General features: G+C 33.4%; 2 protein-coding genes across 4 annotated transcripts; both read left to right on the top strand.

Annotated features, from left to right (window-relative positions):
- Window positions 1–14,938: 14,938 nt before the first annotated feature.
- LOC130826948 (telomere repeat-binding protein 2-like) lies at window positions 14,939–20,911 on the top strand. Of its 3 annotated transcripts, none has more exons than XM_057692587.1 (10): window positions 14,939–15,253; window positions 16,955–17,073; window positions 17,156–17,942; window positions 18,025–18,228; window positions 18,303–18,365; window positions 18,452–18,531; window positions 18,634–18,845; window positions 18,925–19,227; window positions 19,302–19,365; window positions 19,810–20,911. In XM_057692587.1, exons 2-10 carry the CDS (start codon window positions 16,996–16,998, stop codon window positions 19,978–19,980), a joined length of 1,962 nt encoding a protein of 653 aa, XP_057548570.1. In that variant the 5' UTR covers window positions 14,939–15,253; window positions 16,955–16,995; the 3' UTR covers window positions 19,981–20,911. The 3 variants fall into 3 exon arrangements, with proteins under 3 accessions (XP_057548570.1, XP_057548571.1, XP_057548569.1); XM_057692588.1 differs by having other exon boundaries at window positions 14,961–15,253; window positions 17,005–17,073; XM_057692586.1 differs by having other exon boundaries at window positions 14,961–15,253; window positions 16,958–17,073.
- A 22,958-nt stretch (window positions 20,912–43,869) lies between these two features.
- Window positions 43,870–45,835, top strand: LOC130826500 (uncharacterized). The gene is made up of 4 exons (XM_057692082.1): window positions 43,870–43,887; window positions 44,088–45,062; window positions 45,170–45,301; window positions 45,419–45,835. Exons 1-4 carry the CDS (start codon window positions 43,870–43,872, stop codon window positions 45,833–45,835), a joined length of 1,542 nt encoding a protein of 513 aa, XP_057548065.1.
- Window positions 45,836–72,089: the final 26,254 nt, after the last annotated feature.

Here is a 72,089-nt window from a genome sequence, read left to right as displayed (position 1 = left end):
CAAACAAGAGACATGGGATAGATGATAAAAATAGGAGAGAATAATAAATTAATAATTTACATACAAATAAGAAAGTATCATTCATGATGATCATACTAAATATCGCCACCCCTTTTCATTTTATCGCCACCCTCCCTCAAAATTATTATTATTATTATTATTATTATTATTATTATTATTATTATTATTATTATTATGTCGAGGTGGCTTTAACTTCATGCAACTCTTTTCGTTACAGGAATTTTTCTTGTTTTTCCTTGAGTTGAGGGACTCTTTGGCCGCGCTCTCCTTTCTGGGTATGAGTTGTTGCCGTCCTTCCTTCCCCAGACCCTACTCATGATTTTTCTATGGGCGGGATACACTGGGTATGATGATAATGATGATGATGATTTATAAGATTGGAAGTTAACAAATGTTAGATTGGATTCCTTTCATGGTATTAGTATGACATAAAAAAATTCCATTAGATGTTCTTATAATAAAATTTTATAGCATAGATTTAAAAAAATAATCTTCTATATTGAACTTTGTGTTCACATAGTTAGGATTTAAGAGTAATGAGCCCTTTATTAATAAATCTTTTTCCAATAGAGTTTCTTAGAGCGATATGTCTTGATTTTTCATTCTAAACTTCATTATTAGCTTTGCCAAAAGCTAAATACAATTATTATGGGTCGCAACTGATTAAATTGGCTTTGTAAAAAAAGGTATGTTAAACTTGAGATTCCTCACCTATTTTGCTTCTTTACTTGACAATGCTATGAAATGAACTCCGAAGCACCTAGTGAAATTAGTAATACTTGCTTGATCTCTAAGTATAGTGATGTCACTGGCTTTAAAACACAATGATCTTGCTTGAAAAAAATCATAATATGAGACCTCTTGGAGCTTTAACGGTTTGTAACACACATACTACGATAACACATGTGTCCAAAGCACATGTTGATGAAAATAAAGGTTTTGAAAATTTTAATAATCGTGTTAAGGGATGCAAAAATTTACGAGAGAGGAAGAGGATGAGGAAAAGGTCACGGAAATTTTAGTGGATATGGTAGAAAGTTCTGATGACATGGTAGGGGCCATTTTCCCCAATTATTAAAATGGCTATTATAAAAATAATTTCAAAGGGGAAAACAACATATATATCTTAACAAAAACAATCATCAAGATGGAAAAGAAAGTGTTTGTTTTAAATGTGGCATGATTGGGGCATTGGGTATGTACATGTCATATTGTCAAAGTTTTGGTGCAGTTCAAGCTTCCAAAAACAATAAAGGAAAATATGAGGAAGCAAACTTTAATGAAGCAAGCACCTCAATGCCCAACTTTGATCTTTCAAACTTCTATTTAGGTGGTAATGAAAATGGAAAAGATTATGAATAAAACAATGTTTAAATTATTCTATTAACAATGCTTTAATGTTTTTTTTTCTTTTTTTGTCAGATGCATTTTTTTCTATATTGAAGCTTTTCTATATTAAAGAAAATTTTCTTTTCACTAATAATATATTTATTTAATATGAAGATATAGATCAACCTAAAAATGAAATCATATATATATCAATGCTTCCTAGATAATGGAACACAGGGGTGGAACAAGAAAATAAACAAGGGATGTCGATAATTAAAAGAAAAAATTAAATCAATTGCGTTAAAAAATTACACTAAATAGCAATTGATTAAGGCAATTGTCCACGCCGAGTTTTCATATTTTGAAAACGTCGCATAATATCATCATTTGACAAATTTTAAATCAAATGACATTCAAAATAAGTTACAACGGTATCATTTACAAACTCATTAGATATCTTGTTGCGCAACTCAATTTTGATAATCTTTATTGCTTGGAACACTTTTTCAACTGTTGTTGTGGATACTGGCAAAATCTGCACCAACTTCAAAAGCTTATAAAAATTTGGGCAAGACTTGTACAAATCGGATTGACCTAATGTTTTGGAGAATTCACCAAGAGTACATAAGATTGAAACTGCTCATCGGTACATAAATTATCAATAAAAGTATCCAACTCAAAACTAAGACAATCTAAGGCCAAATAATCAATATCATCGGTTTACAACTTTGCCATTTTGAGTACCTTGTCTTTGTTGTAGTTGGAAAATGAATTAGTAGGATTCAAACAAACAACTCTAATAAGTAACTCTGTACTAATATTAGGAAAGCGACAATCAAGTTCTTGCATTTGCATATCAATAATCGTGTAGAAAACATTAACACGATAATAGTGCTCATTTATCACATCTGAGAGTCTGTGTTTTGACTTTCCTCGAGCATGTAAAGGGGCCAACTCATCCAAGCTAGGAGTATCAATGTCATGCTGTACACAAAATCAAAAGTAAGTATACCATCCAAAATAGCTTGAATTCTAGCTATATCATCATCTCCAGCAACTACAAGCGCATCAAGCACATTAACTATAGGAGTAAATATTTGAATAAAATTGGAGAAAGTTTTAAAATGAGAACCCCAACGAGTATCCCCAGGTCCTTGAAGACTAACTTCTTGATTTAAACCCTTTCAAGTTAATAACTCACCTTCAGATAAGGCTTTTTCAACCATCTCAGCTTGGTTTTGTTGAAACTCATCTCTACGTTTATAAGATTCACAAATAGTATTCAATGCATGATTAATCAAATCAATAAGACGCTCAACATCAACATGTTTGTGTGCAACCTTACCAAGAGTCAATTGAAGTTGGTGAGAAAAACTGTGTACAAAATGTGCCAATGAATAATCATTCTGGATTAAAGTCCTTAGCCCATTAATATAACCTCGCATGTTGCTTGCTCCATCATAACCTAGCCCCCTTATACGAGATGGACTCAAAGACAATTAAACAAGAATAGAATATATTGTTTATTCGAGTGACTCAGCAGTAGTGCGTAACATGAGCAAGACCAACTAAACGCTCCATTACAAAATGCCTTTCATCAATATATCTCAAAACAAGAGCCATTTGTCGCTTACAAGAGACATCACGGGATTCATCGACTAAGATAGCAAAATAATCATTCCCAAGTTCCTCAAGAATAGCGTTAATGGTCTCTTTATAACAAGCATTGGCAATATCTTTATTTTTTTGGATCAAAGGAAATATATCATTTGATTATTACCAGGAGCATTTTTTAAAACTAAACTACCAACACTTTCATTCTTTTTGGCAAAAAACTCTAACAAAGTAAGACAATTACCTTTCTTACTGGATGTTTCACTTTCAGTATGGCCTCGAAAAGGCAATCCTGAATACAAAATTAATCTAACAATATCCACGGATGCATTCAAACGATTTCTATATTCAACTTTAACTTGACCAGATTGTTTATGAAAAGCAACTTGTATGGATTGCTTCTGCATCATAAGATATTCACATCTTTTCACACATTGATAATGAATTATATTATTCGGTCCCCCAATATGTTTATAGAATCTTTTGATATTATTCCAAGTCCTAAAACCTTTACTAATGAATGTGTCTTCTCCATAGTGACTTCTAATTTCACTTTCAGTTGCAAACAAATAAAAACATAAGCAACAACAAGCTTTATTCTTAGACTATATTCTAACCAATTAGAATACTTATCATACCAAGACTTGTTAAATCGACGTGCATGTCCATACAATATAGTTTGGGGATAAGTATCATTATGAGGTTGATATGAGCCTCTTTGAATATAAGCTCTTCTTACCTCATCACGATCATTCACATCATAATTTGAAATTGGCCATCTATCAGCAGGATCAGAGTAAAATAATACTTACATCAATTATACTTTTTTGAGTATTAGGGGTATGTTGTTGAGGCGATTGAGCTTTCTCTAGGGGAGTTGGTGAATTTTCAAATCTTGATTAAAACTGGCAAAATACGATATAGAAGATAATTTTTAAAATACCTATCCATTTGAACTGTAAATACAATTTGTCAATACAATGATCACAAATTCATAGTTGAACTATTAAACTAAATTAATAAAATACTAAATAACTAATTAATCACAACTATACAACCTTTAAAGTTTAAACTATCTAAATAATTAACCACAATTATCAATTGCTATTTGTTAAATAAGTAATTACTAAAATAGGTAAACAAATAGAAAAACCCTAATTTTTCAAAAGCCTGAATTTTACCTAAGCACTACTAAGAAAATTATAAAACTAAAAACTCTAATTTATCTAAATAGATAAATATATAAATTATAAAAGGCCTAATTTCTAAACAAATAGATAAATATGAACTTATAAACAAATAGATTAAAGATAAAAAAAATAAATTAAGAATTAAAAATGAGAAACATAAAAGCCCTAGTTTACTTACCTAGTCCACTGATTACCGCCGATGAAGGGCTTGTGGCTAGTGTCTGGTTGCTACTTGAGTCAAGATTGCCACTACCACCACCCTTGAGTTTTGTCTGGGAGGGAAGTAAAGTAGATTTATTTATTTATTTATTTATTTTATAACTTATTTTTGATTTTGAAATTGGAAAATGCGAGAATAAGATTGCTTATATTTTTTCACAAAAAAGGAAAATTAAAGGTGGGTGCGCCGTGGGCCAACTAGTATGAGAGTGTGGGCCAAAAGGTATATTATTATGAAAAAAAAGCCAAAAAAAATGGTTGAGGGGTTTAAACTTGTGATCTCTTGGTTAAAAGTCCATTTCTTCACCAACTTAGCCAACAAAACTTATAATACTATTTTTTTTCTCAAAATTTAAGTGATGTCAGTTGACATCGTTGACTCCCCATTAGATCCGCCCCTGGTGGAACAACGTACACTATCTTAAAGAATAATGAATATTTTTAGAGATGAAGATGGTGAAAGCAAATGTCAACAGAAGATCTCTAGAACTACAAACTAATAGAAGGATCTGGAATCGCTCACATAATACATTCAAATAGGGCGAAACTAGCAATTAACGATACATTATATTCGAGTAGATCTCAATAAAATCTCACAAGTTTCAAAGATATGCACCAAAATGGTTATCATTTGGAAAACAATGACATAAAATCATAGTAATTAGTATTTATGCATCACATCTAAAAGATGCGGTAAGAAACATATTCATAGCAAATTACCACCATATTCATCAGGATAACATCATATTGATATAAGACAATTGAATTACTATGGTGTCTAATCAGAAGTTAGATAAAAAAAAATGGTGAATTTGTGGCATGATCGATTGGGTCTCCCTAATACTAAAATGATGTGAAAATTTATCAAAAATTTAATGAAGAAAATTAGAATCCTCCAAAAAAAAAATAATCATGCTCTGTATGTTCACAAGACAAATTGATAATTAAACCATCTGTTAATAAAATTGCTACTAAAACTCCTTTTTTTCTGGAAAGACTTCATAGAGATATTTGTGGGTCAATCAATCCCACTTCTAAACCATTCAGAAATTTATGGTGTTGATTGATGCTTTAACACGATGGTCACATGTAACTCTCTTACCAACTAGAAATATGACATTGGCAAAATTACTTACTCAAGTCATTCGATTGAGGAATTAATTTCCAGATCATACAATATACGATGTTGGGGAATCTACATCCCTAACTTTGAATGATTATAGTATGTCAATTGAAATTGACGTGAACATTCAGTGGTTCATGTTCATACACAAAATGGTCTAGGCTTTTTTTTTCTTTTTTTTTAATTAGAAGACTACAATTAATTTTAAGACCATTATAAATGACATCAAAATTAGCCTCATTTGCTGAGACATATGCAATAATACAGGCATCTTAATTGATAAGACTAAGATCAAGTGATTATATTCACCCTAATAATTGGTGCATGGTCGAGAATCAAATATATCACATTTACAAAATATTGGAACGTTAAGTATATGCTCTTATTGTAACCGCCGCGAATTATGAAGGCAAACACTAACTGGAATTTATTATTAATCAAGCAGAAGCTTAGTTTTGCCAACACAATTAAGGGGTTACTTAAAGGTCAAACCAATATCCAAGTATAATACTTGAACCAAACCAAAGCAATATATGTAACAACCCGACTTACCGTTGACTGGTAAACAGGGTCATCACTGGGTTCGTTTCCTAAGAAACTGAAATCACACTTCCAAAACTCAAGCAAAGGGATCACAAGCTTTTCAACTTGACTAACTCAGCTAAATCCCAAAACCAACATCTAACTAATACACAAGATAATCATACAATTCTCTACAAGTCCGATATAACTAGCACAGCCAAAACAAATTTACATTTATCCAAAAATTCCTAATACAAATCTATAATTCCTAAGTACTCAGCTCAATTTACATCCTTGGAAACTCTATTCACCTTTGCTAATCCATTATTCTCGACTGGTTCCGATCTGTAGACAAGCTAAAAGATGGAAACAACAGAGGATCAGATTAAACTGAATGAGAAGTAACAAAAACAACAAAACACAGTAATTCAAATCATAGGTTTAAAAGCAACATCAGTTCCCTAGATCTATGTGCGTACAGGGAGTCTAGTTTAAGAGGTGCCCCATAGCTCTAAGGCTATGTCGCTCTCGGGTGAAGCTAGACAATATCTCAATGACAATTCGCTTCAAAACAGGGAGCAGGGAACAATGTTCCTCAACTCCGTCAATGACCAGCTCGCAAGCCCGATCCATTGACCATATCATAATATCAGCATAAACATTCACAACAACATTTGTCTCAACAATTTCCAATTCAAAAGAGCTTTAGTAAAAAGGATTTATTTTCAAGAATGTAGTTTGATCAGAACCTTTAAGAGACTGCTACTACTCACCAACAAGACGCTTCAAAGAGTTGTGATCGATTCGCAGCTAATAGCTAGAATGGTTTCGCAGAGAAATTGTCTCCTGAAGCATAACAATAAACACAATCACCAAAGAGCATTCGATGCTACTATACTACATATAACATATTACATCTCCTCCTAACACTCAAGATTCTATTCTAGCAATTCTAATCACTAAAGAATTATGCACATTCTGATTAATCGTTAAACCCAAAATCAAGAATATCCAAAAGAATCTTATAATCTACTCAAGAATATCAAATCGTCTAATCAATATAAACAATAATTATTTCATCCCACAATCAATGATTTTCCAAAGTATCTCCTAATTCATTCAAGACCTTCAAATCATCATTAACCCTACGAATAATAAACATTTTTGACCAATTTTCTTAATTTCTATGCTCATACATTTGATACTAATAATCAAGATCCACCAAACTTAATCCAACATCCATTATTTCCCTATATAAGTTCCTTAATCACAAAAGTAGACATTCAAATTCAAAATCAATAATCTTCCAAAGAACCTTATAAAACTTTCAAGAACATCAAATTGACCCATACTTTATCAATAATAAACTTTTCCTAACACATCCTTAATCTCAACATCAATCCACGAGACGCATCTAATTTAAAGAGAACTAGTATGTGTATAATAATTTCTCAAAACATCCAATTAATCTCAATGTGGGGATAATATTATGATCAGTAATAAGAAGAAAATATAATAACATGGAGAAGATTGATAATCTCGATATCTATGAGGATTAAAAGACAAGAATATCAAAAACAGAATAAAAATTTAGAGGAATACAATTTTTACCTCTGAATTGGCAGCAATGAATCAAGGGAAAGATGAGGCAGTAGCCACTGCCTTTTGCGAAAGTCAGAGAAATGGGGAAAGGGTAGTTAGGTTTTGATGGCTTGAATGGAAAGCTTGGTTATTCAGTTCTTGATGCTCAATGAAATTAGTGATTTATGGTTTGGTTATTTAATTCTAAAATCAGATAAAAAAGGCAAGATGAATATACATGTTGTTGCTTCAAAAAAATCAAATGAAGAAGATGGATTAGGGCTCTGCTTTGCCCTATTGTGCGAAAAAGGAAATGTTTATGCCCTAGATTTCGAAATTTCTAGAGGAAGAAGAAGAGGAAGAAGGTGTGAATCCTGCCATTTTTGTTTTTCGAAGGAAAGCTTCAAAGGAGGAGGCTATGCTAGGGCTGAATTCTTTAAAACTTCATATCAAGATTACAATGGTTGCACTCGAAAATCAGTGGATCGAATGAGGAAAAAGATTAATCAATTGTAGCAGATTCCAAGCACGAAATCATCTATTTTCTCTGAAAATGGCGAGAAGGAAGAAGATGCTCTTGGTTTCGTGGATTTTGATGTGTTCAAATGAAGGAGAAAGAATGGGTGCCTGATTCCTTGAGTTCATACGAATAAGGAAAAAGAAATGGTTTATTTATTTATTAATTTTTTATTTTTTTTATTTTATCACATTAAAAGAAAAGGGAAAGAGAAAAAAAGAAAAAGAAAGAAATATAAATTGGGAAAGGTCTATGTTATGTATATTTAGGGTCATACTCGCACTAATAAATCTCTTAAATTCACTCATCTTAATTATTAATTTCTCAAATATTACAATATAACGGAAGTCTTAACTGTCCAAATTATAGGAAAATTACAACCAAATCGAAATAAGTCCAAAGTTCAAGTTACATCCTTAAATTAGTCTAAATCTAAACTAATAGTCTCTCAAATACAATAAAGAGATCTAAACAAAATGGGAGTCATACTCCAACTCGGGTTCATCTTCCGCTCGCATATCCATTCTCCGTCGAGGTGCCATAGGGGTTTACTCTAAAAACAAAACCATTGGAAAAACATACAAAGCGTATCAGCAAAAAGGCTGAGTATAAACACACTGGTGTCCGTCAAACAAGCTATTAAAACCTTTTTTTTTTAGTAAATTCATTTTGAAATATGCTTTTTCATTGGATAAATCATATTATGATTCAAATCCAGTTCAATGGCTATATAGTAATTTCAAAGTCTCATTTTTCATCATAAATCATAAGATCTCAATTGATCCAAATCAATTTCAAACTCATATCATAAGTTTACATGGGTACTCTATCAGTCATCCTGTGACTCGTTTGGTAGTCGGTCTACCGTCCGTGACATGTCCGGCAAGTGTAACACAATGGTATTGTGAATAATACGCACTCAACATTGGTGAGTTGTTTAATCATGCACACAACATTTGTTGTGGCATATATACCCGCCATTTAGGCTAAAACATTTTTTTGTACATAATATATATCTTGTAATTTTAATAGCATTTGAAAGTCAAAAATATTAACTTTTTCCATATGATAAACATCTTTTATTTGCACATAGCAAAACGTACTTTATTTGCGACTTAGCAAAATCAAATCATAATATTTCTCACATGGGTAAAACATGCTTAGCATAATCATATCATTTAAGTCCATATATGGTCACGAAAATCCATATAAAGTTTTGAACATGTATCTACTGTTTATATAAGTGTCTCATAAAATTTTCATGTCCAAAAGACGTCATTTAGTATTTATTTATATTTTACCGTTTTCAAACTTACCGATTATTAATAACCGAGTAAAAATTATTAAGGTCCTTAAATGTCAACGACCTTCCCAAACTTTTACCAATTTTACCTACTATCCATATGAGTATGTGATAAAGATTTCAAGTCCATATGTCTTTGTTTGGTAATTATTTTATATTTTACCATTTTACAATTTACCGTTAAACAATTTAACGATTATTCAAAAATCATAAAAAAAAAACTCCAAACTAAATATATTCTTGCCAAATCTTGTTGGAGACATTATAATATGTTTTTATTAATTATTTTTGATGATGAAGAGTTCATCTAATACTATGTTTTATAATAAGAGTATTTAACACCTTGAAATCCATTAAAATATCAATTTAACGAATAATCTCAACAAAAAGTATCCAAGAAATTTTCTTAACATATAGCTACTGGAAATTTCTTTTAAAATGAATTTCAAATATTTTCAAATTCATATAATCATTTCCATCACAATAACTTTCACAAAGTAGTTTTAAACATGCCTTTAAACATACAATAATTTATAAAATCAACATGCATGATGCCCACAATAATAATACATGTAATAAATTACTCCATACTCAAATTTATCATTTTGACATCATTTTTCAAGATTTAAGAACTTCTCTTTGGGAAATTTTATTTTTTTTTTAAAAAAAACAAGTTTATACACAAACTTTCCCAACTTGTTCTTAAATCCTTTAAAAATCACCCCATGTGACATACCTCGACTCCAAGCCTATATAATTATTTCGTAAGCTCCTACTCGTTCTTAGAAGCGGTTTTAACTTCGGGTCCTTTCCCTTCAAGTCTCAACTCCAACTTTTCAACTAAACATATTGCATTCATCCAAAAATCAATAATAATTTTGGATTTCTAACATGCACTTAACTTTTCCTAGTTAGACTAATACTTGTGATGATTTTAATATATTTGGAGTATACTTATTATGTTGAGCAACATACTTAGTTAAGTCCCATAATTTTATTTGAATCCTTTAAGTAACAAAATTTATATGTTTGTGGAAATACATCTTCTTACTTTCTATTATGGCCGATTTTTATAGATTTATAAGTGATGATTTTCTTAGTTTAAAGATAAAATACTCATTTTATAATGATCTTAGTTTATAGAAATATTCATGTAAAAAAAATGTTTTACATGAACAAGTTTTAACAAAAACTAGTTGAATAAAAAAATGAACATAACTTACTCTATACTTGGTGGATTTCTTCAAGTTTGGTGTCTATGGAAAGTTCTTAAGATGAAGATCATTTTTATGGGAGATTTGAGTTTATAAACATAAATTTTCAGAAGTTTTAGATGGGTTTTTGAAGGAGATTTGATGAGAAAAGAAGGTGTTTTAGTTATTGAAAGTTTGAAAGATTCTAGTGTTTGTTCATGGATGAACTTGGGAGCAATGTGTTGGGGTCTATGGCTGAATAATTATTCAAAAAATAGAGTGTTTTTGCTTCAAATATTTGCCTCTTGCATGCTTGTATTGATGCACAAGCTTAGGGTAGAACAAAAGGGGTTCTTGGATAGAGTTTTTAGCTTGTGTATGTAAGTATACAAAGGGCTATAAGGGGGAGTAGGACAGCTTTAGCATGGCTGGTTGGGGTTTTTTTTTGGTGATTTTTGTCCATCATTTGATCTATTATACTGTAGGAAAGGTTTATCTAAGATAGTTTAAGGTTTGGGTAAAAATTGTTGTACATGTAACAAGTTATGTAACTTGTATTTCATGTTTAAAAATCACTTGTATATGTGTGAAATATTTAATTTACTCCCATCATGGTTATATAATATGTTTGGGTAATAATTAAATTTTTTTTCGAACTGTTATGGGTAGTTGCTCTACTTTAAGTTTTACCTCCAAAGTTTACGTTACTTGTTACGATTCATAATCACGTTACGAATTAACAAGTTTCTAATCGTTGTAGAGATTTTTCAAATTACTACCATCACTAATTAAATTATAATTAATAACGAACAAATATATAAGGAAAACTTGACGCTAAAAACGACTAATGAAATCTCCTAATAATACGACTGTTTCACTTATAGTATCCCCTCAACAAATAAAAACAGGTCAACAAATCAGGATGAGAAGTTATATTAAATTTGAATGCCTAGTAATCAACATAAATCTAGAACTAATGGCTGGTGATTTATTTAATGCTAGATTTGTAGATTTTCATTTTAATGAGATAATATTCCCATCTTTAGGGGGAGAGAAAATGGATCCAATCATGAAGAAAATAGAGCTCACATAGAATGCAATGCAATTGAAAATGTATGATCAAAAAAAGAATGCATCTGAACAAGGAGTCAGGAAAATTTTCGATAATCAATATATTGCAAACAAATTTATTGCCGAATGCACAAAGCAAGTGATCGAAACATATTCACGGGGCAAATGTTCCCGCATGAATTGGAATTCTCATTGATTTGTATGGCCACTGAAAATGAATCTATTACACGCCGAAAGTGTGGAAGGCCGCTTGATTCAAAAAATCAAAAACAAAGAAAACTCAAGACGTTGAATGAAATGAAAAATAATATCAATATTGCTTCTTTAATAACTTGCAACGAAATAACTATTGGAAATGATGATGAAAATCTCGGAGAAACAAACAAATAATGATAAAAAAAACACTAATAATTATGAAAGTTTGATAAAGTACATTTCAACTAAACGACAACTAAATGGAAGACATTTTATAGTTAATGACGCATTTGATCATTCAATTGACACTATAACAATACTTGATGATAATAACGTGGATCCAAAAAAATAAAAGAATTTCATTGTAGGAATGATTGATAAAAATGAAAAGATTCAATTTAAGAAAAAATGAAATCAATCGAAAAACGAGAAGTTTTTTGGACAAATTACTTAAACACCAAATATTGTAAAACTAGTCTATTATAAATGGGTGTTTGTAAGAAAGAAGAATGAGAAAAATAAAGTAGTCAGATACAAGGCGCTACTTGTAGCACGAGATTTTTCCCAAATACTAGGGATTGATTATGAGGAAAAATATTTCCAGTACTAGATGCAAATACACTAAGATTTTTGGTAAGTTAAACAATCTCAAATAGAATACATATGCGACTTATGGATTTTATGTGTGCATATTTATATGGGTCACTTGATACAAATATTTATATGAAAGTTCTTAAAGGATTCAAATTACCAGAAAATGTTTTCTATAAAGTTGAAAAGATCACATCATGGTCTAAAACAATTTAGAAGAATGTGATACAATCGTCTTAATGAATATTTCATGAAAGAAGGATTCATAAATGATTAATCAGTCCTTGTGTATCCATTAAACAGACTAAATTAGGACTTTTTATAATTACAGTTTATGTTTTGATGATATAACTACAATTAAAGAGCTTGAGCTAAATGCAAAAAATTTGATGTAAGAATTTGAAATGATCAAAAGATCTTTGAAAAATAAAATTTTACCTTGGAAAAACTTAAAGGGTGAATTCATTGTGCAATAGTCCAACTACACAGAAAAATGCTCTAAAAACGATTTTTATGGACAAAGCTCATCTGCTAAGTTCTCCAATGATTATGCGCTCATTAAATGCAAAGAATTATTCATTTCAACCTTAGGAATTAAGAGGATGAGGAGGTTCTTTATTCGAAAATGTCATACTTAAGGACAATTGGAGCTTTGATGTAGCCAATAATACAAGACATAATATTTCTTTTGCTGTTACTTTATTAGTTTGATAAAACAATTCCCCAACAAAGACACATTGGAATAAGATAAACATTTGTTGGGTAACTTGCGTTACTTTGAGTAACTAAATATCTTGGATTATTTCTTCAATCAAAGTAAGACACCACTCTTGTTGAATAAGCAGATGTTGGATACTATTAGACCCACATAAAGCTAACTCACAAAATGGATATTGTATCTACACATGGAGGTATCGCAATATCTTGGAGATCCACAAAACAGTCTTCAACTACTACTTCATCAAATCATGCGAAATTGATCGCCCTTTATAAAACAATTAAAGAATGGTTAAGGTTAGTAATTTGTCACATTCAGAAAGGATGTGGGGTGGACACAATGACAAATTCGCCAACTATAATTTATGAAGACAATACCGATTGTGTTGATCAAGTCAGTTAAGACATCATAAAAGGGATAGAACCAAATATCAATCACTAGAGTTGTTCAAAAGTGACTCGACTCGAAAACTCTAACCAAAATCGAAAGTAAACTGACCCGAAAATGAGTTCCTTTTTTAGCTTTATCGAACCGACATTACCTGATCCGAAGTTGTATCCGAACCGGTTGACAACCAAAGATGGGAAAACTGAACCCGAGCTGTAACCGACACATAACCGTTAACCGAGATTACCCGAACCTAATAATGACCGGCCCGAGTCATATCCGACCCGAATTATGCTCGAAACCGAACTCGATGCGGCTAAAACCGATTTAACCCGAACGAAGTTTAAATTGAACTGTTGTAAACCTGAACAAATTTTTAACATAGAAGTATGATTGACTCATATTCAATCATCTTATTAGATATTCTAATAAAGTGATAGATATTTTAATAAATTAAACTTTATAAATACATGGTTTCATATATTTAGAGTTAATAATCGACGTTCAATGTTTATTTAATTATTTTGAATCGAATTAGATGAAAATTAATAGAACTTTATAATTTTAATTTTTGATCAAATAAGTAAAAGTAACAAAGTAATAATGATCACTAATTGATTTGCATTTTAACTATTTTGCTTTAAGTAAAGGAATCTTATCATCAATTAAAAAATGACTAACAATTTAATTTGATACTGACTCAGTTGATAGTAATTAATAATTCGTAGTCGAATTCTACTTGAAAAATACCCAAACCCGATCTATACCCGGTAAAACCGAACCAATTCTTAACCCATGACAACCCGAGACCGATTGACACTTGACACGAACATCAACCGATACCGAACCGATGTTAACCTGATAGCTCGAATAACCGATCTTCAGCCGAACCGTGACTAATCGACCCGACTCGAGTGTGACCCGTCGCAATAATTTCTAACTTATTTATTCATAAATAAATGCCTACCTATACTTAACTATGATAACTATTTATCGGTATAAAATTCTACCAATACGCGAATTTACTCAACAATTTCTTACTTATTTACTCATTCATTTTTTTTTTATTTTTTTTATTTTTTTACTCTCTCCAATTGTTAAGTATATCAAATTCTCTTGGTGACCTAACATTTTTTTTCCACATGAGCAAACCAAATATATCACGTGTCAAAATCATATCAAATCAAATACCAATGGTGGGGTCAAGAGAGAACCGGTCTACAGTTAAAAAAAGAACCGATCCAAAGTTAGTTTTATTAAAGAGGTAAATTGTCATTTCAAAAAAAAAAAGAGGTAACTTGTAATAGCAGGTATTTTCATCATTTAAACCGAAACAACCGGTGAGTGGGGGGTTCAATGTTATAAGAGCAGGGGTTTAAGAAAAATAGTTGGGTGGTTTTCAGAGGGTTTTGGCGATCAGGTTTTGGTTTTAGATAGATAGATAGATAAAGGAGAGAGAAAATTAATTTTTTCTAATCGAAATTAATTTTTGAGAGACTAGAATTAAAAAGGGTATAATGATGGATAGAAATTGGAAAACGTGAAGAATTTTAGTGAATTTGTTCTTGTGGGTTGTAAAGAAAAATTCTTCCTAATATTACACATTTTTCAAATCTTAGTAAAACCCTCCTAAATTTTCTGCGTTTTTGCTGTTCAGGAAGGATTTTGAAGTCTTGAAGGTAAGAAGTTTTAATTTTTTTTTCTTTTTTTTTTTATCCCACAAAAAAATTTGCTAGTTTCTTACAATTGGGTTGTTGAATTTTTATTATTTAATATGATTGGTTTGTGATTTGGTGAAATATAAATTTAATTGTTTCGATCTGAGACAATGCAGATTTTTTGTGCGAAAATTTTGAATTTAAGTGGGAATTTATGTGAAAGATCTATTTTTTTAATAGATTTACTTTGAAATTTTGATTTTTTTGGGATTGAAGAAGTGATATATATGAATTTCTAATGTGGGTTTAATCTGATCTTATTCAGAAAGTATGGTAGGAAAATTATGGGTTCAGGGTTTTTGATCAGTTTGATTGATTTTATTTTATTTATTTATTTTTTTGCTTAAGAGTTTTGGATCATAATTGATATTAGCTTGACATGTAAAGATCTTAGGCAGAAAATTTTAGGATATCATTTATTGTTTATATATCCTTAATTCTAGATGGTCCTTCAAATTAGGAGTACATAATATGATGCTGAATTGCTGATGATATATGGGGTTTGCTAAATGCTATACTTACTGCTAGAATCTAGATCATTTTATTTTGAATGTTTTGGATTATGGTAAATTGAAAATCATCATCATTATTCATCACTCAAGTGGGTGGGCCCTATCAGGCTATCACTCGTTAAATTTTAATTTTTTTGCCTTCATTTTTTTTCTTTTTCATGGTTGTTTTTTACATTGTTGCTTCTTCTCTTACACCCAACCCCAATAAATTGGGTGATTTTTTCATTTTTCTTTTACCAACTTGAATTGGGTTGTTGGGGTTTTCTTTGCGTAAAAACATTTTCAACTCAGATATGATTCTTAACTTGACATGGGGGCCGGGATATGTGTACTAGACTACTCTATCTCATAGGCTGAATAAAGTTTTGTCTAAACCGCACACTAAACTGTAGTTTTAGTATTTAGGCTTGTTCACGATCTAAACGGGTTGGCCTGGTTTTTTTCAATGATAATTATGGTTTTTGGTTTGATCTTTTTTTTTTTCTTCAGATCAGACAAAATCGCGAACCACTAAAAATCATTTTTTAATAAAACAGGTCGCTACTTGAATATTTCGAGATATAGGTTTTTTAAAAAAATTATATATACTTCAATGATGTTGATACAAGGAACTAATTACAAATTGTTATATTTGGTGATTGTAGATACGGAATATTTGGATAAACACATATTAATTTAGAAAAAATATAAAAATAAAAAATCGTAGAACAACTGGAACGGTCTGGTCCGGTCCAGTCTAGTGATTTTAACGATCAGTCTGGTCTACAAAACTTCTAGATCAGAATTTTTGGTTTAGTCTGATTTTAGTATAGACAAGACCAAACCTGACAGTTTGCACTTCTAGTTTTGAATTATTAATTTTGAATCTCTTTATGAAAACATTGCACCCTTTGGATTGCTTCAAGCTGTTCTTGTATGTGTTACCTGCTGTGTTTCATCCTTATTGAATGGCTTGAATCTTTTTTGACAGTGTCTTTTGAGAGTTTGCTGGTGATCTTAAAAATTGTTCCAATATGTTGTTTACTGCTTTGTGGATTCATTGATTTGAGAAAATCATTATGTGTTGTGCCTTTGTCAAACTTTGTGCTGAACTTAAGAGAACTTGCAATCTTTTTGATAGATTTTAATATGATACTCTTTATACTGATAGTAGCATTGAATTGAAGACTTCTTGGGTATGTTCTCCACGATATGTTGCAGAAGAGGCTAGATTATGGATTCAGTGGATATCTGCTACCTTTCGTTCCTAAAGCTGCGAGGTCTTCTAGGGTAATTTTGCTCACGCTATCATATTTTTTTTCTTGTTTTGCACTCCTTTTACTGAGATTATGCTATTTAACTCAAATTTTAGAGGAGAGGCCTATGTCAATCGAAAGCTGCGGACAAGCAACTCTGTGCTTTTGATTTACTTGCTACGGTAGCTGGAAAGATACTTGAATGTGAAAGTACTCAGTTGGCCGATGTTCAAGATGTTTTTATGCAGGAGAAAGCTGAGGCCGATGCGTCACTGAAAACTGATTGTTGTGACAAGGAAAGTGCTGTAGCCGCATCCCTTAACCTGGAGCTTGGATTGCCGGTTCAAGATCAAGTTTGCAATGTGAAGGAAATTGTAGACGTTAATAATTACGCATCCTCGCCACCAGATTCTGCGATCACCTTGTGTCATTGCTTGGAGAAGGATGAGAATTTTGTCAAGATGGATATCGTTGATGACAAGAGTGATTTCTGTAGTCCCTTCCAGAAACCCGCGCTCTGTGGGCCTGGTCATGTTGATTTATGTGATCCTAATCTGAATGACGCTATGGAGCAAGATGATGGCAAGAGAGAAATAGCATTTGAAAATGGGGCTGTTTTTTCCTTCGGGAAGGCTCCTGCAGCAGCCAGCTCTGATTGTAGTATTAAACTGTCTTTAGGTGCGGACCACTACAGCTCTGGTTCACTTTTCCCGTGTAGGGGTAATAATGTTAAAGTAGTTTCTAGAGATGATGACGAAAACTCTTCTGAGTGTATTCAACCGAGCATTACGAAATCTGCTAGGATTCCAGCTCGTATAGGTAACCGGAAAATAAGGAGGTTATTGGGGTCCAAATATTGGAAAGTAGCTTCTAAGGTGAAGGATGGTGATTATTCCGAAACGGGTAGGCTATTGTGTGCTTTTAGTTTATTTTCAGTAGAATCATCTTACTGTTGAGCACTTGTTGACGATGTTTAGTTTTGCAGAACCGCGCTGCATTTATCGCAGCAGGAAGACTGGTTATAAACGGCAGAGGTCTCAGAGGCTATATCTTTTCAAGAAGCGGAAGATTTTTCGCTACAACTCATTATCAAATTCTGACGGGGATACTGACAGTAAAGGTGTATATGATTCTTCTGGGAGGGAAATTGATCAGACGGTTTCTGCATTCAGCACAATCAGGAACGGAGGTGTGGCATCTGGTCTATGTGTATTAAAATTTATCAATAAGTCAAACTAATGCGAACTGTACATCTTCTTGTAGTCGATGGTTCTTCTTTATGTATTGCGGGCCAGAGCACAGCCTTTGCATCCAGGGAATCCCACGGTATGACAGCCCATGTAGTGATTCATATTGCTGTTTTTTGTTGAACCAAGAGTTTCTTGTATGAAGATGTCTTTTATTTTACTCAGTGAAGCTGAGGATCAAGTCTTTCAGAGTACCGGAACTTTTTATTGAGATGCCAGAGACTGCTACGATTGGTTCTCTTAAGGTAAATGAGTGTATAGTTTGGAACTAGGGTCATTCTTAGAATTTCTAAATAACTGTGTACGGGGTGTTTTGTCTGCTTATCATGTTTTAATCATGTTTTCAGAGGACAGTATTGGATGCTGTGACTGCCTTACTTGGAGGAGGATTGCGTGTCGGGGTGCTCCTTCAAGGAAAAAAGATTAGAGATGATAACAAAACTCTTGTACAGTCTGGTATTTGTTGTCATGATGACAAGGTAAAATCCTTGGGCTTTACCCTAGAGCCCAACCCGTCACATTCGGAGGTCTCAACTGATGAGCCTCAGCCTGTATCAAGGTAATTTTTGTCTATGTGATTCTTAACTTTTGGGCTTACGGCTATAGGTTTTACAAACTTTGGTTCTTTGTGTATTCAGGTTCCTCGCAAGTGGTAATCATCAGGGTGCTTCGCATGATCATCTTATGTGTAATATACGTAATTTAATCGAGAGTGATCATGATTCAGCTCCTTCACCTGCTGAAACTACAGTAGAAAAAGGCGCAGTTGATTCCCGAGCTTTAGTTCCTTTTCCCGATGGTACTCCACAGGCATTGGCCATTCTCCCAGCACACCAAAAATCTAAGCGATCCGAGATGGCACAACGTAGAATTCGACGACCTTTCTCTGTATCTGAAGTTGAGGCTTTAGTCCAAGCAGTTGAGAAGCTCGGCACTGGGAGGTATGCTCAGCTCAGCACTGCACCCCTTATTTCTTCATGTGCTTTCAAATTCATTTGTTTTCATTTGTTTTCAGGTGGCGGGATGTAAAACTACGAGCATTTGATAATGTGAAGCATCGAACTTATGTGGATCTTAAGGTAAGTTATATCTTTTACACTTCTTTATTATCATAAAGATTAAAAATTACAAGTTACATAATTCTTTCAATCTGGACCCACATGATTCATAGTTGTATAAAACTCATCCTCGTCAACAGTAGGTACAACAAATGGGTTGCGTGTATTAAATCATTGTGCTATCTTTATACTTATAAAAATACATACATATTCTTTAATCTACCGCAAGGAATCTTTTTTTGGTTTCGTCCACAAGTCTTCTTGCCCTTTACTCTTTTAACAAACTAATAATATTGAAATTTGCCACCCTTTCTATCTTTTAAATTACGTGTAATGAACGAGTAAGATCTATAAACATAATTGATTCGGTTACTTGATCCGAAAGAAATGAAACGCATTTTCCTTTTAAAAATAAATTCACATCATGTGATGATGTTTTCGTACTTGCTTTTTTGGGAAAATTAGGATAAGTGGAAAACACTGGTGCACACTGCGAGAATATCCCCTCAACAAAGGAGGGGAGAGCCTGTTCCTCAGGAACTGCTGGACAGGGTGTTATCAGCCCATTCTTACTGGTCCCAGCAGCAAGCTAAGCAGCAACTGAAACAACCATCCGAACCCTGCCTTCTTCTTTAAGCCATTTAAGTGCATAGGAGGCTTCCGATGGCGGTTCATGTGGATTTATAAATATAAATGTAGAACAAACATATATTTCGGTTTCGATGTGGTATGTCCAGATTTCATTTTTTTGGAAAATAATCAGTGGTTCCCCTGCTTTTTGGCACTTTATCAATAGTACTCCTAAGTTTTTTTATTATCAATGGTACCTTTGTATTATTGATCGTTTTACAACCGTAACCTTTTCAAACTTTTTCTAGTCCAAAATCGTTTAAAACCGTTAACTTTCTTTTATATTTTGAATTGAAAAATAAAAGAAAAAGAAAAAAAGTTAACGATTTTGGACAATTTTGGACGGAAAAAGTTTAAAAAGGTTACGGTTGTAAAATGTTCAATAGTGCGAGGATACCAATGATAATAAAAAAAACTTGAGAGTACCATTGATAAAGTGTCAAAATTCAAGGGTACCATTGATAATTTAATTTTTTTTTTTTTTTTTTAACTTCTGACATTATGTTTACGTTGACGACGAAAATGAATGATTATAATGTAAAAAGGTAGTAGTGATACTGATGCTGAATCCATGTAATAGAGATGTATTGCTCATTTGCCGTGATCCCATGTTTCTTCGTTTGAGGAAGCGGGGATTTGTTGGGCGCTTTGTAAATGGTTGATGGAATAAGGGCATTGCTGACGGAATTTGGTTTGGCACTCCATTTTCTCACTTATGTTGATTTGAAGGGTGTTTTACTCTTGTCCTCTAATTTAAAGGGAAAATAAAATATAAACATGGGTTGCTTATAGGAATTGTTTTAGATGATATACTTTGTTAGCTGTTTTTAACTCAATGACTCTTACATTGTTGCTTTGCTCAAAGGCTTATTTCACTTGTAACTTTGTAAGCTTCTTGTAATTGAAATTAATGTAATTGATTTGATTTCTCATTCAAGCATTTGTAATTTTTTTTTTTTTATTTATTTATTTTGCGTAGTATCTTTAGCTTACCCTTAAACTTAATCTACCGGAAGAGTATCTTTAGCATTTGATTCCTCTTACATTTCATCCGTATATGTATGATAAATGTTGCTGTGACGGACTGAGAATCTGATATCCTTCTAGACGTTCTCTAATTTCTACTCTCATGCCGGTTAATTAGGAGCAAAGAAAAAAAACTTGTGATTTTTAAGAAAGAAAAAGATATTAATAAGTAAAGAGAATAAATTATGTGGATGAAATTAAATGAGGATTAAAATTATGAATGAGATTAAAAAGTAGTGGGTAATTATCCAAAAATAAAAATGAAACGAAATGAGTGAGATGATTAAAATATCAATAATGCAAAATAAGTAATATGGACCGAAGCTACAATTGATGCAAAATGACTAAGATAGAGGTAGTATTTATCACAAAGTATTACTCCCTCCAACTCAATTTAATTGTCTGATTTCATTTTTTATGTTTATCAATTCTCTAATTGAATTAAATCTAAGATGATTATTTTTTAAAATTGAGTTGGAGGGAGTTTATTAACTCTAGGAAATAGAACACTGATACCCAAAAAATAAGTATCAAATGTGATAAAAATAACTTAATTTGAAAGATAATAATAAGTATTTTGTATTTAAAAGCTAGAAAGAACGAGTAGAAAAAAAAAAACTTAATGAGCATGTAGTGCATGATAGGGGTGTTTAAAATCGGATACCGGATCGATTTGGATTTGGAAATTCAGTTTTTCGGATAGTGAAAATCACTATCTGGTTCGAACCGAATGATCGGGATTCGGATATCCGGTTTAATCCGAATTGGATACCGGATTTCCGATTTTCATTTTTTTTTGTCTTTTTTAAACAATTATAACTATTTAAGCTCACTTCGTTTTCTTTCTTTAATCAAGCTTATTTTTTAAACAATTTCAAGAAAAAAAGCTTATTATTTAAACGTAGAATACAAATTATTTTGGAAATATGATTGGATTTTCAAAAGTCTAAATTAATTAATAATAAATTAGTTATACAATTTAGTTATAATTGAGAACTGTTAATATTAGTAAATTTAACAACAAAAACAAAAAAAATTAGGAAAAAATATTTATATATTTTCAAAATTAAAAAAAAAAAGAAGAAAATCGGATACTTGGTTTTGCCAATATGCGGACCCGGATCCGGTTTAAAAACCCGATTTGAGTTATCCGGTTTTCAAAAATCAAATAAATATCCGATTTTTAAAAACCGAATATCGAATATTTCAGATCAGATAATTTAGATCGGATATTTTTAAACACATGATTAACAAAAACTTCTTGTGATTTCTGTCAAAAACGACAAATTCTTCCCATGTTTATAATTTAAGCAATTTGGCTGATATTTAGGAATTCTACTCCTAGCAAAAGGAGTAAAGGAAGGTTAGAGAAGTGTTTTCTATAATTGGTGGAAATTACAGGAGAAATGAGAATACCAAAAAAAAAAAAAAAAAAAAAAAAAAGAAAAAGGCAAAGAGGGTCAGGACCATCACCATATTGTGGATCAAAATTTGTGAATCGGGAATCAAGAATTATTTTTAGGAACAAAACAACAAAATATAATGCTTTATTATAACTAAGGTAGTGTACCTAAACTTTTAGAACTTTATGGCCTAACAGTAGGCAACAATGCTGGGCAACCTGGGTTAGTTATGCTCACATCTCAATTCTCATTTCATGATAATATTGGCACGTGCTCCCACGTGCTATTCTGTTAACTAAAGAGAATCTTATTAGCTAAGCTTAGCCAAACAATGATTATCATACCAAACTTTTATTTTTCATCACAAAAATTTGGTATGTTATCTTCTTTGATATAACAAAGATAATCCAATTTTCTTTCATTCTATACTATTAAATAGGACTCCCTCCTATTCATCTTAAGTGTCCCATTTACTTTATGCACTCTATCCAATGCACTTATTCAATTCTTAATAAATCGAGTTATGTATAATTAAAAATTATAAAAAGTTGATATTAATAATCTTTACATCAAAACGAATCAAATAAGATCCCACATGACTATGTTTTAACTTATAGATTAATAATAAAATGCAATTTAAGAGTGATAAATGAACAGTATCTCAAAAGTAAATGGGACACCTAAGCTGAATAGGAGGGAGTATTATACAATATTTTTGTATCCTACTATTATGAAATATTTAATTTATAAAGCTCTGACATCAAATTTAAAATATAACAAATTGGTTAAATAAAGAATATATAAATAATACTTCACCTAAACTCAAAATTAAGTAACCAAACTCGAATTAGCAATTTGTTTTGGTTTACAAATATAGAATTACAGTTTTTTTGGGTGTTGCTAAACTTCGCCACCCTTTTCATTTTTTTGCCACCCCCCTCAAATGAAATTACGAATTTGCCGCTGATTTTTTAAAAATTACAATTTTGCCACTCATTTCAAATTTTTTATTTATAATAATAATAATAATAATAATAATAAAAACAACAATAATAAAATTAAATAATAATAATTATTATTCAAAAAAAAAAAAAAAATTGAGTCGCCCAGATCTGGGCGACTCGACCATGGTTCAGTCGCCCAATTTTGCGCGACTCAATTTTTTTTTTCTTTTTTGGAAAATAATAATAATAATAATAATATTAATACTAATAATAATAATTTATAGATTAATGTGGTCTATTAGCTCAGTTGGTTAGAGCGTTGTACTAATAACGTGAAGGTCACAGGTTCGAGACCTGCACAAGCCATTATTTTATAATTATTAATTTTTTATCTAATTTTTTATCATATTTATAATAAAAAATTAATAATTATTAAATAATGACTTTTAAATAAAAAATTAATAATTATTAAATAATGACTTGTTCAGGTCTCGAACCTGTGACCTTCACGTTATTAGTACAACGCTTTAACCAACTGAGCTAATAGACCACATTAATCTATAAATTATTATTATTAGTATTAATATTATTATTATTATTATTATTATTATTATTATTATTATTATCCAAAAAGAAAAAAAAAAAAAAAAATTGAGTCGCCCAAAATTGGGCGACTCCACCATGGTCCAGTCGCCCAGATTTGGGCGACTCGACCATGGTTCAGTCGCCCAATTTTGGGCGACTCAACTTTTTTTTTTTTTTTGAATAATAATTATTATTATTTAATTTTATTATTGTTGTTTTTATTATTATTATTATTATTATTATTATTATTATTATTATTATTATAATTATTATTACTGTTATTATTATTATTAATTTTATTTATTATTATTATTATTTAATTTTATTATTGTTGTTATTATTATTATTATTATTATTATTATTATTATAAATAAGAAATTTGTAAGGAGTGACATTTTTGTAATTTTTTAAATTACAGGGGCAAATACGTAATTTTAGGGGGGAGGGGGGTGGCGAAAAAATGAAAAGGGGTGGCGAACTTTAAGGATTGGATTTTTTTTTAATCTTTTTCGGTTTAATTTGTTTAGCTTTAAAAATTATAAATACGATTGAATTTAACTTTTTATTTTAATTTTACCTTTTATTTTACGGTTGCTCGTAGAAAATTCAAATTGAATTAGTCAACAAATTATCTGTAAAATTATTTATTTACCCAAATAAATTTATTAATAAATTTTTATTTATATTACTAGATAGTAAATTTTTAAAAATTTAAAAGTTCCATACTCACTAGTCAGTCACTATACACAAAGTTTTATTGTTTATGTAATGTAATTGTCTTATATATTTATAATTTAGTTTTCAATTCGAATATAGTTTAATAGGCTAAAATTAAATTTGCTTGTAGCGTTTTAGAATGGTTTGGCTCCATCTAATATGAGGGCTAAAAGATTTGGTCTAATTTGAAAATTTTGAAAACATTTATAAACTATAATTTGCAATTCAGCCCTATTAAATACTATTTTCTAATTGATAATTTTGAGATCATTAGCGATTACTTCATTGTTATAAGTAATTACATTAAAATTATAAGTATACATTGAGGGAGTATAATAGAAATAATTTCACCACAATATTATTTTATTTAAAAATTTATGTTTATAATTTAGTTTAATATAAGTATGATATTAAACTGTGTGTAACTCTATTCTTAAAAAGAAATAATAATTTATTACCTTAATATCAATAAGCTAAGTTTCACCGATATAAATATTACGAAATTGGAATGTATGCAAACTAATTCATATATTTCAAGAATAATTTTCATGCTACAGGGGTAGCTTTGGGTTCAATAAGGGCTATATATATATAAGATGAAGTATATCTTCTATGTAGACCTGGTAAAACGGTCGGTCGGTCGGGTTTTGGGTCGGATCAATTTCGGTCGGGTCATTTTCGGGTCGGGTCAGTTTCAGATCAGGTCAGTTTCAGGTCGGATCACTCTAGGTTTTGGGTAGGTTCGGATTGATCCAACGGGTTACCATAAAACATTAGAATATCCAATCGACTAATTCAACATAAAAAAAATCATTAAAATGTCTAAAAAAATCATTAGAGAAATTACATGTACGATTTTCAAAAAATAGTTGGTATGTCAGGTTCATTTAAGTGCAAGAAAAATAGGGGAATTAATACTTATTTTGAAAGACTTGTAAGATACGCGCTTTATAAAAGTTATTTTATTTATTATAATTGTAACGTTAGATAAAAATGACGTTAAAATTATCTTCACAATTTTCATGTTGGAAAGATATACAACTAACTAAGTACTTATTTCGTCTTATAAGATACGCGTTTTATAATTTAGGGTAGCGACATTCATTTTTTGAAAAGCTCATTCAAACGTGCGAAACGTTCGTATAAATTATATTGATTTGCTTACTGAAATGTAGAAGAATTAAAAACTCATTTGACTGATTTAACAAGATACATGTATTCAATTAAGATGATTATAACGTCCTGTTTTTAAAGAAAAATAATTACGATGGCTAAAAAGACGTTAAATACGTGTTTTTTGAGATCTATTGATGAGTTTTAGGGTTCAAGTGATAAACTCAATATGTTGAGATACTTTGAAAACTAAAATTTTATTTGAAATGAATTCTAACATTGAAATTACTCTAAAAATTGATATTAAATCTGTCAAAACGGGTCGGTTTCCAGTCGGGTCATTTTCGGTCGGGTAATTATCGGGTCGGTCATGTTTCGGATTAAGTCGCTATCGGGTCGGTCGGGTTCGGGTTTTGTCGGGTCGGGTCCGGGTTCATTTTCAGGTCGGATCAAATTTTCCCAGGTCTACTTCTATGTGTTGCATCCTTTATACTAGGAGTATATCTTAATACTCTATATGTTAATAACTTATAAATAGTGAGAAAGAGAGATACTTCATTATAATATTTGAAGAAAGTAACATGACATTCCAATAGGTAGGGCTGTAAAAAATAGACCCCAACTGCAATATCGTCTAAATTCGAACTGTATCCGACCCGTTAGTTGACTCGAGGTGTGATGATCTATAACTGATCGAAACTCGATCTGATGTTGACCCGTAATTCGACATGTATCCGATTATTTTATACCCATAATGAACTGGCACCTGACTCGAGAACAATCCACACCTGAGATTAATCCGACAATATAGTTAACTGAACTCGATTTGCACCCGATCTGTTACAATTTGAACCCGTCTCTAACCTGATAGGTACTCGACATAATCCCACCTAAAAGGACCCATAATCCACACCCCAAATTAACCCGACTATGTGATTAACTGTACTCGAATAGTTAATGTTTTGGATATTTTTGCTAGAGAAATTGAATCATGCTAAACCATTATAGAGTAGTTAAGAGTATATTAGGGTGGTTTTTTGAGAATGAAGAGTGGACGGTAACAGTTTTGCCTTGTAATTTGTCTTTGTTCTTTTAATTTGGTGCCACTTTTTATTTTAATTTATCATACTTATCTTATTTTATTTTTGACAATATTATTACTCTTATTATTATTATTATTATTATTATTATTATTATTATTATTATTGTTGTAGACTTTGTCCCATAATTCCAGTCATTTAGTCTTATTAAATTTTAACACAAAGAATAATAATATGAGCATAATGAATTTAAATAGAGGGATATTCATAAATAAAAGAGAATATATAAAATCAAAATTGGTGAAATCATATAAGTAAAAAAATTGCTAATTTATATTGTGCAAGCTTGTTAATTAGCTCAATCAAGTTCAGTCTAGGAAAAATAAATGTTCGATTCAAATGAATCAAATTTCTTCAGCTAAAATTAAGTTCGATTCAGCTGCATCAAGCTTTGTTCATCTAAAAATAGTTTAATTCAACAACATCAAGCATAATTTTGCCAAACATACGTTTGATTTAACTGAATTAAGTTTATTTTAGATAAAAATAAGCGTGATTTAGTTGAATTAAGTTTGGTTTAGCTAAAATAGATGTTTGATTCAGTTGAATCACATTAGTTAAATTTGATTCAGTTGAATCAAGTTTTGTTCATCTAAAATTAGTTTAATTTTGTGGTAGTATAGTTATTTAAAAATAAGTTTGAATTGGCTGAGTCATTTTCGTTTAGGTAAAATAAATCTAATTTGGTTGAATCAAGTTTAGTAATCTTTAATTTTAACCGACCCATATCCGAAGAAGAACCGAATGTACAACTATAAAAATGATATAATCAATTTGAAGTCGACCCGAATCCAAGATATAACCCGACTCGACATTAACCTAAATAGAAAAATTATCCGACTCGTAGTTTAACCGAACTCTATTCAACCTGCAGTATAACCGATTTGGATCCAAACTGCATTAACCTAACCCGATATAAATCCGAACTGGAGCTGACCTGATCCGAAACCGAAACTGATCTAGTGTGGTATTAACCCGACATAAACCCGAACCTGAACCGTCTCGATTAATTCAAAGTGACATATTACCTGGAAAAACCCAAACCCGAGAATACCCGAACTCGATAAAATCCGATTGAAAACCCAATCGAGTAACCGAATTTATAGCCCAACCTATAGGAATGAGTTAATGAACCGTCGTCTTCAAATACGTGTATTTTTTTGTGAATTTTACATCACAACAAAATATCAATTTTTTCAAGTGAGTTTTGTGATTAACAAATACTTGATGTTGAAGAAAAATGAGCGTAAACCTTCACACTGATTAATGTCACTAGTAAAATTATTCTTCCACCGTTCTGAAATACATGCTACATTACGATTATTGACATTATTTATCGTTTAGACTTATTTTATATATTGCTACTAATATGTAAGAAAAAATATAATCAAAAGAGATCTTGTTTGAATCATCTAATTACATACTTTCATAATATTAACTTTTTATAATTTTTAGATATTCACAGTTTAATATATAAATAATCAAAATATACTAACAATTAATATATAACATGTATAATGAAAAAAAAAAAACCAAAATTCATTTGATTAACATTTTTATGACGTTGTACCAAAAATGGTAAAGGTATTTCTAAATTCTAAAAATTATTAGGAAAGAATATTCAAGAATACTAATAATAAATAAACATTTAGGTGGTAAGTCATACGGATAATAAGTAAGTGTAATGTCAAGCAAAGCCACTTACATCATATTCACGAAAAGCTAAGTTTTCATGTTAAATATTTGAAATTGGTATATATAAATTGATAATAAAGTGTTATGCATATTACGTACATAATAATAATGGTAGATGCGCCTACAATTAAATAAATAAAATAGACTCTTGTGGCTACGAAATAAGGGATTGTCTTTTTTTCTTATCAATCTTATTATCTTTATATTATATTATGCAATTTTTTTAATGAAATTGCTTGACATATTGACAATGGTGGTGGGTCTTGGTAGTTGAGTTTTTATGTCATAGACTTAGCTTATCTCTTTCTTTATGGTTCTTTTACATTCCCATTTTGATGGCAATCTTGAACGATGTCCTCAACAAATTTGGTTTATTTTGGTCTTCAAATTATTTTTTAAAACTTTTATACCCATGAACTCATTTACATTTTTAAAAAAAAGTTATATATTTGTTATCATGAGCATTTAATTTTTTGATTTGGAATTTTTGTTATATTTTTAAATATTACGTGATTTTGAACTTTTTCGATTCATGTAATTTGAAACGTGGTCGTTGTATCTATACTTCAAAAATTAAAAAACTTGATAAATATTTCGTTATAATACTTGAATGTTGGAAAGCTTTATATTTATTCGCTCAATTAGTATAAAGTATTACAATATTCTTGTTAATCGAAAATGTTTGAATAATTTTATATGAATGATCGAAAATTGTATAATTTATTTTAAAAAAATATTCAGGAAAAAAAATAAAATTATTTTGGACCCAGATTCAGACTCTAGACCCGTCATACCCTAAGGGTCTGAGTCCGGGTCTAAATTTTTCAGATCCTATGGACTTGGGTTCGGGTCTGCATCTAGGTCTAGCTGAACCCGATCCAAATCTGACCCATGCCCATCCCTATATATAACCTTCCACTTGAGAATGTTGAGTTAGCTTAGTGATTGAAGGTTTTCCTTTCACCCTCATGACAAGTATTCTATTCATACCACGTATAGAAAAAATTAATTCTTTCTCTCTCTTGCCTGTAGAGATTCTCCAGCTTACCTAGCTGTCTCAAATAAAAAGATGCAAATTCTTAAAGGGCATAATTCTTAAAGGGCATGTACATTTAATCTATTAAAGTAATCACTTATAATTTTAAAGTGATTAATTCAAAAAATGAATTAATTATACAACCCCTCTTGTATGAGACCATCTTACCGTGAGACGAGTCCATATAAAAGGTTCATTATGCTAAAAGTTTTATTAATGGTCTATTTAACCCAATTACGAAGCAAGTCTCATGCTAAGACCGTCTCATACAAGAATTTGTGTTAGTTATATAGGTTTGTCTCATACGAGAATTTGTGTGTGACAATAATTCTTGTATGAGACCGCCTCGCCATGAGACGAGCCCATATAATTAGCTCATTGTAAGTGATCACTTAGTGGTTATACGTGATCATTCTAAGAATATAAAAAATAATTACTTTAAACCTGTAAGTGATCACTTTTACGCAATAAATGTAAATTGGTTCGGCCGTAAGTGATCAAACAATTAGTGAGAAAAATAACCTTCCACCCGTTTCTTGCTGGAGGTTACAAAATGAGCCAAGTATGTAAGAAAATAGAAGAAGGGATGGGGATCATTTAAAGGCCCAACTAAATCAACAAGTTCAATATCTGCGTCAACAAATAAGTGATATCGCAATGGGCTTTAATTGATCTCATTTTAAACTTAAAGTCTTTTGGGCTTTGTCTGTTTTACTCACTAATTTGTGAAAAAAAGGATTAAAATAATTTTTTTAAAAAAATTCCCAAAACTAAGCTTCGGTAAATTTATTCAAAAAAAGTATTTCCATATTCGAGCCTAAGATTAGGGTTTGCTCGCTGTTACTAACAGCGAACAAAAGAAAAAAGTTTTACTTTGTTCGCTGTTACTTACAACGAACAAAGGAATTACAGTGAACAAAGGAAGACAATGTATGTTTGTATTGAAGATTTTGATTTTATTGAGAAACCGTATTGATTGAGCTTGTCGTCTTGCTGTATTTGAAAAGATTTGATTTCTTACTCAAATCTTTAATAGTTACGAAAAAGAATTAAGAAGGTATGTGTTTCACTTTAGTTGAGATTGATTTTAATACAGGGAGATATTCTTCCTAAAATAGAAAGTTGTTTTTTTGAAACGATATAGATGGTTAATATTTTGAAACGATTGGGATTACCTCTGTGGTGTCTCAAAGAATTAGAACCTCGTCGAGATTATCTCGACACTATTTAAATAGTTGGGGGGATATGTTGATCAATACCTCTAACTTAAATCTTCTGCTATGGTTTGGTCGTTAATGGGGTGTGTACACTAGGAATCTTTGTCTAATTGTTATCCGAAGGGCCTAGCTAGCCCGATGGAAAAGAAAGTTCATTCCATTCCATGGATTTATGATTTAAAGACTTTGAAAGGAAAAGTTTTAGTAAAGAAAATAGAAAAGAGAGATCTATCCGTTTTATAGATTGATGATTAAGATTTTGAAAGGAAATTTTAGCAAAGAAAAATGAAAACGTATTTGATTTTTTTTAAAAACAGAGAAATAAGAAAAAGATTTTATATGGTATTAATAAAGTAGTTTGTTTGTAAAGAAAATGATTTGTAGGATGTAATTAATGTACCCTACCTGCATATGTATTTGGATTCATAGTACGACATCTGGTTGAACATGTTTGGCAATATTACATGCCGATAAATGACCTACATGAAGATTAAATTTGGAGTATAGTCAGAAAGAAACGTCCACTCATTTTGTGTAAATAGTTATAAGATTTCCTTTCCGTTATAGTTATCTGTCAGTTTGGGCTATTTAAATTTTGTCTGGCAGTTTGTCTCAAGAGTTTGAGGAGTTTGTCAAAAATGTTTTCTGGAACAGTTTTGAGCCAATTCGTGAACACTAATCGTATGTGCGAAAAATAAACTTTAAAGAATAACACACGATATGTTAACGAGGTTCGGTTCTAACCAACCTACTCCCCGCCTATGGGTTCTCTTTCAACCCGTAGGATTTCAACGCCTTTTATTAATCCGACTTTAATACAAACAAGAAGATCTCACTATCTCCTCACACCACGTTCTTCCCCTTGAAGAACCGTATTACAAGTCCCTTTAATAAAAGCAAAATCCCAAATCTCATAATAGAGATTCACAAGTTGAACACTTTGATAAGTATTCTTGATTAGGCGTATTAAACTTAATCTAACTCTTTTTAAACTCTTAAGCCTATTACAAATGTAAGAGTTAGATGAACTAAGAATTAAGAATTACGAATTACAACTCTTAGAGAATTTCTAAATCTTAAGTCAAGAGAGAAAGTTGTAAGAAGTGGTGCATCTTAGTTCTGAAATGAAGCCTCATATATATAGTGTTACGCCTCAACACATCTTGCAAAAACAAGAAGACTCCTTTCCGCAATTTTCTGTTGACCTGGTCATTCTGCGCCTGTCTTCAAGATCTTGATCTTAACTTCAATCTGACGTGTATTGACAGCTAATAATTTCGTCATTGTGTGCTGTAATTTGTCTTTAATATCCGATGCTATGCTGCCACGTTAGTATTCATACAAGATAATGAAAACTAAGCAAAAACCAGATATATCAACGTTTAATTAATCATTCAAATTAATTCCTATTTTTAGTATTAATTCAAATAGTCATTTTCTATTTTTAGTATTAATTCAAATATCATCCTATTAATAGAAAACTCTATAATCTTGCATAACAACTAATTCAAATCAAATATAGCCGTGTACTATAATTAGCAAAAAATGTGTACCTTGTACTATATTTAATTATCAAACTAATTTAAACTCATATTTAAATTCAAGTTTAAATGTAAAACATTTAAACGTTAAACAAAAACGTGTAATAAAATATTCAAACTTAATTTCAAATAATATCCAAGTTAATTATAATGAACCTTGACCTATTAAAATATTTCAAATATAATTTCAAGGAACATTGACCTTTTAAAATATTTCGAATATAATTACGAAACTAACCTGATTGTAAACGTAATTATCTTCAAGACTTTGAAACGTATTTCAAGACTTATAAAATTAACTCTAAGATAAACTTAAGTTCTTTAAGTATATTCCTACGTCTTCGAACTTAAATATATACTACTAATCAAATATATATCAAATATGATTTTAGACTTACTTAAACAACTAAATGTAATTACTTAATTTATTTGTTTAATCAATATGTGTTTTGAATTATCATCATTAACGACATCATTAACGAGAATTAAGTCTTCAATCTCCCTTTATCATTGTTTAAGAGAGTTGAGTCTTCAGAGTGTAAGTAAAGCAAACTTTTTATTTAAAATTATTTTAATATTTAATTTGGATCATTGGAAAAAAATGGGTTCCATCTTACGAGGTGATGTGATTTTGAAATGTTTGGCGCATGTGCCATTGGCTGGTTGTTATTTTGAAATACTTGTTTTGGATTGCAGGGTGCCTTTAAGTCAAAAGAAAAATTTTAGTTTATCTGATTTACAAACGGAACTCTACCGAATTTCTTGCAGGATTTTATATATTATAAATTGTTTTAAATAATTCTTATAATGCAATTTCTTTAGATCTTTGAAAGGTTGTAAACTATGATATTTAAATTCTTTGATAGATGTATAGTGAATAATATAGTCAGTTGAGTAATTAATTATATTATCAATGTAATTACCCGATATAAATATTAAGCTTCCACATTAGTTTAGATTAATCTTGTTTAATCAGCTGGTTAATTTTGGGTAGTTACACTTAGAGATAAGAAAACCATTATAAGAATATGACAACATTTCCAAACAAGACCTTCTTGAAGGATTATTTCCAATCGGAGGGATTGAGCATCAAATTGATTTGATACTAGCTCAAGTCCCTAACAAACTTGTGTATAGAACTAACCCTTAGGAGTCTCTAGAACTGCAAAGACAAGTAAATGACCTTCTAGCCAAGGGGTATGTAAGAGATTGTGAAGACAGATCTTAGTAAAGTAAAAGCAATTAGAGATTGACCTATACCAACAAATACCACCCAAATAAGAACCTTCCATGGATTAGCATCTTTCTATAGGAAAATCATACACAACGTCTGCACCATTATGGTACCAATAACTTAGTGCACTAAGAAATTTAGTTTCACCTGGTCTACATGGTCACAACAAGCCTTTGAACAGATCAAGACGGCTATGTTCAAAGCTTATATTTTGAAACTACCAGATTTCACTCAACCTTTTGGGTGGAATGTGATGCTAATGGAAAGGAGATTGAGGCAGTGCTGATATAATCTAAGAGGCTAGTAGTTTACTTTAGTGAAATATTGAACCATAGCATGCTAAACTATTCTGCTTATGATAAGGTGCCATGGTGAGAGATTTTTGAGCATTGGTCACATTATCTTAATATCCAGCCTTTTATCCTACATTCTAACCATAAGTCACTAAAGTACATCGATAGACAGAAGTTGAGCAGCAAACACTAGTGGAAAAAAGCTTATTTGCTGCGGTTTTATTCCCGTTATATGCTGCGGTTTTGACCCGCAGCACTTGTGATAGCAGCATATGAGGAGAACCGCAGCATATAGACCACTTTTTTTGTTAAAGAAATGTGGACTATATGCTGCGGTTTTCTTAGAACCGCAGCATATAGTCCATATATTTTTTTTTTCTTTTTTTCATTTTATACTAATTCGCCACTAAATATTAATAACTATATACATAATAATTATTACACTAATAATCATTCAATATTTCCCCAATCATCATCCAAATTAAACATCATATATATATATATATATAAATAAATATATATATATATATATATATATATATATATATATATATATATATATATATATATATATATATATATATATATATATATATATATATATATATATATATATATATATATATATATATATATATATATATATATATATATATATATATATATATATATATATATATATATATATATATATATATATATATATATATATATATATATATATATATATATATATATATATATATACAGTCTACTAATACCTTACGCAAAAATTCAGTTGAAACGCAACGATCCAACTTGTCCTTCATTTCATCGATTGATAACTTGATACATGTCAAGGAACGCAATTCAACACTGTAGTTACACAAAAAAAATAACATAAGAAATTTGTTGTGCATACCCAACTAAATATTATAACAAAAATAATATGCTTCAAACTTTAAAATTCATACTTATACAACCTAATACAATTTCCAACCAAATACAACACAATTTCAATATGCCTTAAACTTTAAAATTCATACTTATACATGCACAATAATATAATTCTTACTTATATCATATATCCATCAACTAGTAAAATTACCAACATTCCAAATGATGTATATATAACAATTCAAGTTATACACAATAATCCAAGTTGTACACTACATTTCAAATTGTACAATGCCTTAAACGCTCAAATTCATACTTTTACTTCTTCATACTTATATACATAGAAATAACTTATATACACAACATCTCAAGTTGTAATTTTATACTTTGAAATTCATAATTTTAATATAAAAAAACAAAACTTATATAATATTCGAAGTTATAAACTTGTACCTACATAACTTATACACAATGACATTTTAAGTTATAAATGTATATTTACAATCGTACTTATACACAACATTCCAAATTATACACAACATTCAAGTTATAAACTTATACTTTGAAATTCATACTTACAATACACAAAAACAAATCTATATATACAACATTTCAAGTTATGAACTTATATTTGCATAACTTATACACAATGACATTTACACAACATTCCAAGTTAAACACAACATTTCAAGTTATAAACTTATACGTTAAAATTCATACTTAAATTACACAAAAAATAAACTTTTACACAACATCACTAGTGGAAAAAACCTCATTTGCTGTGATTTTTTGGCCATTATTTGCTGCGGTTTTGGCCCCAAGCAATAGTGATGGCAGCAAATGGTCTATTTTAAATGCTGCGGTTGAAAACCGCAGCAAAAAAAGACATTATTTTCTGCGGTCAACACAAAACCACAGCAAATCAGGAGGAGTATTTGCTGCGGTCAGCACCAATATTTGCTGCAGTTTTGTGTTGACCGCAGCAAATACTTGGTATTTTTTTTTCTTTTTTCGTTTTATTCTAATAATAATCCAATAATAATGTACAATGTAATAAAAATGATTAATCCAATAATAATCCAATGATAATCACAAATAATCACCAATAATCTCTTTGTAATAATAAACTCTCGATCGTATATATAATATAATATACATTAAAGTCCTGATAAATCTATACTAATTACAATTTATCAAGGACAAAAATTAGTAAGATACGCGGCAATCTTATCTTTTAATTCGCGCATCTCTCCACTTCTCAGAGGGCGTGTTTCCCTCAGAATGTCGGATAAAATCTATAATATAGTATAAAATTAAAAGATTAATAAACATTAGATTTTACCAATAATAATAATTTAAGAATGTAACAAATACCTTCGGCATCTATATTTTCGACTCCAAAATCCTTCACGGATTTTATAATATCGTCCAAGTACTTCAGCGTGTAGTAGCCGCAATCAACGGAACTAGAAGGTTGTTGAAAGCACTAAGAGAAAATAGATGTTAGTGCCAAAAACGCTTAAAAACGCATAAAATCGCCACTTAATACGTAATTTCTAGCATATGACTATGATTTTCAATACTAACCACTTCAAAACAATAATATATACCAAATAATGTTGTGTGCCAGGTTTCACGAAAATCAAACCAAGTTTGAGCTACTTTATGCGCAAAAGTGCCAAAAACGCTTAATAAACGTATAAAATCGCAACTTAACACGTAATTTCTAGCATACAACAATGATTTTCAATTCTAACCAATTCAACACAATAATATATACCAAATAATTCCGTGTGCCAAGTTTCGTGAAAATCAAACCAAGTTTGAGCTACTTTATGCGCAAAAGTGCCAAAAATGCTTAATAAACGCATAAAATCGCAACTTAACACGTAATTTCTAGCATACGACAATGATTTTCAATTCTAACCAATTCAACACAATAATATATACCAAATAATGCAGTGTGCCAAGTTTCAAGCAAAACAAACCAAGTTTGAGCTACTTTATGCGCAAAAGTGCCAAAAATGCTTAAACCGCATAAAATCGCAACTTAACACGTAATTTCTAGCATATGACTATGATTTTCAATTCTAACCACTTCAACACAATAATATATACCAAATAATGTTGTGTGCCAAGTTTCGCGCAAATCAAACCAAGTTTAAGCTACTTTATGCGCAAAAGTGCCAAAAACGCTTAAAAATGCATAAAATCGCAACTTAACACCTAATTTCTAGCATACGACAATGATTTTCAATTCTAACCACTTCAACACAATAATATATACCAAATAATGTTGTGTGCCATGTTTCGTGTAAATCAAACCAAGTTTGAGCTACTTTATGCGCAAAAGTGCCAAAAACGCTTAAAAACGCATAAAATCACAACTTAACACCTAATTTCTAGCATACGACAATTATTTTCAATTCTAACCACTTCAAAAAATAATATATACCAAATAGTGTTGTGTGCCAAGTTTCGTGCAAAACAAACCAAGATTGAGCTACTTTATGCGCAAAAGTGCCAAAAACGCTTAAAAACACATAAAAATGAATTTGTGTATCTTTATTGCTGTCCATTTTGGAAATGTGGCTCTGGATGTCGATTCCATTTGTCCACGCAATTTTTTCATTGTGCTGAAACGCATGGGAAAAGTAATACTATTTATATATATATAACACTTAATTAAATCAAATTGGTAAAATAATTAGAGATTAGGTGACTTTAAAAATCAAAAGATAAGTTCAATTTCAAAAATAAAACTTACTCTTCCGTATATGGAGCCAGAATGAACGTGTGTTCAGATGCAAGGGAATTAGTCAAAGCAGTCTCAATGTATGCTCTGACGTCATCTGGATCATTTACACATTTAGTACCCAAAATCGACTCAGGGCAAAACCATCCAATTTTTGTTGGAGGTTTGTAAGAATATATTTAGCTCCTCGTAAGCCGCACTAAACTCACGAGTAAGAAAATTTTGTTAGTAATTTGGTTATTAAAACAATTAAACAACAATGCCTAACTTTTAAGATAATGAGCATCACCTCATGTAGACATAAATAAGAGCTATGTTCAACATCTCTCCTCTCAAAAATTGCCCAATGTCACTAGGACCAATAATTACAAACGGCCTTTCTAAAAAGCAGAATTGGTCCTTCTGCAGGTTTAGAATAATTGGGTCCTCCTCATGCAGGCGATATGCACAAGTGTGCAGCCATTTGCAATCTTAAGAGAGATCGTTTAGCTCCGCATCAGTCAAAATTGGAGTGCTTGGCATCGACTTTGACCCAGTCGACACCTTTGCTGAGGAACCAATCTCTCTCTAAGATCTCTTTGGACTCTTTTGCTATTTCAATTTATACAATTAAATTAGTGTAAGCATGTAATTAAAAAAATAAAAATAAATAAGGTACAAATGATTCTAACCATGTTAGTGAATCGGACCCAAGCATATAGCCATGTGACGAAACTACCTAGGGCGTCTGATAGTTTCTCAAGGCTCCATGCTGGCATTGGAACCGGGAGTGAGAAATCTTCAAACCCCTTTACCATAGTTTCCACGGTCACACTAATGTGGCCACTTGTAACAGGCATCGAATGCACTGTTTGGCCCTCTTTGGTTGGCTGGGCCACACCATATGCAACCTCAGTTAAGTCGCCATCATTAGCAACACCTAATTGAGGCAGCAAAAGAGAACAAGGAGTCGCCTCCTAAAAATTGCGTCGTTTAGTATAATAAGCATCATAATAAAATATTAAAACGCGTTGCAATTTAAATTAATAAGTGCTTATATATTTAAAAACTATGTACCTGTAGCACTGGCTCCGGAGTTGGCTCCGGATTTTGAGCAACGAAATTTATGGTCTCCGGTGTGGGGTTTTCCCCTTTAGGGAAAGTAATGGGCTGGGGTGTTACGAAGGTAATGGGCTCGGGTGTTGGCTCGACCAAAGCATTAAGGATCCCCATGTTGACTTCCCTGATCCTCAAAAATCAGGTTTGCCAAGTCAACAACGGGTGCTCCCATCTTCTGCAACACGGCGGCCAGTTTGGCGAGAATGTCCTTCGTAATCTCTGCTCGGAGGGTCGCTACTTCATCCCGCTGCGTCGTTCGGGATTGAGTAGCAAGACACTCTTTGTCGAATGCCTTCTGTAGCCCCACACGGACTCCTCCTTTTCCGACTACCTGCCCATTGTGGTCTTTCCCAAAGACCATATGCAATGCGTCAACATTGCCTCTTGGCGTGAACTCCCCCGTAGCTTCTTTTTCCTTCCAGCCCATCTGTTCAAATAAAAAGTGACATATATAGCAATTATTATAAGTAAATCAAAGCTAAAGAATACAAAACAAATCAAGAATATACTTAATAATTTCAAAACTCACCACAGCATCAGCAAATCTTCGTTTCTGGATCATTAATGGTAAATTTACCACTTGCATCTCGGGAATGAAGCCCGCAATACCAATCACGCACCCGATCTCCAGCAGGAGTATTCACGAATGCGGAGGTAGTCGTAGATGAGGGCGTGGATGAACTTTGATTGGGGTATAAACCCCCATCCACTCACTCTTTTCGGATCTCATCGTACGTTTTTTGGCCCAAGCGATGGTAAAACTTCCTTTTGCTTGCAGAATCAGAACCTTTACCACGCTTTTCCTAATTAATCAATAGAAATTGAATGTCATGTATTAGTTAATGACTGAAGCAAAAAAATTAAATTCAAATCAAAAACTATAATATAATATGAAATACTTACAACTTCTATGGGAGTTGTTCTTTTGGCAACAAAGGCCTCCCAACAAATGCTTGCTCTCCACCTTCGTTTCCCGTTTTGACCTTTTTGGTCGTACGGGCACGGCTCTTCGTAATCCAGCCAGTTACTAGCTTGGTTTTGAAATCTCTGAATCTTTCAGCAACATTTGAAAGAAACACATTCTTCTTGTCCTCATCGCTCTCGATGTGGAAAAAATTCTACAAAAAAAAGTTATATTTATTACTGTGAATTAAATTAATTTTAAAATGAAACTCAATGAGTAAAAATAGTAAAGTTGCTTACCACAGTATCATTCCATAGAGAGTTCTTCAGACCATCCAGAACCTCGTTCCATGCGTGCAATATGGAAATCTTGCGTATACATAGGCCCACTTGTTTTCCATATTGCCTACGCCATTTTTCGCAGGGTTGACCCAATGCATTGTATTCCAAATGCATGGGTTTTGTGACTTTGAGGTTTTTTGTAGGACCTCGCCCTTTTCTTTTCTTACTGGTAGTGGGAGCATCCATTGGTGGGGCGTCTTCAAACTCAAAATCATGGTCAATTGGTGGAGTGTCTTCAGCCATACGCTCGTACCTCACAATTTGATCTTCTTCAATGTCGTAACTACGATGCTCATTATCCGAGGTCTCAATCTCGGGGACAATTTCGTCTCTGAATAGATGCATTGTATATCAGTACCTGAAAGAGTATGAATAGAAATATATTAAGACATAAGCTAAGTAATATTAAGAATAGGACTATGATTTACAATTCTAATACTGTAACACCCTGTAATTTATCCGGATTAAAAATAAATAAAATATAATAAAATAAAGTATAACAAAATAAAATAAATAAGTAATATTGAATTACATTATTTTACATGGTTGATTATAAGAAACGAAGTAAGTTTAATTTTAACGGTAACGAATTTTATCGCATACGTTGTTATCGCGTAATATTTCTTTGCTGTTTTTAATTAAAAAAAAGACAATTACATAATTAATTAAAAAAAAGATTAGGGGAGGGGAAGGGTGGCCGGTTGTGTGAAGGAATGGGAAGAGTCTTGTAACTCCTCTCATAAGTGTGTATTATGGCACATTAAGCTCATCCCTTAATTGCCTATTAATCCTTGTGAACACCATTTGAGTTCTTCACCCTTCTAAGCTCCCAAGTGAACAAAAAATCAGAAAAATTCTCTCCTTTGGGCTTGTTGTTTCGGCATTCCAAAGAAAAAAAAAATTTGTTCTCTTGTTCTGCCATTCAATCTTTTGATCAAAGGGGTAAGTTTAATTGAATTGCTAGTTATAGATTTTATATACAAGTTTTTCTAAGATGAATTACATTTTATGTATGATGATATCCTATGACTTTGAGGAGGATTGAGTATATTTTTATGTAATTTTCTTTAACAATCCTTTAATAAACCTTAATTTTGTTAAAAGGATTAAGTTATGTTCTTGATTTAAATTCTTTAATAAAGTTTAAATTTGTTATAAGAATTGAGTTTTGTTGATATTCAAATAAATTTCTTTTATGGTTTAAATTTCTCTGACTAAATTTCAATTTGTCAGTAGAAATTAAGTTGGTATGGATTAAGTTATGTAGTCATCCAAGGGTTTAATAATCCTTTAGCAAAATTTGATTTGTTAGAAGGATTGTGTTATATTTATATATATATGTGTCTTGATTTTTTTTAAAGGGTGATTTGGTTTTATAATTCTCTACAAAATTTAATTTGTTAAGAGAATTAAGTATTTAATTTAGTTATCATAATTTATGAAATTTCAAGTGTCTTGAAGAATTTTGTGGATGTGTTCTTGCTAGAATTATTTTGGTCATGAGATTTAAAAGAAAAAGGGGTTGATAATGTATATATAAAATAATAATAATGATGAAATTAAATAAAAATATATGTATATGTATTCGGGCAGCAGCTGATCTGCCTCGTTAAAGGTGCCGACCCGGAAACGTTAGTTGTTTTCCATTGTTTTGTGCACCGTTGCGTTAAAAACTCGTTAAATGCTTAAAATAATTAAAAATAGTAAATGGATGTTAGAAATTACGAAAATTGGTACCCAAGGTAATTGACGCGTTCTGAACGCAATGACAAAGTTGGATTTTTCATTTGAATTTTCTAATCTGTCCGAAATGGCCCTTAAAGTTTCTGGTTAGAATGTCAAATTCGGAACCTTTGGGAATTGGATGTAAACAATTAAAAGTTATCTAGTCTTAGTGATATTTTGGCGCATGGAGTGGATTAAATGTGTAAACACGTCCTAATACGTGATCGTTTTGTGTGTGTGTTATTTAGGACCTCGATTCATAAGAGGGCGAAATTTCTGTCGTGCTTGAACTTTGTTGTTGCAGCGCTTAAAGGTACACGCTTAGACCATACTGTTTATGTGGTTGTGCAAGTAGTGTTGTTTCATTTCTAATCAAGGCTTTATAAATCACATAAGGATTAGACACTTAATAATTTGAAAAGAATTAATTGAACATTGACAATTTATGTGTTTGTCACCCAAAGGGGTTGACGTTTGGTTATGTTACCCAAAAGGGATAACGTTCTGGTTTGGATTATTATAATTATTGTTCCCATGGCAGTTTTGGATCATTACGGTCACCATGGGGGTATGCATACTTTAGCCTTTGACGACCCGAACAGGACGGGCAACGTCTTAGGTCGGTGGTTGCCTTGGGATTAGCTCTCCCAAGTGTATTCCTCCAAAAACATTTGGATTTATACTTGAACGACCCGAACAGGACGGGCAATGTTACAAGTTGGAATTATCTAATAATGAATGGTTTATACTTGAACGACCCAAACAGGACGAGCAACGTTACAAGTTGGGATTAATTAATAATAAATGTATAGAGCCTATGCATGCTAGGATGAACATTTTGCTTGTATTCAACCTGATTGATATTTGTATGAAGTCTCTGACGTGTACTGGTTGTTTCTTTGGAACCTACTGTATGTTGTCTTACGACGACTGGTAGGTTGATTGTAGGTGGGGTCTGGTGTGAGATCTCGACGTAGAACCCGTAATAATCAAGACTATGTTATTATCTTTTGTATTAGATTATGAGTAGAAAGAAACTCTATATTTATGTAACAAGTGATAGTTTTCTTTTCGCTTCCGCTATTTCGATTAGATTGTTTAGAGGCCTCTAGGCTCTCGAGTTGTACGTTAGAGCTTCCGCTGACTTATTATCTTTCACGTTGGTACTATTTTCTGTTTATCTATCTTTCTTTATCGATGGAACGTTGACGGTCCTAGAGAAAAGTCTTCTCTGGAGTCTAAAGAGTGAACCGGAATTTGTATTTTTATATGGATTTCCGGGTCACTTAAACCAAACCGTTACAATTGGTATAAGAGCCAACATTCCATAGATGATAAAGGAATAAAAGACCTAGTAGAGAGTTGGGAAACAGTCCTTAGGACGTATTTTTGTTGAAATGTGTTTGTGTTGTAAGTTGTTTTGTGATAGTAATGTTTTGTTTTGTACTTTCGTGTAGAATCAGGATTTATGGATAAGGGAAAAACACCCTTGGACTCACACACCCCGGGGGAGTCTAGTAAGGTACCGATGTTTGACCCAGAGACTGCCTGGAGAGAAGTCTCCAATGCTGATATTTGGAAAATAAGGGATGGTGAAAGTATCAGAGATTATAGGGAGAGGATGCGTATGGTTAAGGCAAACGCTGATAGGGTATGTTATGATTTAGATTTAGACCTAAATGAGTTACATCGTTTGTCCGAATCTAGGAAAAATGTAGAACCCAAGGAGGAGGACGAACCCCACATATCGGACGACGTTGATGTAGTCATGGAACCGTTAAAGGAGCAGAACCTACCCGACCCTCCACTAGTGGAAAACGAGGTTCAGTCGGAGAGTGATGTCGAAATGTGGGAGCCTAAGTGGGAACCACCTACTTACGTAGAGATTTCCAGCGAGGATGAGAGTGGCAATTGGGGGTCGCACTATGATCTGTATGGCTATGGGACTGGGTTTGATAGGGTTTGCTCATATGAAGATGATCCTGAAGAAGACGTGGAGGAAGTACCAATAGACCACCCTAGGAATAGTGATAGTGAATCAGAAGATGCGCACTCGAACTCCAGCTCTGATTCTGGGGAAAATGCAGATGATGAGGACTTTGACTTAGCAAGCTATGATGAGCGTGCTGACACTTGGGACGCTTGGCGTTAAATGTTTCCCTTCTTTTCTTTAATGTTTTCCTTTAGTTATATCTTTTTTTTTAAGTAATTATCTTTGTGAAAAATGTAAATGTGTTGCGGAAATCAATGTAGACGCATCAGTTTATATCGATAAAATATCATAGTATGTTTATGGTTTCTTCCAATGAGGTGTGATGTGTATTATATATTGAGTCGCTTTTACAATGTCTTTATTAAGTTTAATATTATATACATATAGAAATAAATAAACCTAAGCACTAGTAAATAAGTAGTTGTATGTTAAGTCAATTTAAGCAGAATTCTGTTCTTTCTCCAGAACTTTCGAATCCTTAGGTCTTTCTTGTAATTAGTACTTCTTTTGCTTGCAGAAGAGGCCTCATTTGTCAAGAAATAGAATGTCTAGAAATGATGCTAACCATACGTTAATAAATCTGGTGAAAGCGTTTTCAAGTGTAAGTGCACCACGAGAGAGGTCTACGTCGGAATTAGCATCTGAAATGAGCAAACGAATTAGTCAAAGCGAACCCTTGACTTTCGATGCTAAATGGGAACCGTCGGAGCTTGAACTCTGGTTAAGAGAATTTGACAAACTTTTTGATGTAGTAGAATGTCCAGAAGAATTGAAAGTTAATCATGCTGCATTTTATTTGGTTGGAGAAGCCGACTACTGGTGGGCAAACAGTAGATCAGGGTTGTTGGAGCAGGCTGAGGGGGATTTTAGTTGGGATCTATCTAAAAGGGCCATGCGAGAGAAATTATATCCGCTGCACGTAAGGAAAGATAAGTCAAACGAGTTTGCGCGGATAGAGATGGGTGGTATGACTGTTGATGAGTATTACCACAAATTTATGGAGTACCTCAAGTACTGTCCTGATGATGTTCCCACTGAAGAGAAGAAAATGCAGCGATTTGAGCTGGGATTGTCGTATGACATTCAAAAACATATTCAAAGTGATCGTTATAACAACCTGGAACAGATGTACAAGCGAGCGTCTCAAATAGGGAATATTTTGAGGAAGGAGAAGGAAAAAGAAAAGGGTAATGTCCCTGAGAAGAGGAAAGAGGTTTCTGGTCAGACATCGGAGAACTTGTCGGGCCTTTATCATAAGAAAGCAAGAAATTTCGGAAATTTTCAGGGAGGCGGGTGTAGTACAAATTCTGGGTTTAGAGGAGACGCGAAGCATGCTAAGCCATTACTGGACCGAGATGGCAATGAAAGGAAGTATTTCTGTAGAAGATGCAAGAGAAATCATCCGGGAAAAGATTGTGATGGGAATTTGATCGAGTGTAACTTTTGCCACAAAAGAGGACATAGGGAGTTTGAATGCTACATAAAGAAGGGGGTAGAAATCAACAGCTGGGTGGACCACACCGGCAACATAATTTAAACAACGCCAATAGTCAAGTCAGCCAGCAGTAGGGGAATGGAAATTGTGGTAATGCTGGTCAGAGGTTCCAGCGACCTTTTAATGGGGGACAAGGCCGGGTAGATGGAAACCGGGCTGAAGGGTCAGAAATGCATCGTGGGGGCAATCACGTGGGAGGAATTAATGCACAAACGGCTAGTGGAAGGGTATCTGCGGTCAGTGCATGAGAAGCTGACCAGGTGACGGATGTGGTTACAGGTACGTTCGCCATTCATTCTATAGCTGTGAATGTATTATTTGATTCGAGAGCTACATGTTCATTTCTTGCAAAGAGTAAAGTAGAAGAATTGAATTTAGGAACGTTTGAACAAGTTTCTTATACGGTGGCTGTTCCATCGGGAAAATTGTACAGTTGTGATAGACTGTATAAGGATGTACCCTTGAAGATAGGGAAAGTTGTCTTTTCTAGTGACTTGTATGTATTAGATATGGAAGGCTTAGAGGTAATTTTGGGGATGGATTGGTTAGGAAGATATAAAGCCACTATTGAATGTAGAGAGCAGAAAGTATTGTTTAAAGGACCACGAGGGGAAAACGTTAGATATAGGAAGTTTCCCAAGGGGCCTAGGACGAATTTGGTGTCGACATTAGAATTGCAAAGACTCGTGAGGCAAGGATACCCTTTGTACTTATGTCATATCAGCCAGGGGGAAAGAAGGAAGAGGATCCCAAGGATATTGCTGTATTGAATGAATTTTTGGATGTTTTTCCTGACGAGATTCCCGGTATGCCACCTCAACGGGAAATTGACTTCACGATAGACTTGGTACCTGAGACTGGACTGATTTCTAAGGCCCGTTATCGTATGGCTCCGAAGGAGATGGAAGAATTAAAGTCTCAGCTAGAAGAATTGTTGGATAAGGGTTATGTTCGACCTAGTGTTTCACCTTGGGGCGGTCCAGTTTTGTTTGTGAGGAAGAAAGATGGTAGTTTGAGATTATGCATCGACTATAGGGAGTTAAACAAGGTAACCGTTAAGAATAAATATCCGTTACCCCGGATAGATGACTTATTTGATCAATTGAGAGGAGCCGGGATCTTTTCAAAAATTGACTTAAGATCGGGTTATCATCAGCTAAGAATAGCTGAAGGGGATATACATAAAACGGCTTTTAGAACACGTTATGGACATTATGAGTTCACCGTGATGCCTTTTGGGTTGACAAATGCTCCAGCTGCGTTCATGTGTTTAATGAATCAAGTATTTTGTGCGTATTTGGACAAGTTCGTGGTAGTCTTTATTGATGACATATTGGTCTACTCGAAAGACCGGGATGATCATGAGAAACATCTACGTTTAGTCCTGCAAACTCTGCGAGAAAATAAGTTGTACGCTAAATTGTCAAAGTGTGACTTTTGGCTGGAAAAGGTCTCATATTTGGGTCATTTTGTTTCTAAGGAGGGTATTTCGGTCGATCCGACGAAGGTAGAGGCAGTTCGAAGCTGGTCGTCACCTAAGAACGTCACCGAGGTACGAAGTTTCTTAGGATTGGCCGGGTATTACCGTCGTTTTGTCAAGGATTTCTCACGCATTGCTTGGCCTATGACTTCGTTGATGAAGAAAGAGAAGAAGTTCGAGTGGACTTATGAGTGTGAACAGGCCTTCATGACTTTGAAAGAAAGGTTAACTACAGCCCTTGTTCTTACTTTACCTGACCCAAAATTGGATTATACTGTTTACAGTGACGCATCGAAGAAAGGATTGGGTTGTGTATTGATGCAGGACCGTAAGTTAATTATCCTACCCATGATCTGGAGTTAGCTGCTATAGTGTTTGCTCTCAAAATATGGCGCCATTACTTGTATGGTGTCAAATGTAAGATCTACACTGATCATCAGAGTCTGAAGTATCTCTACACTCAGCATGATTTGAACATGCGGCAACGTCGGTGGCTAGAGTTGATGACAGATTATGATTTGGAGTTCATATATCATGAGGGATGAGCGAACTTGGTAGCCGATGCGTTGAGTAGGAAGTCTAATCCCTCGTTGTCCGCCTTAGATGGAGTTGAAGAGTTGCATCGGGATTTTGCCAGATTAAATTTGGAAATGGTACGTAAAGGTGAGTTACAGGAGTGTCTGAATGCCTTGGCTATTCGACCTTCGTTCTTTGAAGAAATTTTAAACTTCCAGGATAAAGATCCGAAACTTTTGAAGATAAAGGAACAGGCACGGGAAGGAAAAGCAGAAGGATTCTTTGTCCAGGAAGATGGAAGTTTGAGGTTCAAGGGTCGCTAGTGTTTACCAACAGGGGAGGAATCTTTGAAGGAACGTATCTTGGATGAGGCCCATTGTACGAAATTTTCAGTCCATCCGTGCGGTGATAAAATGTATCAAGACCTTAAGTTAATGTTTTGGTGGTCTGGGATGAAGAAGGATATTGCGGATTATGTCTCGCGCTGTTTGACTTGTCAAAAGGTTAAAAGTGAGCATAAAAGACCAGGTGGTTTACTACAACCTTTGGAGATACCGGTATGGAAGTGGGATGATATCTCTATGGATTTTGTTGTGGGTTTACCCCGGACGAAGGCAGGAAATGATGCATTATGGGTCATAGTGGATCGTTTTCACTAAATCAGCTCGTTTCATCCCTATGAATTGTCGTTGGGAGATGGAACAGTTAGCTCGAGCTTACATTAAGTATGTCGTGCAATTTTATGGTGTGCCCCGTACTATTGTGTCCGATAGAGATACACGGTATTTGTCACAATTCTGGCAAACCTTGCAACAGGCAATGGGTACTACGTTGCTTTATAGTACGTCAATCCCTCCGTAGACGGATGGGCAAACAGAGCGGACAAATCAGATATTAGAGGATATGTTGCGTGCTATTGCCATGGAATGGCAAGGGTCGTGAGACGAACACTTGGATTTGGTCGAATTTTCTTACAATAACAGTTATCAGGCATCTATACAGATGGCTCCATTCGAGACTTTGTATGGACGTCGTTGTCGTAGTCCGGTTTATTGGGATGATTTCACCGAAGTGGTGACCTTGGGACCTGAGTTGTTATTTCAGACGACTGAAAAGGTGAAGTTGATAAGGGATCGTTTAAAAGCGGCACAGGATCGTCAAAAGTCTTACGCTGATTTGAAGCGACGAGCAGAAGAGTTCACCGTGGGAGAACAGGTATTACTTCGCGTATCACCCATGCGCGGATTAGTACGTTTTGGTGCTCGTGGAAAGTTGAGCCCTCGATTCATAGGGCCATATGAATTTTTGGAACGTGTGGGTATAACAAATAGTGTTCTGTGCAAAGTTTCATGCAAAACAAACCAAGTGCCAAAAAATCTTTAAAAAGCTTTAAATTCATACCTTGTGAATCACTTAATTCAAATGTATTCCTTCCGTGTGATCTACACGCATATAACCAACATCTACATCATCTACATCATCTTGATCCAATGATTTTGGATTGATAAAGGGAGGGTAGTCTTCAAAAGCTTCATATTCTTCCTCATCCTCAACATCACCTATACCAAGGATGCTTCTTTTTCCCGGTACAACAATAGACCATTTTTTATCAAACAGGTCTATAATGTAGAATACTTGCTTGGCTTGTGTGAATGGCTCCTCACTATCACGCAAACGAGCTAAGTCTACAACAGTGAATCCACAAGGGTCGTCATTTTTATGCATCGTCGATTATTATCTACCCACTTACATTTGAAAAGACCAATATTGAAACTAGTGTAGTCAAGCTCCCATATTTCATGTACCCGCCCGTAGTATACCAATTTAGATGACGCCAAAATAGAAACCTCACTATTCTGTAGATAAGATGACTTCTTGTCTTGACCCTTAGTCCAAAATGTGAAGCTATTGACATCGTAACCCTCATATTTGTTGACATCATCACGCGGAGCAAAAGCTAACCACTTAACAATTCCGGATACACCCTTGAGTTCTTCGCATATAACTCGATTATGAAACCAATTAATAAACGTCTTGTTATGCAACTGCATCAATGCCCTATCCCCTTTAGAAGGATGTTTTGCACGCAATATATCAAAATGCTCACTCAAAAAAGGATGAACTTCCGGAATATGATGCAACACATACAAGTGTGCTTACAGAAGGCTGTCTCGAGGAAGTGTGACCGATTTGGAGCCAATTGTTCCTTTTCCCTCAAGCCTTCCTTCATGTCTAGAGGTGGGAAGTCTAATAGGCTTTGCCATGGCCAAATACTCGGCTATAAATTTACTAATCTCATCGCTCACAGTGCCGTGAATCATATTCCCTCGGGTTGTGCTGGATTCCTCACCTTGTTTTGTAAAACACGCATGTGTCTTTCAAAAGGATAACACCACCTTAAAAAAACTGGACCCAAAATCTTGATCTCACGAACGAGATGGACAATAAGATGAACCATTATGTCAAAGAAAGAAGGTAGAAAATACATCTCAAACTTGCATAAAGTTACAATCACGTCGAGTTGAAGTGCATCAAGTTTAAAGGGATCAAGAACTTTACTAATAATTGTGTTAAAGAACGAACATAGCTCGGTAATAGCATATCTCACATGTTTTGGCAGTATTCCACGGATTGTAATTGGTAAGAACACTTGCATCATTACATGGAAATCGTGAGATTTCATGCTTCCCAACTTCAGCTCGCTATTTAGGCTCACAAATCACTTCATGTTGGATGAGTACCCAGACGGAACCTTAATGTCATACAAACACTCTCAAAATGTCCGCTTCTCTGCTTTGGACAATGTGTAGCAAGCTGGAGGCAAATAAACTTTGTCATTACTCATCTTCTTCTTACTGTCACCAACTTCATCAGCTCTATTTCTTTTCTTACTCACCTTAACATGTGCCCACAACTCCCGACGAAGACCCTTACATTCAAACCAATTTCGCACGGCCCTAACATCCTTTGTCGGAATGTTCATGAGAGTCCCGAGTATGGCATCGCATACATTTTTCTCTATATACATAACGTCAAGACAATGCCTAACCTGTAGATCTCTCCAATATGGAAGCTTCCAAAAGATTGATTCTATTTTCCATAATCGGTCTTCACCCCCTTGCACTTGCCCCGTTTTACCAAATACAGTCTCAACTCCTTTAACCTGTTCATAAACCTCATAACCGGTCAACGGTCGACGAGCTACACGGTCCTCAACCTCCCCGTTGAACAACTTCTTCTTCTTACGATATTGGTGGTCTCGTGGGAGGAACTTTCGATGGTGCATGAATACGTGTTTGCACTTAGGAATCCACGTGGATTCCATGTCATCGATACATATTGGGCATGCTTTCTTCCCTTTGTTCTTATACCCCGATAAGTTGCCATATGACAGATAATCATTAACGGTGCATAAAAGCATTGCACGCAAGGTGAACTCCTCATTAGCATATGCATCAAACACTGAAACGCCTTCATTCCATATCTTTCTCAAATCCTCAACTAGAGGTGCAAGATATACATCTATGTCATTACCAGGTTGTTTAGGACCCGAGATAAGAAGCGAAAGCATAATGTACTTACGCTTCATACACAACCAAGGTGGCAAATTATAAATCACTAAAAGTACAGGCCAAAACTATGTTGAGAACTAAGATTGCCGAATGGGTTCATTCCATCCGTATACAATCCGAGCCTTAAATTAGGAACCTCATCCCCAAAAGTCTTATGCAACCTATCAACACTCTTCCACTCCGGAGAATCAGATGGATGTGTGAGCAAGTGACCTTTCTTCACCCTATCTGCATGCCACCTCAAATTTAACGCATCTTTCTTTATAGAAAACAAGCGCTTGAATCTAGGTATTATTGGAAGATACCACAACACCTTAGCCGGGGGCCCTTTAGCATCCCGAGCCCCTTTACGCTTGTAGCGCGATAACCCACACCTAGGACACTCTTCTAAGTTCTCGTTTTCATACTGATACAACACACAATCATTCGGACACGCATGAATCTTCTGGTACTCTAAGCCGAAAGGACACATGAGCTTTTTGGCATAATATGTCGACTTTGGAAGTTCATTTCCCTCAGGAAGCATCTCACTTAACGCTTCGAATAACATTGTGAAACTAGCATCACTCCAATTGAACTTTGACTTAATGTTGAAAATTGTCAACACTGTTGTTAGTTTGGTGAACTATGTACATCCAGGGTACAAAGGCTTTTGAGAAGCCTCTGTCAACTAGTCAAAAACACGAGGACGTTTTCCTAACTCATCCTCGACTCCCTCCATCATCTCATCAACACGATCCACATCCTCATCGACATTCTCTTCATCTGTCTCATACCCATCAAAATGATCTACTACATCCTCATTGACATCGGCCACATTATTGACGTCCTCAACAACACGTTTCTCTTTGTAAACTCCCTCCTCACCATGCCAAACCCAAACATGATATTGAGGCCTAAACCCACGTCGAAGTATGTGCACCCTAAGGATATCAACACTATCTACCTTTGATACATTGCCACAACTGACACATGGGCAATAAAAACCAACTCCCCCCGTCCTAACTTGATGTTCAACCGTAATACTACAAAATTCTAATACGCCATCAATAAATTCCGACGATTCAATGCTTCCATACATCCAAGAACGATTTTTTGTCATCCTAATTAGTGTGAATAATTAATTCAAAACAAAATTTATACACAACTTTTAAACATATATACTTAACGAACTCTAACTAACCACAAAATTAAGTAATAATCATTCATTTAACCCTAATTAACCCAAATAATAAAACAATGTTTTTTAAACTTTCCAAATGATGTTTATTGTACTAACCATAATTAATATTCATATATATTAACAACATATAAAACAATAAAAATAAAATCACATTCATAAACTTGGATGTATCAACAACTTAACATTCATATCAATAACTCATTCATTTAACCATAAACAAACCTAATTAAACCTAATTTACAAACTATAAAAAAAATTATGATAAATTTAAAACTTAAAAACCACAACTACATACACATTCATAAATAAAATGAAAGAATTACTTAAAAATATAACAAAACATGATATATATGATAAATTTAAAACTTAAAAACAATAACAACATACACATTCATATATAAAGTATGACAAATTTAAACCTACTTTACAAAATCAAAATGAAAAAATACCTTGAATTTTCGTGGGTTTTTCGTGGGTTTAAGAAGAGCAAACCACAATGTGCAACGTAACAGTATGTTTAAGAAGAAATATGTTTCGTGGGTTTAAGAAGAGCAGTTTCAAGAAGTAGATGATGAAGAAGAGCAAGAATGATGAAGAAGAACAAGAACAAAGATGATGATGAAGTAGATAAACAAAGATGAAGAGCAAGAACCGCAGTAATATGTTTCTGTTTGAAAGAGAGAAGTGCAACAGTCGTATGAACAATGAAGAAATTCAGAATATATATGCTTTAATTTATTATAACGTTATTGAATATCTTGCAAGCAAAAGCAAAACAGTACATATCATTTGCAAATAACAATTCAAACAAAAATTCACTACATTACTAAATTACATGTTAAACAATAAAGATATGAGCTTGCAAATTAGTAAAATAAATATAATTACCTTGATTTCGTGGGTTATGTTATCTACAACAAAAAACAGAGAAACAAAATTAGTATACAAACGGTTGCCATAATTTTCGAGTTTTTTCATGAATATCTTGCAAAACTTAAATGCTTAACAAATTAAAAGGAGAAAAAATACCTTAATGTCGTGGGTTTTGAAGATGAACAAGACCCAAGTATTAAATTTCGTGGGTTTATGAACCAAGAAGATGAAGAACTTTGAAGAAACTGTTAACACACAACGTTTTTCGAGTTTGCAAATGAAGATGAAGAACTTTGAAGAAGAAGGCTGTTACGTTTGTGAAGATGAAGAAGAGCAACGAAGCAGATGAAGAGGAAGATGAAGATGAAGCAATTTTTCAATGGGTTTGAGAGAACGAAGCAAAGTGTATAGTGTACGTTGTAGAAGAGTTTTGTGAAAAAAGAAATGGCGGGTTTATGCTACTGTAAAACTGCTGTGTAAATTTTATTTTCCAACGGTTATTTGCTGCGGGCCATAGCCTCAACCGCAGCAATTAATGCTGCTCATCTGAATTTTCATTTTGCTGTAAAGGAATTTGCTGCGGGCCCCCTTGATAACCGCAGCAATTAAGTAATTGTGTAAGGGTTATTTGCTGCGGTCACTAGCAAAACCGCAGCAATTAATGTTGCAATGGAGTATTTGCTGTGGTCACGCAATAAAACCGCAGCAATTAATTGTTTTTTTTTCCAATTCTTTTTCTTATTTATTGCTGCGAATATATAAAAACCGTAGCAAATGATAAGCAGCAAATACGTTTTTTCCACTAGTGATTTCAAGTTATACCCAAAATTCAAGTTTAAACTTATACTTTAAAATTCACACGTATACTTTAAAATTCACACTTATACACAAAAACAAACTTGTACACAACATATGTTCAAAGGTTAAAGCTTGAATGAACCCTAAAATATCATGAAGCTTGAAAAATTGAAAGGTTGAAGAAATTATACCTTAGATTGTTTAAAAAGCCCTCATATATTTTATGCTTCCAAGAATAGCTTCACATACCAATCTCCAAACACCAATTTGTCAAAACCTAAGTGAGATTCACATAACTTGCATCAAAAAACGAAGACAACAATATGTACCTTAAAAAACGAAGACAATAATAAATACCATTAACATCAAAACACCTAAGTGAGATTAACATAACTAGCATACAAAAACTAAGCCCTAAAACACCATGAAGCTTGAAAAACTAAAAAAACCCAGAAGAACAACAATAATTTTCGTGGGTTTTGAAGAAGAAATTATACCTTAAAAAAATAAAGCCCTAAAACAATTGCGTGGGTTTTGAAGAAGAAGAACAACAACAATTTTCGTGGGTTTTGAAGAAGGTTGAAGAAGATGAAGAGAAATGAGCAAATTATGTCGAAGTAAGGCGGGTTTTGAAAACAAATAATAGATTTTCGTGGGTTTTGAATCTGCTGTATGAATGAAGGCGGGATTTTATATAAAAAAAATTAGGGTATATTATACCCTTTTTTTTTGCCTAATTTTTCTACTACTTTTACGCTGCGTTTTTTTTAAACCGCAACATATAAGGTTTTTTCCACTAGTGAAACATGCCAAATGGGCTGAATTAAGCTTTCAACTTTGTAGCCAAGTACTTGTCATCATAGACTAATATAGTAGATGATGCCCTAAGCAGATTACACCTCCTCCTTACATTACTTGAGTATATGATCATTGGCTTTGAGATGATAAACCCTTATACCTAGAAGATTCAGACCTACATGAAACTTATATAGCTTGTTTGAAGGAACCAAAAGGGTAATTCCATATACAACAAGGTTTTCTTTACAAAGGGAATAGACTTTGCATCCCAAAAACACCCTTAAGACGAAGAAAGTGTATAAAGGAACTCTGGGGGGCATCTTGGGATACAGAAGACCTTGTATATGTTAGCATAAAATTTTTATTGGCCAAAAATATTGGGAACACTAGGAAAACATGTACTCAAATATAAAACATGTTTGAAAGCCAAAATAATCGTTCATAAAGGAGAATGCAAACCTCTAGTAGCTGCAGATAGACCTTGGGAACACATTAGCATGGATTTTATAGTAGCATAACCTAGAACGCAAAGAGGGAAAGATGTAATAATGGTAGTGGTAGACAAAGTCTAAAAATGACTCATTTTATTACAAGTCATAGGGTAGATGATGCTAACAAGGTAGCTAGGTTATACTTTGCAGAGGTTGTAAGGTTGCATGCGGTGCCTAAGGCCATAGTGTCAGATCGGGACAAAACATTCTTGAGTTCATTCCGGACCCTATGAAGACTGCTAGACACCAAGTTGTTGTTTAGTACCTCTCACCAAGCTGAAACTGATGGACAAACAAAGGTTAAAAATAGAACTTTAGGTATAGTTTTTAGAACTCTTGATAGTAAGAGTGCAAAGGTTTGAGATCAAAAATTGTGTCATTTTGCCTACAATAAAAGTCCTAGTTACACAACTAAGTACTCACCTTTTGAATGTGTTTATGGAGTTACTCCATCTATGACTATAACACTAGTGGAAACTTCTAAGAAATGATAGGTTTATAATGAAGATGCACACCATAAAGTAGAGAACATTAGGAGAATCCACGAGCAAGTTCATGAAAATGTAAAGCAAGCAAATGAAAAATATAACAGAAAGCAAATAAAGGGTTCAAAGAAAAAACGCAATTCATAGTAGAAGACCTAGTATGGATTCATCTTAGAAAAGGCAGATTCCTTACCTAGAGGAAGAACAAATTACTCTTTAGAGCTGATGACCCCTTCAAAATCAACAAGAAAGTGGGAAAAATGCATATAAGATAGACTTTCCAGAAAAATATAGTGTATCCAATACTTATAATATAAAGGACTTATCAACTTATCAAGAAGACACATAGTTGAGGACAATTTTTGTTTAAAGAAGGAGGGGATGATCCAAGTATAAGATTAAAAGAAGATAATGATAATTCGATACAATCAAAGAACAAATAGAAACATAAGCATACTCAATTTATTGAGACACATGGTCCAGGCCGTGCAGGACCAACGAACCTTTTGACCATTAACTTTAAGCAAGAGAAGAATTAAACAAAGAGGCATTTCGATAAAAATTCTCAAAATCATTACATATAACAACCCTTTCTTAATATTGTTCTTTGTGATTGAAACAACGGGTTGTGCATTTAATTGTTCCATCATGATTAAGAGTGTGAACTTTAATTAAGGGTGGAGGAGAGAGCATCTTTATGAGGGAAATAGAGATGTTTCATTCTAGAGAAAGAACCAACTTGTGATGTTTTTTATGTCTCAAGATCATCAGCAACTCAAGAACAATGTCCAACTCTGACATACTATAAATTCAAGGTTCCTTGGTTGTTTCAAATTCAAATTAAGAGGCAAACTAAAAATAAACTTCGATTAGGTTTGGATTTGGGTCGAATCTAGGTCTGGCTGGATCCGACCCAGATTCGACCCATGCACATCCCTAGTTGTGGTTGACTACTTTATTGATCTTTTAAACTCATTTAAGCGAGATATTACTCTTGATTAAGTTGAGATGATAGAAGACATGGTGATGACTAGTTCTATATGTGATTCTCTTATTCGACCTTTCTTGCGAAAAGAGGTCCAAGCTACTTTGGTGAAAACATACCCTTTTAAATCCTTTGGCCTTGATGGGATCCCTACTCTTTTTTATAAACAATTGCTAGGATTTGGTGGGAAATGATATTTGTCATATCATGCTTAATTTCTTGAATAATAGAGTTATAGTTGAGAACATTAATTAGTTAGTAATTACACTATGTTGTTCTTATTCCCAAAACTCAAAATCCTCATGATATGTCCTGAGTCAAGTTATTTAAATTCACAAATTATTATCGTCTCTAATTGGTCAACTCATTATACTTAAAAAAAATGGAAATATAGTGTAACTGCACACTTACTAAGTAGGATTTTAGGATACTTCAAGTAGGCATTTAAAACATGTCAAGTAGGGGTTCATAGTATGTCAAGTAGGTTTGTTTAGCATGCTGAAGTTGTCTAGTAGGTTTTTATAATTGCATGATTCTTGTAAAGCTCAAAAACCTACTTAGTACAAATCAAAACAACTATTTGACATACCTCAAATACCTACGTTACATACCCAAACCCATACTTAATATACCTCAAACGCATACTTGACAACAAAAAATGCGTGCTTGGTATAGCCCAAATACCTATTTGGTATATCTCAAATCCCTACCTGACATACCTCATAAGATTATTGAGTATACCCTAAATACCTAATTGATATATCCCAAATGCCTACTTGGTATATACCTCAAACACCTATTTGACAACTCCAAACACCTACTTAGTATACCCTAAAAAGATTGACTTTTCATCATGAGATGAAAAGCTGAAGGAAATCATCACGAGCATCAAATTGAGTATGGGGGAGGGTGGTAGGGAGCAAATCACAATGACGAAGAGATGTATAATAAGACTCAACAGAAGACACGCTAAGGGCATTTACTTGAGACTCCTCAATCAAAGACATATCGACCTCCAAGTTCAAGGGCTCACTAGACGAATAATCATGCACATATGTGAGAGGCTTATCAATATACGGCACATTAAGCGCCGCAATAAGAGCCTTACTAGTGAAGGGTACATCAACACAAGGTATGGGTGAGTCATGATGCAAGGGTACAAGAAAGGGATATTCATGCCAGGATTGCATGTCATCATAAAACTCATCTATGATTTGATCATCAAGAGGTGGAGGGGAGTAATTATAAGAGTCAGGGAGTGCTAGGTTAGGGTCTAGTGCCAAAGGCATAAGGTGGTCATGGGTACCTAAGCTCTCCTCACAAGCCCTTTTCCATTTGTTAACACTCCACGTTCACTCCATCTCATCCCTGATTGGGGTATCACAATCTACATCATGGTCAAAGGGGTAGGGCCGGTAGGCTAGTGGAACCTCAAGGGAAAAGAAACCGGGATATTCTTTCTTAAAGGTGTCCTTGGCAAACCATAAAAAAAAGTTTAAACATAGCATCGGGGTTTGGTTAAGGAGTGCATTAAAGTGAACATCATCCACAAATTCTCTAGTCTTATAATTTAAATCCTTACATAGATTAAGGCAAATCTGCCATTTTTCAATTCCATGTCCATAAGGGAGAGAATCCCTATATCTCACAAAGAACTTCCAAAAAGACTCATGCACGTATTGATCCATGGGATAGCCAGCCATAAAGGAAAAAAATGAAATTCAAAAAAAAAAAGTTATATTGTAACATCTCGGAATAACTCGGGTCGTACGAAAAGAGAAGATGACCTTTTAAAAACGAGATAAATATTATCCGAGTCAAACCGGGATGTTAGAAGGCAGTTAAACGGATTTGAAGTTAAGGGAAGCTTGCGGATCGAGTTCTATTAGTGTTATTATGAACTACTAGATATAAGAAATTCTTAGCAGCGGATAATAACGAAAGTTAAATCTACTTATTACAACTTGAGAACGAAAATCGCCTCATAAAACCAAATGTTCTTTAAACTTAATTAGAGGTTCTTATCAAGACTTCCATATCCTAATGATTTATTTCTACAAGGGTCAATCCTCACTCCCCAGACCTGCAACTTAACTTACTGCTAGTCATTGCCCAGATAGGAAACAACATCATCGCAGGGTCGTTAAGACCAAAAGTACACGTCAGCAAACGTCGCATACCAAATAAATATTAACAACAAGAGAAAGTTTTAATTTAATAGTTGTCAATTCGCAGAAAAAGTACGCTGCGATCATGCTAATAAAGAATAATTATTTTCATATAAAGATTAGTCAGCCATACTGCTGTACTATCCAGCCATACTGTCGGTACAACTTCAATCTCCATAAGTGAGACATTACATTAGGGGGAGCTAACCCCTAAGCAAGTCTCTACCATAGACACTCGCCTTACTTCGGTGCCTATGGTTAAGTATGCATACCCCCGCGGTGGCTCATAATGCCCCCATATACCGCGAGTATTTTATTTCCACCAATTGACGTCATACTACGTCCACTTTTAAGGTTAGTGAGGTCATACTACCTCTGCTTATCAAACAATGTATCAAAAATTATTTATTCGGAAAGATAACCTTATTCATACTATATATATCCATGCTTTACTTTTGTATACCATTATTATATGATACATCGGACTAAATGCGAACTTCGCTGCGTGTACATACCTTAAGCAAAATAACCAACTCACAAGCGTCTTAATCAATTCCCGGTCACGAACCGACTTCCTACAAGGTTCAATCGTATTTGGGAAATAAGCACACATACACATTTTCCTCAAATCATCCATAACACACATATACAATTACACCCATACCTAGAATACCACACACAACATGAACATCCATCACATACTACAACATGGTTAATGCACAAAACAGGACAGCATAAATAATCTGTCCAGAAACACAACTTAAAACTGTCAAACTGAAAATCCGACTTCACCGTTGCGTCCGAAAGGCGTCGAAACCCCCGGGTACCAATTTCCATAATTTATAACATAGTATAAGTATTTTTAACCTAATTTGTAAGCCAAAAATTTTCCAAAAACACATTTTTTTTCACCATTTTCAAAACCTACGGGATTTTGTCATTTTAATTTTTTTATCACAAAAATATAAATTTCAATGCTTTATTTCCTATTAAATCTAAACAACAATATTTACATAATTTTCATGATCAACTACAAAATAAATTTTAATTAATTATTATTATTTTTTTCCTCAAAAATAATTCTTTTACACAAATGTATACACACACACACATCACATATATACATGTATATTTCTCTACCAACATTATAAATTCCTTCTATTAATCAATAAAAATAAATTTTCTAACACCACATACATTTTTTTTATGAGCATCCATTTATATATATATATATATATATATATATATATATATATATATATATATATATATATATATATATATATATATATATATATATATATATATATATATATATATATATATATATATATATATATATATATATATATACTTTTCAATCATCCATCAAACAAATCCTTCACACACATATAAACATATCTAAAACCCTAAAAAAACATACATTAATTTAGATAGAAAAATGCATCATACTTTCACACATGAATTTTAAATCATGAACAAATCATAAACTATAAAATAACACACACATAAAAAAAATCATAGAAATTTAAATTAAAACATAAAAATAAAACTAGGTTAAGAATTACTCACAATTGCACAAGAACAAAACACCAAAATTGATGAACAAATGGATGATTTAGGCGTGAGGATTAGAGCATTTGGGAGTGTTTATTTTTCTTGCAAATGTTTTTGAAATGAAGGATGTAAGGTAAGAAATTAATTAAGGAATTATGGGATTTAATTGAGATAGTTGCCTTAACCATCCAATTACCAAAATGGAAGTTACAATCTTCCCCAAAATCTCCATATGGCCGGCCACCCTTTCAAATCCCTCTTTTATTATTATTTTTTTATTTTTTTTTTGAAATTAAAGATAGATTAGGAAAAAGGTTTGGGCTTAAAATGGTTTTAATTGTCTTAAAAGTTGAAATCTCATGATCTAACCCACTAACAAAATAAATAATAATAAAAAAAATATACTCTTCTAAAAAGAATAATAATAATAATATTACTAGTAAATCATTTAATGTATTGGAAAAATATCGGGGTGTTACATATATACAAACAACATCAAGAACAAAAAGAATCTAGACATAACGCCTTGTCCATAGCAACACGCCATTTTGATAACCGGCTTTTAGTGTTGTTTACTAAAAGGCCAATTAAACAAACAATATTTATAAACACCCTAATACGACTATAATTAGTGTAATGATAAGTCGTGAATCGAACCACAAGGACAAGGGACATAAGATTCTAGACTTGATGTATGAAGGTTATTTAAGCTAAACTAATGACAAGAAAGTAAAGAAAGACTAAAAACGATATAAATCAATAGAAGACAAACAGGGATAGACTAGGCCCACCCTAGGAAGGTCGATATAACCGAAAAATAAGTTAAGTCAAGGGAGATCAGACAATAATCAATCAAGATACTCAAGATACCGAGAGGAAGTTGGTGACTCCACAACTCATACGAACGACCTATAATCGCCTTATGTCTCCTAAGGAGTGGAAAGACAAGATTCATATCGAATATCAACAAACAATCATCATTAACCTCAACCCCTAATTTATATAATGTAGAATAAGGCCAATCCTAGGATTTTAGTAATCAAACCTCTAAAGAAACTACTCACTCATACTAATAACAAATAGAGCAAAGGAAGTAAACAAAGACATAAATAAAAGAATAAAGAACTTAAAGGTAAATGAACCATAAAGCAATAGAGAAAGTAATAAAGACATCAATCCAACAACTATTCTATCAAAGAGATAAATAAAGTAAGAACAATATTGAAGAACAAGAAAGCATTAAATGAAAGTAATAAATGAACTTGAAAGCATAAAGAAATGAAAACTTACATAAATGAAAGAAATTAAATGTAGAAGAAAGCATAAAGGAAAACATAATTCTAATCTAGGGCAAGAAATGAAAGAAAGCAATAAAGAGTGATGTTCCAAGGGGAGGAACAAAATGGCACTCGCAATAGGCATAGGGTTTTCTACAAAAAGTTTGATATATAGCCTCTAAAAAAATGCTTGAAGTGCCTATGTAGCCCTCGAAGAAAGGCTTGCGAAGCAAATGATTTATGCGTTCCAGACTGGTCATTCGGCTTAATGGACTAATGACCATTCGGTCAAATAGAAGTGTCATTTGCCCTTTCCAACAACATTTGAGCCAAACAATTGATCTTCAAGTTCCATTCGATCGAATCATAGTGTCATCTGGCCTAATCAAAGTCTGTTCGGTCGAATTGAACCTAATTCACCTAAAACAGTAACTTCACACCACATGCTTTGATGATCTTCGATTCATTCGACCGAATGAGCATGGGATTTGGTCAAATCAAGGCATGATCCTTGTTTTAGAACTTTTTTGAAGTATCTAAGAGCTTTCGAACTTTACGAGGCCTATGACAATGTCTTGGAATACATGTGAAAGCTTCGATAAGCGCGCCTAAACCTCAATAAGAGTGTTTAAGCCTCGAACACATCACAATTGACCTTAAAATCTTCGAAAACAGCTGAAATGATCTTAAGATAACCTGAAGACAAGAACAAGGTAAAATCACGCGTAATTTGCATAATATCAATCTGAAAAATGCGAGACTTAACACTAAAACGAGGTAGAAAACGTGCTTGAAAACAAGACATCATATATTCTTTGCATATTATGGTTGTACGCAATTGAATGTACTAAAAATCACTGCAAACTTGAAACGATTGTCATTTCTCGCTCGGTTATCGAAATTGAGCAAATGATATATCATTGAAAAGCTCTTGAAGTCTACCTTCTAAGTTTGCAAACTCAACATTAATGCAATTTTTCTATAAAAGGTTATGGCCAAAATATTGAACGTGTATCAAATTTCGACACAAACAAGCTTTAAATGATCGTCATTTCTCGCTCGGTTATTGGAATTGAGCATATAATATATCATTGGAAAGATCTTGAAGTCTAGGTTCTAATTCCGCAAATATTGCATTAATATGTCTCTCCTATCAAAAGTTATGGCCAAAAAAGTAAATATATATCAAATTTCAATACAACACGTGCGACTAGGTTTATTTTCCATTTTTAAAAATTATTTTCTTTTTAAGATTAATATTTTTTATTTTAATTTAATGTTTATTAATAATTTTAGTTTAATAATAACAATAATCGTTTTATAATTAATACTAAATTTAAAGGCATTTTAATAATTTTATTAAAAAGGTGACGATATAATAAAAAAGTTCGCTCCGTATTTAGGGATTGAAAATCAATAACCAGTTTAGTGGAACTGAAATCGACTTTAACCACCTCTGGTCATCACTAAGCCGGAGTAAGAATTTGAATGGACTTTAACATGAAATCAATCAATAATCATTATTAATTATGCTATGACAATAGACTGAGCTCTAGCCTGTATATTTGACCAGCCATATTATTGATTGTTTTTGTTGTTGTCTTGATACATTGCTAAATCAATTGTATAAATCAACGAAAAACAAAGATTTTTGACAAAATTAGTTATGTGTTGCAGTCTTGGTGATTATTGATTATTATGTATTTATTAGAAAATAAATAGGCTAACAAGATAAAAGTTAATAAAAATTTTTTAGAGCTATTTTTTTATTTGGCTTAAAAATTAAGTTTTTAGCTAGTTTATATTTACCAAACTAAAATTTGACTATTTAATTAATCAATCAACAAATTAAAAATATCGACTTATCAAACAAAATTTAAACCAAAAAACTAAAGTTTTAAATGATTATTACGTGACTTTTATACCATGAGTAAAAAATATTTTATTAATGTTGATAAAATGATTTAAGGGAAACAAATTTATGGAAAATTCAAAAAGCTATAATTTATTTGCCTCATGCATATCACTTTATCAGCACAATTCTTTCTCTCTTTTGATTTATTATCGGTATCAACCTTTTTTTAAAAAAATATTAATTTTAGGGAGTAATATCTAAAAAGTTTTTAATTTAATTACTTCATATGACGATTTCAAAAGATATAAGAGTACATAGAATTAATGATCGCTTGAATTGAATAGGACTAGAAGTATAATACTAACTTGAGGGGATGTATGTATGTCACTTTGGACTAATTTGTAGAAAAGTAGTCTTCGCATGTTCAGCATCCACTTACAATTTTCGTGTATCCAAGTCCAACAGACGTTGATGGTCTTCAATAATTTTCGAATTTTGATATTATCTAATGATTCTTCATATTATTTAGTGTCTGTTTTGATTATTAGTGCTAAATAATAGTGATGTAAATGATTTGTTGTGTAAATTTTTATGATAAGTAATATATATTTATGTACTAATGAAAATTTAATTAAGTTTTTTTTATTCATTATTTTCTGTTACCACCTAATACCACATTTTAAATGTTAATGCGGTTTTTTTATATTCGCAGCAATAAATAGGAAAATGAATAAGAAAAAAAAAACCTATAATTGCTGCGGTTAACCTACGGACCGCAGCAAATATCATTCAAAACACATTAATTGCTGCGGTTAAGGCCGAACCGCAGCAAATAGCTCTTCATAATTTCATAATTGCTCCGGTTTTATATGAACCGCAGCAAATAAACCTTCAAAATTACTTAATTGCTCCGGTTTCCTTTGAACCGCAGCAAATGACCGTTGGAATTTTAATTGAAAACCCGCCATCAGTTTCTTTTTTTACAAAACCCTTCACAAAACCCTTAAACTGCTGCTTTGTTCTCTCAAACGAACCCATTGAAAAACCATTCGTACATTTGCTTGTTCTACTGTGTTCATCTTCATTTTCATTCACAAACCCAGAAATCAAACGTTTGCTTGTTCTACTGTACGTGTTCATCTTCATTTTCATTCACAAACCCAGAAATCAAACGTTTGCTTCTTCTACTGTACGTGTTCATCTTCATTTTCATTCACAAACCCAGAAATCAAACGTTTGCTTCTTCTACTGTGTTCACAAACGTTTTCTTGTTTCGTGCATTTGCTTGTTCTACTGTGTGCATTCTTCAAAACCGTTTGAAACCAAAGTCATTTGCTTGCTCATCTTCAAAACTCACGAATTAAGGTATTATTTCTCTTTTTAATTTCAATAAGCATTGAAATATCTCATTGTTGCTTCTGTTCTTGTTGCTGGTCGCATTTGCTTCTGTTCTTGTTGCTTCTGTTCAACAATATAAACAATGACCAATGATGATGTGTTGGGGGATAAAATTCCTGTTCAACAAGAACTTCAATTGCGGAGATTTTGTTGTGGCATCCTCAAGGTTGGACCACTGCTTATATTATTGGAAGCAACAAATGTTTTTTAAAATTTATTTGCATTTGCATATGTATTCACTTATGATTTCGATTTCTTTGTACAAGATATGCAATGTGAAAACTGTTCTTTTAGTCCATCTATTATCTCTTATTATGTTTGATTTTAGGATGTGATAGATGAATTATCTTTTTGTAGACTTTTTTGTTAGTTTTTTTCTCTTGTCCTTTTTGGTTGAAATGTTAAATTGTTCTAGAAAGAAACCTAGTGTGTCTTGATCTTAATTTCCTAGTAGACAACGTATCAGAAAACCTGTGGTGGAGCATCTCAAATGCAATTCTCTTATGTGATATCATAAAACTCTACCCCATTGGCCTAAAAATAGGATGAATATGTTGATAGAAGGTCTTGTGCGTCAATGAAGAAACAATCTGAGAACTGTATTTATAAGAAACATTACCCAATCTTCATAAATCTTTGCTTACATAGTTACATGTTTCTGGTTTCTTTCATGAAGAAAAATCTTATTTTACCTTTATTAAAATAATTTGCTGCCCTAGTTTTTAAGTAATTTCTTCATTTTATTTATGAATGTGTGTGGTTTTTAAGTTTTAAATTTATCGTATTTTTTTTTATTTTGTAAATTAGGTTTAATTAGGGTTGTTTATGGTTAAATGAATGCGTTGTTGATATGAATGTTAATTAGTTGTCCAATTTTATGAATGTGATTTTATTTTTATTGTTTTTATATGAATATTAATTATGGTTACTACAATAAACATCATTTGGACAGTTTAAAAAACATTGTGTTATTATTTGGGTTAATTTGTGTTAAATGAATGATAATTACTTAATTTTGTGGTTAGTTAGAGTTCGTTAAGTATATATGTTTAAAAGTTGTGTATTAATTTTGTTTTGAATCAATTAATCACACTAATTAGGATGACAAACGATCGTTCATGGATGTATGGAAGCATTGAATCGTCGGAATTTATTGATGGCGTATTAGAATTTTGTAGTATTGCGGTTGAACATCAAGTTAGGACGGGGGGAGTTGGTTTTTATTGCCCATGTGTCAGTTGTGGCAATGTATCAAAGGTAGATAGTGTTGATATCCTTAGGGAGCACATACTTCGACGTGGGTTTAGGCCTCAATATCATGTTTGGGTTTGGCATGGTGAGGAGGGAGTTTACAAAAAGAAAAGTGTTGTTGAGGACGTCAATAATGTGGTCGATGTCAATGAGGATGTAGTAGAACATGTTGATGGATATGACACAGATGAAGAGAATGTCGATGAGGATGTGGATCGTGTTGATGAGATGATGGAGGGAGTCGAGGATGAGTTAGGAAAACGTCCTCGTGTTTTTGACTTGTTGACAGAGGCTTCTAAAAAGCCTTTGTACCCTGGAGGTACATAGTTCACCAAACTAACAGCAGTGTTGAATATTTTCTACATTAAGTCAAACTTCAATTGGAGAGACGCTAGTTTCACAATGTTATTAGAAGCGTTAAGTGAGATGCTTCCTGAGGGAAATGAACTTCCAAAGTCGACATATTATGCCAAAAAGCTCATGTGTCCTTTCGGCTTAGAGTACCAGAAGATTCATGCGTGTCCAAATGATTGTGTGTTGTATCGGAATGAAAACGAGAACTTAGAAGAGTGTCCTAGGTGTGGGTTATCGCGCTACAAGCGTAAAGGGGCTCGGGATGCTAAAGGGCCCCCGGCTAAGGTATTGTGGTATCTTCCAATAATACCTTGATTCAAGCTCTTGTTTTCTATAAAGAAAGATGCGTTAAATTTGAGGTGGCATGCAGATAGGGTGAAGAAAGGTCACTTGCTCACACATCCGTCTGATTCTCCGGAGTGGAAGAGTATTGATAGGTTGCATAAGACTTTTGGGGATGAGGTTCGTAATTTAAGGCTCGGACTGTGTACGGATGGAATGAACCCATTCGGCAATCTTAGTTCTCAACATAGTACTTGGCCGGTACTTTTAGTGATCTATAATTTGCCACCTTAGTTGTGTATGAAGCGTAAGTACATAATGCTTTCGCTTCTTATCTCGGGTCCTAAACAACCTGGCAATGACATAGATGTGTATCTTGCACCTCTTGTTGAGGATTTGAGAAAGATGTGGGATGAAGGCGTTTCAGTGTTTGATGCATATGCTAATGAGGAGTTCACCTTGCGAGCAATGCTTTTATGCACCGTTAATGATTTTCCGGCATATGGCAACTTATCGGGGTATAAGAACAAAGGGAAGAAAGCATGCCCAATATGTATCGATGACATGGAATCCACGTGGATTCCTAAGTGCAAACATGTATTCATGCACCATCGAAAGTTCCTCCCACGAGACCACCAATATCGTAAGAAGAAGAAGTTGTTCAACGGGGAGGTTGAGGACCGTGTAGCTCGTCGACCGTTGACCGGTTATGAGGTTTATGAACAGGTTAAGGGAGTTGAGACTGTATTTGGTAAAACGGGGCAAGTGCAAGGGGGTGAAGACCGATTATGGAAAAAAGAATCAATCTTTTGGAAGCTTCCATATTGGAGAGATCTATAGGTTAGGCATTGTCTTGACGTTATGCATATAGAGAAAAATGTATGAGATGCCATACTCGGGACTCTCATGAACATTCCGGGTAAGACAAAAGATGTTAGGGTCGTGCGAGATTGGTTTGAATGTAAGGGTCTTCGTCCGGAGTTGTGGGCACATGTTAAGGTGAGTAAGAAAAGAAATAGAGTTGATGAAGTTGGTGGCAGTAAGAAGAAGATGAGTAATGACAAAGTTTATTTGCCTCCAGCTTGCTACACATTGTCCAAAGCAGAGAAGCGGACATTTTGTGAGTGTTTGTATGGCATTAAGGTTCCGTCTGGGTACTCATCCAACCTGAAGAGATTTGTGAGCCTAAATGGTGAGCTGAAGTTGGGAAGCATGAAATCTCACGATTGCCATGTACTGATGCAAGTGTTCTTACCAATTGCAATCCGTGGAATACTGCCAAAACATGTGAGATATGCTATTACTGAGCTATGTTCGTTCTTCAACACAATTTGTAGTAAAGTTCTTGATCCCTTTAAACTTGATGCACTTCAACTCGACATGATTGTAACTTTATGCAAGTTTGAGATGTATTTTCCACCTTCTTTCTTTGACATAATGGTTCATCTTATTGTCCATCTTGTTCGTGAGATCAAGCTTATGTTCTAATATATTTCTATTCATACTCTTTCAGGTACTGATATACAATGCATTTATTCAAAGACGAAATTGTCCCTGAGATTGAGACCTCGGATAATGATCATCGTAGTAATGACAGCGAAGAAGACCAAATTGTGAGATACGAGCGTATGGCTGAAGACGCTCCACCGATTGACAATGATTTTGAAACTGAAGACGCCCCACCAATGGATGCTCTCAACACTACCAGCAGTAAGAAAAGAAAAGGGCGAGGTCCTACAAAAAACCTCAAAGTCACAGAACCCATGCATTTGGAATACAATGCATTGGGTCAACCCTGCGAAAAATGGCGTAGGCAATATGGAAAACAAGTGGGTCTATGTATCCGCAAGCTTTCCATATTGCACGCATGGAACGAGGTTCCAGAGGGTTTGAAGAACTCTCTATGGCATAATACTGTGGTAAGCAACTTTACTATTTTTACTCATTTATTTTCATTTTAAAATTAATTTGATTGATAGTAATAAATATAATTTTTTTTGTAGAATCTTTTCCACATCGAGAGCGATGAGGACAAGAAGAATGTGTTTCTTTCAGCTGTTGCTGAAAGATTCAGAGATTTCAAATCCAAGCTAGTAACTGGCTGGATTACGAAGAGTCGTGCCCGTACGACCAAAAAGGTCAAAACGGGAAACGAAGGTGGAGAGCAAGCACCTTCGAAGATGCCCTACAAAATATGGGGTCACATAACGAAGAGGGATTGGGAGGCCTTTGTTGCCAAAAGAACAACTCCCAATAAGTTGTAAGTATTTCATATTATATTATAGTTTACCAATTTGAATTTACTTCTTTTGATTCAGTCATTAAACTAATACATGACATTCGATTTCTATTGATTGATTAGAAAAAGCGTGGTAAAGCTTTTGATTCTGCAAGCAAAAGGAAGTTTTACCATCGCTTAGGCCAGAAAACGTACGATGAGGTTCGAAAAGAGTGGGTGGATGCGGGTTTATACCCCAATCAAAGTTCATCCACGCCCTCATCTACGACTACCTCCGCATCCGTGAATCTTGCTGGAGATCGGGTGCGTGATTGGTATTGCGGGCTTTATTCCCGAGATGCAAGTGGTAAATTTACCATTAATGATCCGGGAACGAAAAAGGTTGCTGATGCTGTGGTGAGTTTTGAAATTATTAAGTATATTCTTCATTTGTTTTGTATTCTTTGGCTTTGATGTACTTATACTAATTGCTATATATGTCACTTTTTATTTGAACAGATGGGCTGGAAGGAAAAAGAAGCTACGGGGGAGTTCACCCCAAGAGGCAATGTTGACGCATTGCATATGGTCTTAGGGAAAGACCATAGTGGGCGGGTTGTCGGAAAAGGAGGCGTCCGCGTGGGGTTACAGAAGGCATTCGGCAAAGAGTGTGTTGCTACTCAATCCCTAACGGCACTGCGGGAAGAAGCAGCAACCCTCCGAGCGGAGATTACGAAGGACGTTCTCGTCAAGCTGGCCGCCGTGTTGCAGAAGATGGGAGCACCCATTGTGGACTTGGCAAACCTGATTGTCGAGGATCAGGAAAGTCAACATGGGGATTCTAACGCTTTGGTCGAGCCAACACCCGAACCCATTACCCCCGTAGCACCCCAGCTCATTATTAATACCCCTGAAGGGGAAAACACCACACCGGAGAACATAAACTTTGTTTCTCAAAATCCGGAGCCAACTCTGGAGCCAGTGCTACATGTACATAGTTTTTAAATATATAAGCACTTATTAATTTAAATTGCAACGCGTAATTAATATTTTATTATGATGCTTATTATACTAAACAACACACTTTTCAGGAGGCGACTCCTTGTTCTCTTTTGCTGCCTCGGTTAGGTGTTGCTAGTGATGGCGACTTAACTGAGCTTGCATATGGTGTGGCCCAGCCAAATAAAGAGGGCCAAACAGTGCATTCAATGCCTGTTACAAGTGGCCACATCAGTGTGGCCGTGGAGACTATTGTAAAGGGGTTTGAAGATTTCTCACTCCCAATTCCAATGCCAGCATGGAGCCTTGAGAAACTATCAGACGCCCTAGATAGTTTCGTCACATTGCCATATGCTTGGGTCCGATTCACTAACATGGTAAGAATCATTTGTACCTTATTTATTTTATTTTTTTAATTGCATGCTCACACTAATTTAATTGTATAAATTGAAATAGCAAAAGAGTCCAAAGAGATCTTGGAGAGAGGTCGGTTCCTCAGCAAAGGTGTCGACTGGGTCAAAGTCGATGCCAAGCACTCCAATTTTGACTGATGACGAGTTAAAAGATCTCTCTCAAGATTGCAAATGGCTGCATTATTGTGCATCTCGCATAAGTGAGGAGGACCCAATCATTTTGCCCCTGCTGAAGGAGCAATACTGCTTTATAGAGAGCCCGTTTGTAATTATTGGTCCTAGTGACATCGGGCAATTTTTGAGAGGAGAGATGCTGAATGTAGCTCTTTTCCATGTCTACATGAGGTGATGTTCATTATCTTACAAGTTAGGCATTGTTGTTCGTTTAATTGTTTTAATGACCGAATTACTAACAAAATTCTCTTATTTGTGAGTTTAGTGCGGCTTACGAGGAGCTAAATTCTTGCGAACCTCCAACAAAAATTGGATGGTTTTGTCCGGAGTCGATTTCGGGTAGTAAATGTAGAAATGATCCAGATCAGGTCAGAGCATACATTGAGACTGCTTTGACTAACTCCCTTGCATCTAAACACACATTCATTCTGGCTCCATATTGGGAAGAGTAAGTTTTATTATTGAAATTGAACTTATCTTTTGATTTTTAAAGTCACCTAATCTCTAATTTGTTGATTTTAAATTTGTGTTTGTAGTTTGCATTGGATACTTTTGATCATTTGTCCTTTAATGAACACTGTGCACGTCTTCGACTCATTACAAAAACCTCAAAGCCCACCTCGCAACACAAGATTCAAATCGTTGTTGAATACGTACGTAATATTAATTATTTTACCAATTTGATTTAATTAAGTGTTATATATATATATAAATAGTATTACTTTTCCCATGCATTTCAGCGCAATGAAAAGAGTGCGTGGACAAATGGGATCTACATCTAGAGCCACATTTCCAAAATGGATAGCAAGAAAGATACACAAATTCGATTTTAAGTTGCGATTTTAAGGGTTTTTAAGCGTTTTTGTCAATTTCGCGCGTAACGTAGGTCAAACATGGTTTGTTATGCACGAAAATTGGCACACAACACTATTTGGCATATATTATTGTGTTGAAATGGTTAGAATTGAAAATAATAGTCATATGCTAGAAATTAGAAGTTAAGTTGCGATTTTAAGTGTTTTTAAGCGTTTTTGTCAATTTTGCGCGTAAAGTAGGTCAAACATGGTTTGTTATGCACGAAACTTGGCACACAACACTATTTGGCATATATTATTGTGTTGAAATGGTTAGAATTGAAAATAATAGTCATATGCTAGAAATTAGAAGTTAAGTTGCGATTTTAAGTGTTTTTAAGCATTTTTGTCAATTTTGCGCATAAAGTAGGTCAAACATAGTTTGTTATGCACGAAACTTGGCACACAACACTATTTGGCATATATTATTGTGTTGAAATGGTTAGAATTGAAAATAATAGTCATATTCTAGAAATTAGAAGTTAAGTTGCGATTTTAAGAGTTTTTAAACGTTTTTGTCAATTTCGCGCGTAAAGTACTCAAACTTGGTTTTGATGCGAAACCGGGGCTGAATAAGGCCTTGGTTATGCAAGGATTAATGTTGTGCGTAAGCTTTGATTAATGACACAGTCAAAAACTACAAATGATCATGAAAAGAACACGAAACAACCACAAACACTTAAACAAAATTCTGATCTAGCAAACTCTCGAGCAGCCCTCCTTCAGCTCAGCTTCTAGGAGTCCACGGGGATTGTTAGAATGGTTTTAGGACCTTGATAGCTAGATCCAAGTACCAATATTCCATTTCCACTTTAGCCTAGGTCCTGGATGCATAGGTTTGGTCTCCACGTGTCGTGCAAGGTGGTCTGGTCACTAGTTTGCTGCTGTGTCAATTTCGCGCGTAACGTAGGTCAAACATGGTTTGTTATGGACGAAACTTGGCACAAAACACTATTTGGCATATATTATTGTGTTGAAATGGTTAGAATTGAAAATAATAGTCATATGCTAGAAAATAGAAGTTAAGTTGCGATTTTAAGGGT

This window comes from Amaranthus tricolor, chromosome 11 (assembly GCF_026212465.1).
Source record: "Amaranthus tricolor cultivar Red isolate AtriRed21 chromosome 11, ASM2621246v1, whole genome shotgun sequence".
Lineage (NCBI taxonomy): Eukaryota > Viridiplantae > Streptophyta > Magnoliopsida > Caryophyllales > Amaranthaceae > Amaranthus > Amaranthus tricolor.
This window is presented reverse-complemented; position numbering and strand designations above follow the sequence as displayed.

What these genes read in the sequence shown, in the direction of transcription:
- LOC130826948 (XM_057692587.1), top strand. Translation starts at nt 16,996, where the DNA reads ATGTTGCAGAAGAGGCTAGATTATGGATTCAGTGGATATCTGCTACCT. An exon ending in TGCATCCAGGGAATCCCACG is followed by an intron (nt 18,366 to 18,451) that starts GTATGACAGCCC and finishes TATTTTACTCAG; the next exon opens with TGAAGCTGAGGATCAAGTCT. An exon ending in GAGAAGCTCGGCACTGGGAG is followed by an intron (nt 19,228 to 19,301) that starts GTATGCTCAGCT and finishes ATTTGTTTTCAG; the next exon opens with GTGGCGGGATGTAAAACTAC.
- LOC130826500 (XM_057692082.1), top strand. An exon ending in AATGCTACATAAAGAAGGGG is followed by an intron (nt 45,063 to 45,169) that starts GTAGAAATCAAC and finishes AATGCTGGTCAG; the next exon opens with AGGTTCCAGCGACCTTTTAA. An exon ending in CTAGTGGAAGGGTATCTGCG is followed by an intron (nt 45,302 to 45,418) that starts GTCAGTGCATGA and finishes TTTCTTGCAAAG; the next exon opens with AGTAAAGTAGAAGAATTGAA.